We start from the raw sequence: 60,948 nt of genomic DNA on the forward strand, positions 1-60,948 counted from the left end.
TGGGCCGAAGGGCCTGTTTCCATGCTGTAAAACTCTGTGACTATGAAAATGGTATTGAGATTGAGCATCAGATATGGGCACACTGAATGGCAGCACAGAACTGAAGGGCTGGATGGCCTGCTTCTGCTCCTAATTTTTCTGCATTAAGAGGCAACAGATTGTACCAAAACTGGAAATATCTGTGGTGCCAAAATGGAATTGTCACTGGGTGAACGCACACCGCCACAGAAAAAAAGTAGTTAAAGAGAAACACCCTCAAAACAGAGCTCTGCTTTCAGAATCAGAATCAGGTTTATTATCACCGAGATATGGCATGAAATTTGTTTTGTGGCAGCAGTACAATGCAAGACATAAAGACATAAAAATGAAACAAAAATTACTAATTATTTTTAACATGCTTCTGTAAAACCATTTTGTATAGATTTATTTGAAGTAAATAGTAAGGCCCTGGAGAGTGTCGTAGAACAGAGAGACCTAGGGGTACAAGTACGTAGTTCCCTGAAAGTGGCCTCACAGGTAGACAGGGTGGTGAAGAAGGCATTTGGCATGCCGGCCTTCATTGGTCAGGGCACTGAGTGCAAGAGTTGGGATGTCAAGTTACAGCTGTATGTCAGTGGCGAGACCACACTGAGAATACCAGGTGCAGTTCTGGTCTCCATACTAAAGGAAGGATGTGATTAAGCTAGAGAGGGTGCAGAAAGGATTCACAAGAATATTACCAGGACAGCAGGACTTGAGTTATAAGGAGAGACTGGATAGGCTTTGAGTGTTTTCCCTGCAGCGAGGTGTGAGGGGCGACCTCATAGAGGTTTATAAAATCATGAGAGGAATAGATAAAGTGGATGGTAGGGGATTCTAAAACGGGAGAGCACAGGTTTGAGGTGAGAGGGGAAAGACTGAAAGGGGATTTTTTTCACACAAGAGGGTGGTACATATTTGGAACGAGCTGCCAGAGAAAGTGGTAGAGGCAGATACAACAACGGTGCTTAAAAGACATTTGGACAGGTTCATGGATAGGGGAGGTTTAGAGGGATATGGGCTCAGGTAGGCAATTTGGTCGGTATGGAGGAGTTGGGACGTGGGGCCTGTTTCCGTGCTGCATAACTCTATGACTATGACACTTTTTGTGAGGATTGTTGAAGCCGTTTTTGACAATCCCATTAATTGTACCTGTCCTCTTCCTCTTTAATACTACGGGATTCTTCAGGCGGTGACCCAGTCTCCAACAAGCCAGGCTCCCACTTCATTCCACTCATTTGGGACGTTATCCCAATTGCCTCAAGTTCACAAACATTGAAATGATCAACACGGTGGGATTTAAGCGCGAGGAATCTGGCAGGATCCCACACCACTGTCTGCAAACCTATCTGGAGATTTAAGCAAGAGACTAAGTGGGTGGAGCTTCAGTGTAAGCTGCCTCCCACTCAAATATTTCCAGTCATTTTCACACTGCGCTGAACCCATTTTTCACACTTGGCAATCAGGAAGCCCAGCTGTGTTCTGCTTTCATGATTCTCCTCAGGAACACAATCTCTTTCGTCAATTAGTTATTTTGGAATCCCCATCACAGGCCAGGCCAGCATTTATTGACCATCCCTAAAAGGACCTTGAGAAGGTAGAGGTGAGGCCACCTTCTTGGAGCACTCCATCGTCATTCTGTTGTCCTTTCTCCTTTACAGCAAATAGATCAACATGAATTAAATCCACGTAGATGCTATGGCCAAGAAAGCAGACCAGCGCCTCTACTTCTTCAGAAGGCTAGGGACATTTGGCGTGTCCCTGTTGACCCTCACCAATTTTTATAGATGCACCATAGGAAGCATCCTATCCAGATGCATCGCGGCTTGGTACAGCGACTGCTCTGCCCTAGACCGCAAGGAATTGCAGAGAGTTGTGGACACAGCTCAGTCCGTCATGAAAACCAGCTCTTCCCCCCCCCCGCCCCCCACCCATGGACTCTGTCTACACTTCCTGCTGCCTCGGAGACAGCACAGTCAAAGGCCCCTTCCACCCCAGACATTATCTCTTCTCCCCCCCTTCCATCAGGCAGATGATAGAAAAACTTGAAAACATACACCACGAGGCTCAAGGACAGCTTCTATCCCACTGTTACAAGACTCTTGAACGGACCTCTTGTATGTTAAAGTGAACTCTTGACTTCACAATCTACCTTGTCATGGCCTTGCACCTTATTGTCTGCCTGCACTGCACTCTCTCTGTAACTGTAACACATTATTCTGCATTCTGTTATTGCTTTTCCCTTGTATTACCTCAATGTGCTTAAGTTTTGAAATGATCTGTATGGTTGTCATGCAAAACTAAGTTTTTCGTTGTATCTCAGTACATGTGACAATAAAAATCAGTTCCAATTCCAGTTGCAATCTGGAGATTAGAAGAATGAGGGGTAGTTTTATTGAAACCTGTAAGATCCCGAGGCAGTGCAACAGGGTGGGTGTCGAGTTGTTTCCACTATTGGGAGAACTTGGAACAAGGGAACATAGTTACAAGATCATGGTCATTTGCAACTGGGTGTGTAGGAACAACTTCACACAGAGGGTGGTGAATCTCTCGAATTCTCTACCCTGGAGGCTTGTGGAGGCTGGATCATTGGGGTATTTAAAGAGGAAGTAGATACATTTTTGAAAGATCGGGGAATCAAGGGCATTGGGGAATTAGCACAGCAAAAGAGATGAGGTTCTGGGGCAGATCATCCATGATTACATTGAATGGCAGGACAGGTTTGAGGGGATGAGTGGCCTTCTGCTGCCCCTACTTTTTCCTATGTCCTTGTGTTCCAGGATATAGACCCACTGGCAATGAAGGAATGACCAATATATTTCCAAGTCAGGATGGCATGTGACTTGAAGGAGAACCTGGAGGTGGTGGTGATGTTCCCGTGTTTCTGTTGCCTTTGTCTTTCTTGATGGTAGAGGTCGTGGTTTGGGAGGTGACATGTGAGTATCCCTGGCCAGTAACTAGAGTGTATTTTGTAGATGGTGTACGCTGCCATTAAGGTCTGTAAGTGGTGGAGGATGTAACAGTTTATGGCGATGGATGGGGTGCCGATCAAGTGGCCACTTTAAGTCAAAGAGTCATGGAGTCATTCACCATGGAAACAGGCCTTTGTACCCACCTTGTCCACACTGACCAGTGGTCATCCACTTTGTCTTGGATGTGTAGGAATCCAGGACTGGAGACCTCAGAGGGATGCAGTGGCTGGAGGGTGTTACAGAGATTGGGAAGTGTGAGGTCTTGGAGGGTAGGAGCAAGAGTTTTAAAAGAGGGAATTAGCAGGACTGGGAGTGAGTGGGTCAGTGAGCACAGGGGTGATGAGTAACCACTGTGGGAGAGTGTAAGCCACAGAGCTATCAAGAGGTTCCTGCCACCGTCTCCTGAGAATAAGATTTGTAATGTAGGGGAAAGCACCATGGTGAATTTGCACACAGCAAGATCCCACAAACAGTAGGAGGACAATGGGTGCTGGTGATGGCTAGAGAGGAGGGTGGACAGAGACCACCTTTTGGAATATGTCCAGCCACAGAGAGCTGAGGAAGGTCAGACGTTACATAGATGGCCATCAGGAAATGACTGGACGGCATCAGAACCAAATTCTGGCTCCATTCCAAGAGCACCCTCTCACTGACTTGGAATCAGGCACTTGATAAGGTAACAGACTAACCTACAGACAGCTTGACCCGGTCTCAGACAAGGTCTGATCCTCCCTCTTACTTAATGTCAAATGTGCATCTTCTAAGGTGAAGGCTATTTGGAGAAGCAATGTTTCCAAGGAACTCAGTAAGTGCTTATTAAAGAGAGGATCAGTGTACACGCTGACAATCCTTAGAGATACACATCATGATGAGATAAGTATTTTCTGTCAGACTGCTGACAGGATTAGCCCGGTTTGCAGACAGACAGCAGAGTAGTGTCTTGCTAAAGGGAGGGGGGCCTAATTTAGCTGCCAATTTGCTGCCTGCTCTCCCTCAGGGCTCATGCACAACCTGTTGTAGTCTAGAGCTTGCAATCTTCAACATCAACGAAGCTTGCAGGGGGACCTTGGGACAGGAGTGGTGCAGGGGTGAAGAACGATAATTGCACCTTCCAGTAGCAGGGGTCTACACCTGACCCCCAACAACACCTTGCCCCATACCAACCATATGGAGGCAGATTCATAGCCCCTGGGCTGCCTCAGGTAGAGGCACACGGTCAAGAGGCAGCCGATGAGGTAAATCGTGTGTGAACTGGAGGAGAGGTCCCAGGACAGTAAGGCTCCAGACTAACACACAGAGTGCTGGAGGAACTCAGCGGGTCAGGCAGCATCTATGGAGGGAAATGGCACTGTCGACATTGGAGAGCTCCAGCATCATCGAGCACCTTCGCTCCATCCACCGTGCCGTCTGGGATCACCCGGTGACCAACCACTTTAAATCAACTTCCCATTCCCACCCCGACATGTCCGCCAACACCTCCTCCACTGCCAGATCGAGGCTAAACGCAAATTAGAGGAACAACACCTCATAGTGGGCAGTCTCCAACCTGGCGGAATGAACATCGAATTCTCAAACTTCTGGTAACTGCTCCCCCTCTGTCCCTTTTCCCCCCCATTTATCTTTCTCTCTCCCTCTGATCCAACTGGCCCCGCCCCATCGCCCTCTCCCTTTCCCCTCCTCCATCCTCTCCCATGTTCCACCATGCCCTCCTGTCACATTCCATCATCTCCAGCCCTGAAACGTCCACTTCCCTCTGTGGACCCACTGCGTTCCTTTGTGAGTTGCTCCAGATTCCAACATCATCAGTCTCCTGTGTCTCCAAGGTTCCAAACTAATTTTCTAGGTCACTCTCCTCTTCCAGTGTCTGTTCTCTTCACCTCCCCCTCTCTGAAGACACGCATCACCTCATTTTTCCACTTCTGGGGAAGGGTCCTCGAGTCGAAGTGTTGATGCCGTTTCTCTCCCCACGGGTGCTGCCTGACCTGCTGAGCACTCCCGGCATTCCTTGGAGCAACAAGCAATCTGGAGCAACGATCTGCTTGGAGGAACTCAGCAGGTCGAACAGCATCTGTGAGGGGGAGAGGAATTGTGGACGTTTTGGGTCAAGACCCTGCATCAGGACTGAGAGTGGAGAGGGGAGATTGTTTGTTGCTCCAGATTCCAGCCTCTGCAGTGTTTGGTGTCTCCAGCGTTCTCTGTCTCCGCCTGCAGTTAATTTTGTTTCGCCCTCCAAGAAGAATCAATGTTGGTGGGATTCTTGGTGGCAAAGAGGTCTGCAGAGGATGCACTCTGCAGCCATGGTGTTCTGGTGGTGGAGGGATTGAATTTTTAAGGTGGACAGGGTGCCAGTCAGGTGTGTGGCTTTGTCCTAGATAGTGTTGAGCTTCCTAAGAGTGACTGGAGCTAAACCCATTCTGTAACGTACCCTGTCATGTTCACCGACTTTCGCATTCTGCACAATGACCTCTCATCACTGTTATCATTCCGGGTTACCACACTGTAGCAGTGACCTCTCTCCCAGCTGTACGTCATTGACTTTAAAAGGATGTCCAAAAGTTGTACATGATGCAAAGACAAGCCTGTCCTCTCCGATAACCGCACTCCGTCTTACCCACACTGCCGACAACAGTCAGAACATCCAAACCCCCAGCTGGTTTCAACCAGCCTCCCGCTCAAATTGACCACCTCCTTGCCTTTGACGTTAATTCTCCATTTCAGAATGCTGTTACCTTTATATCCAATTAATCTACTCCGTGTTAGAGTATTTAAGGAAAATCTAGGGAATTCTGGAGAAATTTCTTCAGGTTGGAATGTGGAGTTCAACACTCAGAGGGAACATTTTTATCTAGTCATGGAATCACACAGCAGGAATACAGGCCATTCGGTCCATCACATCTATGACAACTAGTGGACACCCAGCAGCATTAATCCCAACATCCAGCACTTGGTCCATAGTCTTCTATACCCAGGCAATTCAAGTGCTCGTTTGGACACCTTAAATACTGTCAGCATCTCTGCTTCCACCACTCTCTCAGGCAATGTATTCCAGATTATATTTTTATCAATTTCCTTACAACATAGAAGGAGACTTCTTCCCATAAAGTCTATGTTGGCTCCCAGAGTGATTTGGAGACACAAGAGACCGCAGGTGCTGGAATCTGAAGCAACACACAATCTGCTGGAGGAAGTCAGCGGGTCGAGCAGCATCTGTGGGGGGAAAGGAATTGTCGACGTTTCAGGTCAAAACCCTGCACCGGGACTCATGACAAAATGTTAACAATTCCCTTCTTCCCAGAGTTCATTCTCAATCCACTGACTCCCTCCAGCAGATTGTTAGTTGCTCTCAGAGTAATTCCATCTGTTCCATTCCCTATTTCCCTGTGTCCTATTCTCTCCCACATGCCCATTAACCCCCCTCCTGATTCTCCTACACTATGGATAATCAGCCTAACTACCAGCACATCCAGGGAGGGGTGCCAGCCATGTTGACAAGGTTGGGCCATAGGCAGTTGAGCCTGTCTGTGCTTCTCAGATGACTAATGCAAGAGAGAATGATGATAAACTCTGAACCACTGGTGTTACTTTATTGATTTTCTGTCACAGATGCAAGTGTTGGTAGCAGGTTTACTAAATGTAGTCTCTTCCCTCCACAACCTCAGCAGATTTCTCCCAGGATTGATCCAAGTCTGTCAGCTCATTTTGAGTTGAGTGTCAGTTTTGGTCGGAGGTGTTCCCAGAAGTTCTGTCACGTGACCTCCTCCCTCCAAACTCGCCGCGCCCAACTGGTCATCCAACACATCTGTCCTCAGGATAGTCTGCCTTTCTGGACCAATTAGAATGTGAAAAGAATCTTCATTATCCAATTGGATCATTCTTCACTGTCAGCCAAGCAACCTTTTCTTTCCCGCCTCGATAGTTTTATGACAAATAGTTTGTGGTGTTGACAGAAAACTAATACCTGCAGTTGCCTGGTGATATTTCTCCTGGGTTTGCTCAAACCGGCGTCCTGGAGATTTATCAATTCCTGGAGCCTTCTTGCTGAAGGATAGGCAACTCGCTCCTTTCTGGAATGCCACGTTCCATCTTGGGGTCTGTCTCCACGGACAGGAAACATCAACCAGAATCACAATTTTAGGATGCAGTTGGAACCCCCATGTAGGGTTAAAATTGGAATTCACTCCCTATCAAGGCTGAAGTGTCCAACTGCCATTGCTGGCACCTAAAACATATTTCATTCCTAACACTGCACAGCCCTCCGAGGAGCTTTGTGGTGGCATTATCAAACAAACTTTGACTAAGCCACATACTAAATAAGACAGGAGTAGACCATTTAGCCCCTTGAGCCTGTCCTACCATGCAACAAGATCCCGGCTGACCTTGTAACCCAACACCATTTTCCTGCTCTATCCCATTCCCTTGATGCCTTTAGTATCCAGAAATCCATCCATCTTCACTCTGAATGAGTTCAACAAATGAGTCCCCACATCCCACTGAGGTAGAGAATTCCAAAAATTCACCACCCCCCGTGCAGAAGTGAAGGGGTAAATTGTGTGTGAATGGAGGCAGGGTCCCAGGACAGTAGGGCTCCAGGCTATGTTTCCAGGTCACTCTGGCTCATCCAGTGTCCACAGACATTCCCTCTGTTCTCTCCACCTCCCCCTCCCTGAAAACACACATCTCCTCACTTTTCCAAGTGAGGGTTCTCTTTCGAAGTGTTGATGCCGTTTTCTCTCCCCACAGGTGCTGCCTGACCTGCTGAGAACTCCCAAGAGAAGCAGAGAGGCATGGAGAAGGAATTCCAGAGGTTATGTCCCTGACAACTGAAGGCACAGCTACAAATGGCGAAAGAATGAAAAAATGTGAAGAAGCAAGGGACCAGAAATGAAGGAGCAAAGAAAGTAAGGGGGAGGAGAGGAGGCAAAGGAGGTTACAGACAGAAGATAGGGCAAGACCATGGAGGCATCTAACAACAGGGATCGAAGCTTTAAAATGGAGACACAAGAGAGACATCAGATGCTGGAAAGCTCGAGCAACACACAAAGGAGCTGGAGGAACATCAGGCAGCATCGAAGGAGGGAAATGGACAATCGATGTCGACGAAGGGTCTCGACCCAGAACGTCGACTGTCCATTTCCCTCCATGAATGTTGCCTGACCCAGTGAGTTCCTCCAATGTGTGTTGCTTGAAAGTTTAAAACATAGGTTTGCAGGTGAAACACTTGGGTGAGTTCCTAGTAGGTGGGTCACCTGCTAGTGAAAGACCCTTCTGTTGATGCATTGGTGGAAGGAAGGAGAATAGGACGGACAGAGGAAAGAAACGTTAACCAGACATAGAAACAAAATACCTTGAGGGTGTCTAAAGGAAGTAAATAAGACAAGAAGAGAAGTGCCATTCATAAAAACAAAAGCAATCTCACATTTAAGTTCATCAGGGACTTAAGTTTTCTGTTCAATGTGACTCAATTGAGAGGACAAAGAACCAATAAAGGCTCATGTATCTGTACCAAGTGGAGCAGGTTCTATTACTTGTGAGATGATCAGATCAATGGAGAATTTGGTCTGTGCACAGAGGCCTTGCAGCAATTTAGCTCCCATGAAAACCCAATGCAGCTAAGGCCTTCAGTTTATCTGTCAGGGAGAGTGCGATTTCATACAAAGCTATTTCATAACTCATTGGAGAGTACATGCACCTGTCTACCTCAACGGTGCTGAGGTCAAGAGGGTTGAGAGCTTCAAGTTCCTGGGAGTGAACATCACCAGCAGCCTGTCCTGGTTAAATCACGTAGATGCCACAGTCAAGAAAGCTCACCAGCGCCTCAACTTCCTCAGGAGGCTAAAGAAATATGGTATGTCCCCTTTGACACTCACCAACTTTTATTGATGCACCATAGAAAACATCCTGTCTGGATGCATCACGGCTTGGTATGGCAACTGCTCTGCCTAGGACCTCAGGAAACTGCAGGGAGTTGTAGACAAAGCTCAGCGCATCACGGAAACCAGCCTCCCCTCCTTGGACTCTATGTCTTTACCTCTCGCTGCCTTGGTGAAGCATCCAGCATAATCAAAGACCCCCCCCCCCCCATCCGGGTTATTCTCTCTTCTCTCCTTTTCCATCAGGTAGAAGATATAGGAGCCTGAGGGCACGTACCACCAGGCTCAAGGACAGCTTCTATCCCACTGTGATAAGACTATTGAACAGTTCCCCCATATGATGAGATGGACTCTGACCTCATAATCTACCTCGTTGTGGCCTTGCACCTTATTGCACTGCACTTTCTCTGTAGCTGTGACACTTTACTCTGTACTGTTATTGTTTTTACCTGTACTACCTCAATGCACTCTGTACTAACTCAATGTAACTGCATTATAATGAATTGACCTGTATGATCGGTATGCAAGACAAGTTTTTCACTGTACCTCGGTACAAGTGTCAATAATAAACCAATACCAATACCAATACCAAAGTGTAACAAGCAAGGGTCTGGTTTGGGGCAATATATGACACCAGGCGTTCTGACAGAATGACAGGGGTCAGGAAACAGGCTGGACGACTTCTACACATCTGTATACCATGAGATGGGAATGCTGGAAGAATAAAATGAGATTACTGTAGGATTAGTGTAAATTAGTGCAATTTCAGGAGATTTGGTACGTCACCAAAGACTCTTGCAAATTTCTACAGGTGTACGGTGGAAAGCATTCCGACTGGTTTCATCACCGCCTGGTATGGAGGCTCCAATGCACAGAATCGCAAGAGGCTGCAGAGGGTTGTAGACTCAGCCAGCTCCAACCTTCCCCTCCATCGAGGACATCTTCCAGAGGTGTTGCTTCAGGAAGGCGGCATCCATCACTAAGGACCGTCACCTTCCGGGACATGGCCTCTTCTTGTTACTACCATCGGGGAGGAGGTACAGGAGCCTGAAGACCCAGACTCGACGATTCGGGAACAGTTTCTTTCCCTCCGCCATCAGATTTCCGAATGGTCCATGAACCCATGAACACTACCTCGTTATTTAGGGTACCAATGCCCCAAACCCCAAAATGTTCACATGGATTACAGGGAAATATAGGAAGGGGGAATGGGACTAGTGAGCATGTTCCCCAGGAACTGGCATGGGCCTGATGGGCCAAATGGCCTCCTTCTGTCATTGAGTCATAAAGTCACAGAGAAATACATCACGCAAATGGGCCTTTTGGCCCACTGAGTCCATGATGACCATCGAGCACCCATCTAGGCCAATCCCACACCAATCCCATTTTATTCTTCCCACATTCCCATCAATTCCCCCTAGCTTCTACCACTTACCCACACACCAGGAGCAATTTACACTGGCCTATTAACCTACCAATCTGCAAGTCTTTGGGATGTGGGGGGAAACTGGAGCACCTGGGGGAAACTCATGTGGTCACTGGGAGAACATGCAAACTCCACACAGACAGCATCAGATGTTCATATAAGTATTAGCTATTCTGCAAAGCAATTGGAATTCATTGTGTTAACTGTAACATTTATACAGCAGTCTTCAGTTAGTAAAAAGCATCTTCATAAGATGTTTTAATAACATAACAAAAAGCCATAGAAGGTCAAGATGACGAAAGCTTTAATGAAAGAGGTTAGTTTAAGATGCACCTTTGAGGAGACCGAAAGGCAGGGAGGTTGAGGGAGGCAACTGCGGGGCTTGTGACGGCAGATGGCGAGCAAGATGGAGCAGAGTGCTCAGAAGGTTTGAGGGTGGGAGAAGTTAGAAGGAATCTTTCAGAGGCAGTTGGCAGAGTTGTTTGGTATCAGCTGCTCTGCTATAATGGAAACTCATCAGAGAGAAAGATCTTTCAAGAAAACTTCTCACAAATAATTTAAATGCATCAGACAAACCCTGAGAATAAAGGCTGAAAACAGGAAGATATATGACACTGACATTTCTCCCTTCATCTGAAATAATTAGAGTTTCTGATGGAGCACACAATCTGCAGAAACTTTATGAATATCTGCGGGCTATTATCTCTTTAATGTGCTTTTCTCCGCTTTCTTCTTCCATTATTTTCCCCTTTGAACAGTGCTTTTCATTGCCACCCTCGCCCAGTTGGAGGCTGGGATATGGGGGTTTTGGCTGCAGGTTACACACTGCCAAGCTAGAACTCACGGAAGAAAAGGTGACCGAAATTTGCAGTGATTTCCTTCCTGAAGATCCTCTGGCTGAGTCTTTCTTTGGCTTCCATCCTAAAGATGTTTCCCTCTCCAGACCACTTCTGTGTCCTCTTCCCTCTGCCACATCCCGAGTTGGAATCTGTTTTCCGGTCGCTTATTCCAACTCCTATTCCCAGCAGTCCTGAAACAGAGCTGTGGGACATCAGGAGATTGAACGTGAGGTCATCAGCACAGGCACAATCCAAACCCAAGAGCAGGTACGTGGATCACACAGTCAGCACACACAGGACAAGATTGATCTGGTCTGCTCCTCATGATCCTAGTAAGAGCAAAGATCAAGAAAGCCATCAAATCGTAGAAAGATACAGCATAGGAACGGCCTCTTTTGTCCGATGCTGACCATGAGGTCTATCCATGCTGATCCTATTTGCCTGAATTAAGCCCATGTCCCTCCACACTTTTCCTGTCCAGCCCTGTCCAAATTCCCTTAAACATTGTAATTGTATCTGCCAATAACTATTTGCTATTTACTGCAAAGATGATATGGAACAAAAGCTAGATTTCTAATGCCTAAAATTTGGGTTATTTGATTAAAATTCCAAAATATTAATGTGATTTGATAGGGCAGAGGAAGCAAAACCATTTTCTGCTGGTCAAGTAATCTGGGAAGAGTGTCTGAAAATTAAAGGCAAGGTTTCTAGAGTATGATTTCCACAATGAACCCACTCCTGGAATTAATGTTGGGTCAGTTGCTAAATTTTGAAGCAGAGATTGACAGGTTGCTGGTAAGCCAAGGTATGAAGGGAAAGGCAGTGTTGGTGTCGGGGCACAGATTGGCCAAGGCATCAGTGAATGGTAGAATGGGTGTGAGCAGCTGAATGGCCTCATGCTGTTTCTGTATCCCCATGATTCATTCACAGGGCCCCGGTCAGGCTGCTCAGGATAAAGAGGTAGAGGGGTGCTTTTAGGACAGAGATCAGCCCATACGATGGTTGAAACTTTCACCCACAGCCGAGGGTTCAGATCCCATTCCAGCCGCGAGTGCAAAATTCTGGACTAACTCTCCAGTGCATTATTGAGGAAACACCGCACTGTCAGAAGAGTGGTACCGAGGGAGTGCTGCACTGTCAGAGGGGCAGTACTGAGTCGCTGGTGTACGTGCGCACCCAGCTGGCGGCCCTCCGCCTCCGGGCACTGCAGAGGTACTTGTACACGGAGCACCACCCCGCGGTGGCACGCGCTGGCCACCTACTTCCTCCGCCGGGGACGCTGCCTCCGGGAGGGGGCGCGTCTCCCGGCGGCGGGCGTCGGCCGAGCCGCTCTGCGGGAGCTGCCCGGGTTCTACCGGGATCTGATGCGGGTGTGGGGTGCGGTGGGCGCCGGGGGGGTCCCGGCCGCGCCGGCGCCGGCCCCGCTGGAGTTGCTGGTCGGGTCCAGGGCCCGGCGTCTCTCGCAGGAGGCGGCGTGGCACAACCTGAGCCGCCTGGCGGACACGCCGACGGTGCCATTCTGTGAGGTGCCAAGGCGGTTCTTGTACAGGCTGCTCCTGCACACCTTTCACTTCCTCGCCCTGATCTGCCGGCCGGACACGCCGTGGCGGTCCGTCTTGCCGGCGGGCGGCGAGGGCGGTCCCCAGTGGGGGTCTCTCTACGCGGGAGTCCTCCCGCTGTACATCGGGGACCTGGGGTGGAGGGTGTTGCACCGGGTAGTGCCGTGCAACCGATTCTTGAGCCGGTTCACCGACACCCCGGCCGCCCGTCACTTCTGCGGCCAGGAGGAGACGGTGTACCACGCGTACGCGGAGTGCGAGAGGTTGCAGCCCCTCTTCGAGTATCTGCGGGGGCTGCTGCTGAAGTTCTGGTTGCACTTCAGCCCGGCGCTTTTGGTTTATGGCCACCCGGTGCGGAGCGGGGCGGGTCGCGTGGAGGATCTCCTGGTGGGTCTGCTGCTGGGCCTGGCCATCCATGGGACGCGGCAGTGGGCGGCCGAGGGTACTGGCAGGTCGACCTGCCTGCCCATCTTCCTCGCTTACGTGCACGCGCAGGTACATTTAGAGAGGGAGCACACGGTTTCCGCAGGCACCCTAGTTGAGTTCCGCGCCCGGTGGGCCCCTCAGGGGATCGCGTGTGTCGTGGACGGTATGAACGCGATTCTTATTTGAAGTGTCGCGTGTTGCGTTGACAGGTGTAGCGTCGCGTGAACGTTTCGTTAGCATTAGTTTGCATTCTCTAGCGTAGTATGTCGTTGTGTGGTTTCTTCTTTTCTGTATTAGATGTAGTGTATTGACACTGGTTGTCTTTTGTAGTGCTTTTAGTGAATAAACGTTTATTATTAAAAAAAAGGGGCAGTACTGAGGGAGTGTCCCACTGTGGGAGGGGCAGTACTGAGGGAGTTTCTCACTGTGGGAGGGGTAGTACTGAGGGAGTGTCCCACTGTGGGAGGGGCAGCACTGAAGGAGTGTCCCACCTTGGGAGGAACAGTACTGAGGGAGTGCTGCACTGTCAGAGAGACAGTACTGAAGGAGAGATGGAAGGCACAACTGGGCTCCTTCCTCAACATATGAGAGTGTGGCCATCTCAGAAAAGACATCTGCAGAGACCAGGAGCTGATGAACACAATGTGAGGACTAGCTGGAGCAAGCCAGGTGCGACCATGGGATCTCTCCACGCCTTGGCCGCTGTATCAGTCTTTCCACTGGCCGAGTGTTGTTCCCCTGCCTGTTCACGCAGACTGCACTGTGAATATTATCATCAGATCCTGAAATCATCCCTAACACAGTAGTTACTGTGCTACCCAGCATCACACTTCCAAAGCCACACACACAGCGATTGTCTGCATAAGGAACACAGCCTCCCCACCCCCCAGAGATTCACAGCGTTCTCTCCCAGAAACATTCGTGAATCTGTCGCCAAGCTCTTTGTAGGAGCCCAGCGTGCAGCAGTTTAGAGGAAAGTGTGGAATAAAATCCCCATCCGCAATAAGCTTCCAACTTCTAAACCTCCTGGTTTTAAACCACTGCATGAAATACAGACTGTTGTTAATTGGGTACAAACCAGGCCTGGCTGTTGGGAGGTTCACCATGTGCAAGGAGTATATTGGGAGCCTTGCAGAAGTGACTGCAACAATCCTGATCAAACCATGGACCAGGTAACAGCACTCTGCCCTCTCTGTACAACCCTGACAATGACACTACTCCCGCTCCTCAATTCCTGGTTAACTAATGGTTTTGTAACTGTTGTTCCAAGCCAGCCATTCGAAAAGAGAAGGGGGTCTTTGCTCCGTCACTTCCACGGGCTGTATTCATCCATATGTCCCCTGCAAGTTAGTGGGCTCATAACTACATGTACTTCTCAGCCTGTTCTTCAAACTGAAATATTTACAGAAAGATTAAGCAAACATAGATTGTAAGACCATAAAACCCACCGGGGTATCAAGGTTAATTGCAGTTCAATTGGAAAGAGGGGCTTATGCTTTTAAACTTAATGTTTTTAAACCTTAACTGTGTAAGCAACAATAGCTCCTAATGGTTGCGGTGTGCTCTTTCAGATACATTGAGAATGAATTGTCTGTATGTGTTGAAGGGGAAGTGGCTTGGTGCTTGAAGTGGAGCGTCTGTCTAGAACTTAAGTCTGTCCAGCTAGCATTCATACCTGAGTGACAGTAGAGGTAGATGTGAAGAACAACACAGAGCCTCTGTGACCTCCAAATGCTGTCAACAAAGTGCTGCAGGAAAGAAACAAACTGTCAGAGGAACTCAACAGGTCAGGCAGCATCTGTGGAGACAGGCGGATGGTCAAAGTTCCAGGTCAAGACATCAGGACACCAGGACCCACCCGCTGTGTTTAAACTTTATTTATACAGCACGGTAACAGGCCCTTCTGGCCCAACGAGCCCGCACCGCCCAATTACACCCATGTTAACCTACCCATACCCATATGTCTTTGGAATGTGGGAGGAGACCGGAGCACCCGGACGAAACCCACGCAGTCACGTGGAGAACGTACAAACTCCTTACGGACAGCGGCGGGAATTGAACCCCGATCACGAGTGCTGTAATAGCGTTACGATAGCCGCTATGCTACCGTGCCGCCCTGTGTTCCTCCAGCAGTTTGTTTTTTGCCCAGGATTCCAGCACCTGCAGACTCTTGTGTCTCCTATGAACTGCAGGGACTGTTTGCAATTCAAGAAAACTACAACAAGGGCAGGTGATTTTGAAGGGTAGCCTGTCTGCGATATGGATTTAAATGGGAGTCTTTTAGACTCATATTGTTACCTTTGAACCAAGGCTGAGAGATGGAAGGAAGTGGTTAAACAATAACTTACAAAATCCTGGCCTTTATAAATAGAAGCCTGGAGAACTGTTAAGCAATGTTGAACAGTCTCTGTTCCAAGCCTACTCTGGTCCCATTCCTCAACTCTTTCTCCACTAAGTTGACAACTGCATTGGTGCTGCCTCTTGTAGTCATGGGGAACTCGACAGTTTCATAAATTTTGCCACTAATTTTCACGCAGCTGTCCAAGATCAGATATCTTTATTTGTCACATGTACATCGAAACACACAGTGAAATGCATTTTTGCCTAGAGTGTTCTGGGGTCAGCCCACAAGTGTCGCCACGCTTCCAGCACCAACATAGCATGCCCACAACTCCTAACCTGTGCATCTTTGGAATGTGGGAGGAAACCGGAGCGCCCAGAGGAAACCCACTTAGTCACAGGGAGAACGTACAATCTCCTTACAGACAGCGGTCGGATTTGAACCCGGGTTGCTGGCACTGTAATAGTGTTACGCTGACCGCTACACTACCACGCCTGCCCCAATACACTTGGACTATCTCTGATACCTCTCTCTCCTTTCTTGATCTCTCCATTTCCATCTCAGGAGATGCTTTATCCACCGACATTTTCTACAAACCCACTGATCCCCAAAGCTACCTTGACTACAGCTTCTCTCACCCTGTCTCTTGCAAGGACGCGATCCCTTTCTCTCAGTTTCTCCGCCTCCACCGCATCTGCTCCCATGATGAGGCTTTCCACTCCAGGACATCCGAGATGTCCAACTTCTTTTCTAACCGTGGCTTCCCTCTACTGTGGTTGAGAGAGTTTGCACCCATATCTCTGTCATTTCCCACAACTCCACTCTAACCCCCTCCCCTCCCAGACCCAACAGGGATAGGGTCCGCCTTGTCCTCACATTTCATCCCACCAGCCTACATATCCAACGCACCATTCTCCACCATCTCCAACGGGACCCCACCACCAACCATATCTTCCCCTCCCCATCCCTTTCTGCCTTTCGCGGGGACCGCTCTCTCCGCGACTCCCTAGTTCACTCCTCCCTCCCCACCCATCCCGCTCCCACCCAGGGGACTTTCCACTGCCCCCGCCATAGGTGCAACACCTGCCCCTACACCACCTCCACCACCTCCATCCAGGGACCCAAACAGATTCAATTGCAGAATTGGATAAGTATCTGAAAGGAGGACTGTGGGGAGTGGGACAGGATTGTTCTTACATCAGCCCTGAAGGAACTGAACTGGCAGAAGGGCCTTCTTCTGCACTGTAACCACAGTGTGATTCCAACTGCCTCAGATGCACTCACAACCCTACAATGATCCCCCTCCTTTCTACGATGAGATGGACTCTGACCTCACGATCTACCTTGTTGTGACCTTGCACCTTATCGCACTGCACTTTCTCTGTAGCTGTGACACTTTACTCTGTACTGTTATTGTTTTTACCTGTACTACACCAATGCACTCTGTACTAACTCAATGTAACTGCAATGTGTAATGAGTTGACCTGTGCAATCCGTATGCAAGACAAGTTTTTCACTGTACCTCGGTACAAGTGATAATAATAAACCAACACCAACACCAATTCACCTATTTCACTTCAGCTTTGTTTCCACAAAGCCTCACCCATTCACGCCTTTGGAAGGATGAAACAAATCTCGGGCATTTGGTGTATTTCCCACGAAATTGCACTAAATCTCAGTATCCTTGGATTTGTTGAGATGCAGATTTAATCATCATTTCTCCTGCCTCCATATTCCACATGAAGCAAACATCATCTGCTCTCCTAAGGAAAATCTCACAACCAGAGAAGTGTGTGAGGTAATAGATGTACCACCCCTGGGGGCCTCAGCACCTCTTCTGGACTCTGTACTTACATTTTGTGGTCACCAACACTTGCCTTCTTTTACCAGAAGGCTACAAACCAAATGCAGGCAGAATTGGATTGTAGACAATGGGCAGCTTGAATATGGTGGGACAAAGGACCTGTATCTGTGCAGCAGGAAGCTATGAATCTCTCCACCTTTGTGCCCACCTCGCTTTTGCTTCAGCTCAGTGGACACCACCCCTCTGGGTCAGAAGGCTGGCAGTTCAAACCCCTTCTAAACCATAAAACTCAGGGCTGACATTCCTGTGGATTACTGAGGGAGTGCTGCACAATCTGCGGTGCATTCTTTCGGTTGAAATGCGAGCCCTCCCAGGTGGGCGAAGAAGATTCCATGGCAAGAGTGCAGTAGAGTTAACCTCAGCAGAAGAAAATCTGGAAATCTAAAATAAAAACAGAAAATGCTGGAAATTCTCATCGGGTCAGGCTGCATCTGTGGAAAGCAAAACAGAGTTAATGTGTCAGGTCGAAGATCCTTTATCAGAAACATTAATTCTGTTTTTCTTTCCGGAGACGCTGCCTGACCTGCTGAGTATTCCCAGTGTTTTCTGTTTTTACTTGAGTTAATCCCTTTGTCCTTCAATAAGAAATATATTTTATCTGAACATTTCCTGTTTGTGGGAACTTTCTGTGCACTAATCAGCTGTTTCTCCCACATTGCAACAATTTGAAAGGTGCTTGCTTGGCATGATCCTGAGGTTGTTGGGAACGCTAGCCTTCTCTTCCCAGATGAAAAATGTCACCACCCACTCTTACCCCAAGCTTACACACAAATGAGCTTCTTTGAAGTGATGCGTCTGTGCATGGGGTTATCACTCAATGTCACCGGAGTGCACAAGGGGTGAATTTCTGGGTCGTTTCCATCCATTTACATAGAACATAGAACACAACACAGTACAGCACAGGAACAGGCCCTTTGGCCCACAATGTCTGTGCCAACACGATGCCGAATTAAACTAAATCCCTTCTGCCTGCACATGGCCCATATCCTTCACTTTCCTGCATATTCATGTGTCTAACAGCCTGTTAAACGCCACTATTGTATCTGCCTCCACCACCGCCCCTGCAGCCCATTCCAGGCACCCACCACTCCCTGTGTAAAAAACTTGCCCCACACATTTCCCTTAAACTTTCCCCCTCACACCTTAAATGCATGCCCTCTCATACTTGACATTTCTACCCTGGGAAAAAGGTTCTGACTGTCTACCCTGTCTATGCCTCTCATATTTTTATAAACTTCTATCCGGTCTCCCCTCAGCCTCTGACACTCCAGAGAAAACAACGTGTTTGTCCAACCTATAGCTCATACCCTCTAATCCAGGCAGCATCCTGGTAAACATCTTCTGTACCCTATCCAAAGCCTCCACATCCTTCCTGTAATGGGGCGACCACACTCAATACTTCAAGTGTAGCCTAACCAAAGGTTATGTAGTTGCAATATGACTTCCTTACTCTTATACTCAATGCCCCGACCAATGAAGGAAAGCACACCATATGCCTTCTTCACCGCCCTGTCAACGTGAACAGCTTCTCTCAGGGAGCAGTTTTGGTGAACAAGGAATGGACAAGGGGAGAAGGATACAGGAGAGAATTCAGAAGAACAAGGTGGCACCTCAATACTGCACAGTAACAGATGCTGCTCCCAATAATGATGCATTGGCTCAAGACAATATACACAGCCAACTCAAGAGGCTAAGATGCTCGCCTGAGAGTATAACTAGTGCTGACAGCTCTCTATTGTTACACCACAGAATAACTTCTCGATCTCAAGATTGACTTGCTTCACTTCCTTCGCTCCATAACAGATGCAGCATCTAAGAAATAATAGCGAATAATGACCGAACACTTGTCAACCCTTAAAGATCCTTGTGGAACCTTCAGAGTCTGCTGCTGGAAAGAACAGCCTGCCACACATTAGCGTGCCTTGAACGCATCACTATCTAAGGACTGCACACTACTCAATCTTTCTTTTTGAAATCCCAAAATACTGAAGTTAATGAGGTTGAAAGAAGCGTAACTGGATCCTGGGAAGTGAGTGGAATATTTCAGCATGCGCTGGGAACAAGTAAACGCCTCAGCAGAACAGAGGGGTGGTTCTGCCTGTGACAATGCCATCCTCAACTGAGCTCCATGGAGGAAAAACAAAAAATAATGAGCAAAGGAAACGTTGGCGGGGCTCAAACCAATAAATTATGATGTTTCACAGGCATCCTTTCACCTTTATTGTGGACCATGTGTATCAGAGTGCCCAGAGCCAGCAGAACTTATTATGTTCCACAGTGCAAGTCACATTTCCTAGAAATTCAGTCTGAGGTTGAGCACTGATGCTATGAAAGGATGTACTGTGGATACTAACTTAAAATGACAAACTCATCTATATCATGTTATTTTGCTGCTGTTTTAACTGGAGCACCAGTGCATCAATAATATCACATGTCACGATTTCAATTCCTAAAGGTAATTTTCTCTTACATTTACACATAATTGAAAGATTTCTTACCTTTTTGAATATATTTTTTCCATGAGATGTGAGCTTCACTGGCAAGGCTGATATTTATTGCCTGTCCCTAATTGTCCTTGAGAAGGGAGTGGTGATCCACCTTCTGGAACGGCTGCAGATCTGCTGGTGAAGGTTGTCCCACAGCGCTGTTGGAGAGGGAGTTAGACCCAGCAACAGTGAAGGAAGAACAATGTGTCTAAATCCTACAACTTCCCACCTCAGCACTGAGGAACCACCTTCACCAGAAGGACTGCAGCGGTTCAAGAAGGTGGCTCACCCTCACCTTCTCAAGGGGTAAATAGGGATGAGCAATAAATAAGATAAGATATTTATTTATTAGTCTCATGTACATCGAAACACACGGTGAAATGCGTCTTTTGCGTTACTGAGAATGTGCTGGGGGAAGCCATTCTTCCAGCGACAACATAACATGCCCACAACTTCCTAACCCGTACGTCTTTGGAATGTGGGGTGAAACCGGAGCACCCGGAGGAAACCCACACAGACACATGGGGAGGATTTACAAAATCCTTACAGACAGCGGCGGGAATTGAACCTGGTTCGCCGGCGCTGTCATAGCGTTACGGTAACCGCTGGTTTGGTTAGTGACATGCACGCCTAGTAGATGAATAAAACTTCTTTCCTTCTCTCCCAGCAACACATAAAAAGCTGGAGGAACTCAGCTGGTCAGGCAGCATCTGTGGAGGGAAATGGACAGTCGACGTTTCAGGTCGAGACCCTTCATCTGGACTGAAAGTAGAGGGAAGATGGCCAGTATTAAGAGGTGAGGGGGACGGGTGGGGAAAAAGTCGGCAAGCCTCCACCTATCACTTCCCAGTTTCTGTCACTATTTCTGCTCTCCCCTCCTCCATCTGCCAATCACCCCCCCCCCTCACCTGGATCCACCTATCACCTGCCAGCTCTTGCTCTACCCTTCCCCCTCACCTCTTTATACTGGCTATCTCCCCTCTATCTTTCAGTCCAGATGAAGGATCTTAACCCAAAACGTCGACAGTCCATTTCCCTCCACAGATGGTGACTGACCCTTTGAGCTCCTCCATCGGTTCGTTTTCTACTCCAGATACCAGCATCTGTGGTCTCTTGAGTCTCAGTGTCAGAATGGAGTTGTGTAAACTGCTCTCATTCATCCTGGCCGCTGGCAGAATAGAATTTCAATGACGGACGTCCAGCATTTAGAGACTTTAATCAGGGCCAGCAGGTTGTTCGAAAAGCAAAATGATGCAGATGCTGAAAAATCTGAAACAAAAGTAGAAAACGCTGGAAATGCTCAGCGGGTCAGACAGTATCTGTGGAGAGAGAAGCAGAGTTAGCATTTCAGGTTGATGGCAAATAAATCAGACCTACCCACCAGCCTCAGTCAGTGAACTGGTGTCACTGTGAGAATATATGCAGTGTGGATATGAATGTCTCTGACCACAGGACAATGAAATTTCAGTTCACTGTGTTGAGTCAAAAGTAAATTTAATGGCTTACTTGATGGAAGCAGTTGACTGGCATTGTATTAGCAATTATCCTCTCATTAATTATCCTCTCATTAAAAGGATGCTTATACTGTTAACTATCAGCCCTAACTTTTTGCATTGATTAATGACCAATTAACGCACAAGTCAAGTATAGTCCTTGAAAAGACGGGGAGGTTGGGAACAAGATTCCATCTCTGCACAGCAAATAAGTGACTGTGGTAAATCAACCAGTGAGTTATGGAGATCCGTAACCCAGGGAAGATCTTTTCGTTACATTTGCTGGTCGATTTGCATATTACCAGCAGTGTTCAACATAGATTTGTCCTTTCTTTGCCAATGTGTTTGGTCCACTGAGTTTCTAACTAAAGAGAGATGTGCTTGAAAATCAAAAATAAAACTGCAGATGCTGGAAATCTGAAATAAAATTGCTGGAAACACTCAGCAGGTCAGGCAGCATCTGTGGAGAGAGAAACAGGGTTAATGTTTCAGGTGGAAGATTCTGCATCAGAATTGACCCCTACTGTCAGAACTGGCAGTGTTTTTCGATGTACATGTGACTAATAACTAAATATCTCAAATATCTTACATCAAAACACACAGTGAAATGCCTCTTTTTGCATTACTGAGAATGTTCTGGGGGCAGCCCGCAAATGTCGCCACGTTTCCGGCGCCAACATAGAATGCCCACAACTTCCTAACTGGTACATCTTTGGAACATGGGAGGAAACCGGAGCACCCGGAGGAAATCCATGCAGACACACAGGGAGAACGTACAAACTCTTTACAGACAGCAGCAGGAATTGAACCCAGGTCGCTGGCACTGTGATAGCATTACGCTAACCGCTACACTACCATGCCGCCCTTGGCACACACGCACATACACACACGCACACAGAAAATCACCGTGACCCTCGCCCTCCGCATTCTCCTCCCTCACCTTCATTGCAGCCGTTTCTACATCTCTTCTCTTGGCCATCACCAGGAGAGCTCCTTTAAGCTGCACTGCCCCTTACAGCACTAAATGCAACATTAAAAAAAGGAAAAATGTACTTTATTCACAGAACATAGAACAGCACAGCACAGGAACAGACCCTACGGCCCACAATGTTGTGCCGAACCAATTACATTGGCAATAAAGTGCCCAAGTAAACTAATCCCTTCTGCCTACACGATGTCCATATCCTACCATTTCCCTCACATTCATGTGCCTATCTAAGAGCTTCTTGAACACCCCTCTCGTATTTGTCTCCACCACCATCCCAGGCACCTACCACTCTCTGTGTAAAAAATTTGCCCCGCACATCTCCTTTGAATATCTCCTTTGATCTCCCAAGGCGCAGCACTTCACATTTAGCCAGGTTGAACTCCTTCTGTCACTTTTCCGCCCATATCTGCAACTGATCTACATCCCGCCAGTCTTCTACGCAATCCACAACACCACCAATCTTTGTATCATCTGCAAATTTACTAACCCACCAAGTACATTTTCATCCCGGTCATTTATATACATTACAAACAGCAGAGGTCCCAGTACGGATCCCTGAGGAACACCGCTAGTCACAGACCTCCAGCTAGAATAAGTCCCATTGACCACTGCCCTCTGTCTTCTACCAGAAAGTCAGTTCTGAATCCAAATGGCCAATTCACCATGGATCCCATGCATCTAAATCTTCTGGGTGAGCCTCCCATGAGGGACCTTGGCTAATGCCTTACTAAAATCCATGTAGACAAATCCACAGCTTTACCTTCATCAATCACCCTCGTCACCTCATCAAAAAACTCAATCAAGTTTATCAACTCTATCTTTGCCCTGCACAAAGCCTTGTTGACTGTCCCTAATTAGGCTATGGTTTTCCAAATGCTCATAAATCCTATCCCTAAGGATCCTCTCCAGTAACTTCCCTACCACTGATATGAGACTCATCGGTCTATAGTTACCAGGATTATCCCTGTTTCTCTTCTTGAATAATGGAACAACATTAGCTACTCGCTAGTCCTCCGGGAGCTCACCTGTGGCTAGAGAGGACACGAAGATATTGGTCAAGGCCCCAGCAACCTCATCTCTTGCCTCTCTCAATAACTTGGGGTATATCCCATCAGGCCCCGGGGATTAACCCACCTTAATGCTCTTCAAGAGACCCAACACTACCTCCTCCTTTATCTCGAGATGCCCAAGCATATTAGCACGCTCCGCACTGATCTCCCTGTCCTCCATGTCCTTCTCCCTGGTAAATACTGATGCAAAGTACTCATTAAGGACCTCACCCGCATCCTCTGCTTCCAAGCATATGTTCCCTCCTTTATCTTTGAGTGGTCCTATTTTTTTGTTAGTTAACCTCTTTCTCTTGATGTATGTATAGAATGCCTTGGGATTCTTTTTAATCCTACTTGCCAAGGACTTTTTATGGCTCCTCCTGGCTTTCCTAATTCCCTTCTTGAGTTCCTTTCAGGCTTCTTTATAATCCTCAAGTGCTCGGTTTGATCCCAGCTTCCTAAGCTTTACATACTTCTCCTTTTTCTTCTTGTTGACTAAATTCACCACCCCTCTTGACATCCAAAGTTCTCTTACCTCACTATCCTTGTCCTTCCTTCTCACTGGAACATCCCTGTCCAGTTGGTCTTTAAACCCCCTCCACATGTCAGATGTGGACTTGCCCAAAAATAGTTGTTCCCCATTAATTCTCCCTAGTTCCTCCCTTATGTCCCGTAATTTGCCCTGCTCCAATGTAATACTCTCCCGCAAGGTCCATACTTATTCTTATCTACAGCTATCTTAAAACTTAAGGGGCTGTGGTCACTTTTCCTTCACTGTTCTCCCACTGAAAGGTTGGTCACCTGGCCAGGCTTGTTACCCAACACCAGGTCCAGTACGACCCCTCCTCTCGTTGGACCATCTACATATTGATTTAAGAAACCCTCCTGGACGCACCAAACAAATTCTGCCCCATCTAAACCTCTTACACTAAGGAGGTCCCAGTTTATATTAGAGAAGTTGAAGTCCCCCATGACAACAACCCTATTAGTTTTACACCTTTCCCTAATCTGCCTGTATATCTGTTCCTCAATGTCCCGGTGGCTACTGGGGGGGTCTGTAGTATAATCCCATCAGAATGATTGCATCTTTCTTATTTTTGAGTTCTGCCCATATCGACTCAGTGGACGAGACCTCCATTATGTCCCCTCTGAGTGCAGCTGTGAAATTGTCCCTGATTAGTAGTGCAACTCCCCCCTTTTACCTCTCTCTCTATCCTTTCTGAAACATCAAAACCCAGGAACATGAAGCACTCATTCCTGTCCCTCCCTCAACCAAGTCCCTGTAATGGCCACAAAATCATAGGTCCATGTACTGATCCATGCTCTAAGTTCACAACCTTACCCATAATACTGCTAGCATTCAAGTACACACACTTCAAACTGTCCGTCCCATCATGTCTATTACTTTGCTGCTGCCTGTTTTTACTGGCCTTGACATCTACCTTCCTCTCAATTCCTCCACTCTCTGACCCAGTGCTCTGGTTCCCATCCCCCTGCTAAACTAGTTTAAACCCTCCCGAGAAGCACTAGCGAACGTCCCAGCCAGGAGGCATTTAAATTATACTGTACACAGGAAATAGAATCGGGACATGTCTTTCTCCACGTTCATTATACCATCAGTTCAATACATCATTTTACAATGCGACAAAGCTACTCATCTTTCTTCCTTCAACAGTGCACCCGTGAGATGTCTGAGAGTGCCCGGTGGTGGCAGAACCCTGGACTGTAGTCCTTGCAAACGGAGCCTTCATGTTGGCTGCTCTGAGCCCTCAGCACGTACTCCTGCACCCTGGAATGTGCCAATCGGCAGCATTCACTTACAGACATCTCCTTCCACTGGAAGATCAACAAGTTTCAGGCAAACCAAAGTCCATCTTTCACCGAGTTGACCACCTTCCAGCAGCACTGGAATGGGATGTGTGCCTGGGAACAGCTCATAGGTCGGAGAGCCCTCTGTTACGCGGCTGCTCAGGATGAAGCTCGACAAAGGCCCACACATCCTTTTCCAGACCCTCTGTGCAAGTGGACAGTGCACAAAGAGGTGGGCAATCATCTCATCCTCAGCACAGCCATCTGGAGGGCAGCGTGCGTTGAGAGTGAATCTCCAACAGTGCAGGAAGGATTTGATGGGGAGAGCCCCTCTCACTGCCGACCAAGCAAGGTCTTGGTGTTCGTTGGTGAGTTTGTGTGCAGAGGCATTCTTCCAAATGGCTTTCACGGTAGAACTGTAGCAGCAGGAATTGTACAGGCCTCGTTCCTGCATGTGATTCTATTCACAAAATGTCGTAGCTCTGCTTTTAAGGTACTTATGGCCAATTTCACAAATTTCTCATTGGATCCAATCGAGCGTTGGTGTTTACACAGCATATGCTTTGGACACGAAAGAACTTCACTTTGTAGACACCTAATTTGTCCGTCCCAGGCAAGCACACAGGAAAATAAACCAGCAACTCCGACGCTGTCTGGTAAAACACCAGGGTTGAGAAAAATGTATTTAATAAAAATGGGCCACAATCTTGAAAGTTACAGGCAGTGTAATCTTCCCTTTTATGAACTCTATTATTCCTTTGTGCTGTAATTTGAATCACATTCTGTTTCATGGTAAACATGAAAAGAATGTTTAATAGATCAATAGGTAAGATAGCACATTTATTCAGTCTCCTGTAATTGCTCGACACCAGAGGGTATTTTACAGAGATCTGCAATACACATGTTTAATTTATATTAATAATAATGTCAATATATCTTCTTAATAACATATATCATGTTACAGCAACAAATTCAACCACTGTGTCTGACAAATGTGAGAGGAAATAGGTTGATAAATTTTAATCTTTGGTAACATAGAAACAATGCTGGCATTTAGAATACAATAAAGGAAAATATGTCGCAATAAAGTCTTTCAACATTTAAAACATGAAGCTTCCCCACCTTGGTAAACACTCTTACAAAATTCTCTAGCAAAGGAGGCCATCCAGCCCTTTTTGTCTCTACTGAATCTCTATTTAGTCCCATGACTGTCGTTTCTCCACAACCCTGGAAAAAATCCCCCTTTGGATCCTCAAGAGATGAGATGGGGTCTTTTCTGAACTGCCTTCCTTTCTGTTCCTGACAGAATTGTGTACATTTTTGGAACTGTGCACTCCTCAATCGTTATTTTGTCCTTCTGTGTGGACATTTAATGCCCATCCTTAATTGCCCTTGAACTGCCTTGCTGGGGCACTTCAAGTAAGAAAAAACCACACTGGTGGGGCTGGAGTAGGGTAGTAAAGAAGGTGTAATGCACGCTTGCCTGCATTGGTCAGGACATTGAGTATAAGAGTAAGGAAGTTACACAAAACTGGTTAGGCCGCAATTCTGGTCGTCCCATTACAGGAAGGATGTGGAGGCCTTGGAAAGGGTGCAGAAGAGGTTTACAGGATGCTGTCTCGATTAGAGAGTATGAGCCATAAGAAGAAGTTAGACAAACTTGGGTTGTTTTCTCTGGAGTGTCAGAGGCTGAGGGGAGACCTGATAGAAGTTTACAAAATTATGAGAGGTAGAGATAGGGTAGAGATAGGCCAGAATCTTTTTCCCACAGTAGAAATATCAAATACTAGAGGACATTCATTTGAAGTGAGAGGGGAAATTTTAAGGGAGATGTGCAGGGCAAGTTTTTTACACAGAGAGTGGTAGGTGCCTGGAATGTGCTGCCAGTGGTGGCGGTGGAAGCAGATATTGGCATTTAAGAGGCTGTTAGATAGGAACATGGATATGCAGGGAATGGAGGGATGTAGATCATGTGCAGGCAGGAGAGATTTAGTTTAATTCAGCATCATGTTCGGCACAGACATCGTGGGCTGAAGGGCCTGTTCCTGTGCTGTACTGTTCTGTGTTCTGTTTTCTATGAGTCATAGAGGCAGATTTCCTTCCCTGAAGTACGTTAGTGAGAACCAGAATGGTTGTTTCCCAGTCAACAATGTGGCATGGAATAGGTTAGGCCAGAGCTTTAGGCAGAGATAAATTTGGATTTATCTTAGATAGATTCTCTCCTTGGATTTTAGTGAGTTCCTGTGTCAGAGAGTAAACCCATTTAAGTGCCTTTGAGCAAATGTTTTGCATCAGTCAATCTGATACTCAGAGGGAGAGCGTTGCGTCTATCTCTGTAAACTGAACACGGACGCTTTACAACAAACACTACAACAGTCCTCTTCCAAAGTACGCTCCACTGATTCACTTAAGGAGGAACACTGCGAGCTCTGATGGGTTAAAACGGCTTTGAAGCACAACTGTGCAGGGACTGGGCAACTATGTGAGCGGCTGCTTGTCGATTTGGCCTGCTCCTCCCTCCCACGCAGACTCCTCTCCCTCTCCCTCTCCCTGGTTACTGCCTGCAGCAGCCTACGCATTTGCTGCAGGACCCGTGCCTGCCTTCAGTCTGTGGAAATTGCTCCATCCGTCACTGTCAGGGAACCGCAGAATCTTGGAGCACTCCCGCAGCCAGTTGCTGAGATTTCTCCTCGGGAGAAGGACACTACATTCAACATCTTTGCAAACCAATTATAGGCAATCTATAGGAAGCTTCAGCTGCTTAATATTGTATGTCACTTGTGCTATATGTTAAGGCTCACTCCTTATTAGCTGTTGACTATAAGTAGCAAGTCTATGTTTTATTGATCTGTGGGAGCAGGGCGAAGAGGTTTGATTAATTCAGGCACTGCAGCTTTGCGTGTCAGTCACCCACGCAGTCTGTGGTACAGCCAACCCATTCTAAGCCTGTACCATCAACAGTTAGGTCACATCAGTCGTTCCCTTTTTGCTTTTCAAGTAGATTACGTGTTGAGTAAGAGGAAGGAAAGGAGGACAAGAGAACCAAACACAAAGCTACAAAGTCTGAAGATACAGACGATAGCTTTGAAACCGTAAGACCAAATGGTTGTGTGGAGACTGGGAAAAGACAGTGGTGAGGCCGCACTTGGAGTATTGCGTACAGTCGCCCTGTTATAGGAAAGACATAATTAAACTGGAAAGAGAACAGAGAAGATTTGCAAGGTTGCTGTCAGGACTCGAAGACCTGTGTTATAAGGAGAGAGATTGGGCAGGCTAAGACTTTATTCCTTGGGGCATAGGAGACTGAGCAGTGACCTTATAGAGGTGTATAAAATCATGAGGGGTACAGATAGAGTGAATGCACTGTCTTTTTCCCAGGAAAAGGAAACTACAAACTAGAAGGGATAGGTTTAGAGTGGGAGGTGAAAGGTTTAAAGGGGACTTGAGGGGCAACCTCTTCACACAGAGGGTGGCCCGTATAGGGAACAAGCTGCCAGAGGAAGTGGTTGAGGCAGGTACATGAAGGATAGGAGAGGTTTAGAAGGATATGGGCCAAACGCAGGCACATAAGATTAGCTTGGTGGGTACCATGGTCGGCATAGAAGAATAGGGCCAAAGGGCCTGTTTCTATGTTGTATGATTCTAAAGAGAAAATGAGGTGAAAGGGGTACAATTGAACTAATTTCAGGACTAAATGTCAGCAATTGTCTTTAACAGAATTCCCCAAATTTACTTCTCCCTGTTGACTTCTTTCCTCCTCTGGCTTCTTCCCCCAACGTTGACGGGACACTTCTGATTCTCACCACTATTTTAAGTTTCCTGCTCTGACTCAACTCATCTTCTCCACTGCCCTCTACTCCCTCTGTCCTACACCAGGAGGCCCCGAAGCCCTTCGCTTCTTCCTCAGAGAAGCCGACCTTGTCCCCTCGACCATCATTCTCATTCACCTGACTCCCCCTCACATTGAACAACCTCTCCACTCACTCCCTCCAAGTCGTTGCCATGGGAACCGGTCAATCTGGTCATAGTGCTCGATACTGAGGCAGTGATTAGGGTTGTGCAGGTTGGTTCAAGAAGCGAATGGTTGAAGGGAAGTAGCTGTTCTTGAACATGGTGGTGTGAGACTTCAGGATTCTGTACCTCCTGTCCGATGGTAGCTGCGAGAAGATGGCATGGCCCGGATGGTGGGCATTTTTGATGATAGGTGTTGTCTTCTGAGGCAACGCCTCATGTGGATAATCTCGATGGTGGGAATGGATGTGCTGGTGATGTATTGGGCTGAGTCCACTACTCTCTTCAACTTCTGATGTTCCTGTGCATTCAAATTGCCTACCGGACCATGGTGCATGTTACTGACACCAGAGAAAGAAAATATTCCGAGCTGGTTTTATCTCATCAGCTCCCCACCTGAGACCTAGCCCAGCATTAAGAATCAGGTTTGGCACTTTCAAACCCCTTTGATACACACCTTCTTAGTGATGAGTTTTTGACCTCCTGTTCCATTTCTGAAGATAAAGAGATCAAAGATTACTTTGCAATTCTCAATTTCCTGGTAAAGTGTTAACATCAGTGCCTTTGGGCAAGGATTGATATTATTGAGATGCTTAGTTCTATTATTCAAGTTCAATAATCTCTCCCTGTGTTCCCAAATGTCATTTTGGAAAATTGCAGCCACTTTTATGAAAAAATGATTCATATTACAAGCAGTTCCAAAGCTCAGACACTTGTGACCCTGTAATTCTTCTAAATGTTAATGGGGATTCAGGATTATGACACTGCTTTGCTGCCATTGTGAAGTGAAGCCAGGGAGAGCAATCTAATCCCACTGCTGTAAGTGAAGGCACAACAGCTGCCTGCGTGGTCTGAGCTCTTTGAGCTAGGAAAGAAAATGGTTTCAGTGGTAGTGCAGGAATAAAACGTCAACATTCTTTACGTTGACAAACCAGAGCGAGGAGCAAAGGCACAGAGTTACAATAACAATGAGACCATTCAGTCAATTGGGTTCATGCTACCTCCAGTAGGACAACACCATCTGTCCTCACCTACAAGCCCCTGTCTCTAAACTCCCTCCTCTCCTTCTCCCACCTGGCTCCATCTGCCAATCATCCCCCACCTCACCTGGTTCTACCTATCACCCACCAGCCCCTGTCTCACCCCTCCCTCTCACCTCTTTACACTGACCGTCTCCCCTCTACATTCTAAGTCCTGATGCAGGGTCTTGACTGGAAACATCGACCATCCCTGTAGCTCCACAGGTGCTGCCTGACCTGCTGAGTTCCTCCAGTAGTTTGATTTTTGCTCCAGATTCCAGCACCTACAAACTCTTCTGTCTCCATTTGTCTCATTCCCCCCCTTCCTACTTCCCCATGGCCCTACAACCTATTGTCTCTCTCAAAGGCCCATCAACTCCCTTTTGATTCTTTTACCACCCATCCACACTGAGGAGTAATTTACAGCAGCCAGTTAACCTGCCAGCACATCTTTGGGATGTGGGATGAAACCAGAGCACCCAGCAGAAATCCACGCGGTCACAAGGAGAACGTGGATACTCCACACAGACAGCAGTGGAGGTCAGGATTGAACCCGGGTCTCTGGAGCTGTGAGGCAGCAGCTCTACCAGCTGCGCCACTGTGAGACCAATCCAAACCTGCACAACTTCTATGGTCTGGCAGCAGATGAATATAGACTCGATAGTCTGGGGCTTTTTTCCCTAGAGTGTAGGATGCTGAGGGGTGACCTCATAGAGTTTTATAAAACCATGCAGGTGTATAAGTATATGGTCACCGTCTTTTTCCCAGGGACAGGGAGTCTAAAATTAGAGGGTACAGTTTTAAGGTGAGAGGGGAAAGATTTAAAGGGGACTTGAGGGGCAAGTTTTTCACACAGAGGGTGGTGGGTATGTGGAACGAGCTGCCAGCGGAAGCTGTAGAGGTGGGTACATTTAAAATATTTGGGTACATTTGGATAGATAGGAAAGGATTTGAGGGATATTGGGCAAATGCAGGCAAATTGGATGAGCTCATGTGGGCAGCTTGGTCAGCATATTGGGTCAAAGGGCCTGTCTCTGTGCTGTATAACTCTATGACTCGATGACTTCATGGACAAGGCTTTTTGGTTACCAGTGCACAGAGTTGTCAGTAAGTCCACGTATAAGGAAACCTTATCGAAACAACCAGCAGGGCCAGAACATTGCGCTAACAACGAATCCGAAATCCGAAGAGGAAATTCAGGAAATGCCTGCAGGTCATGTGACATCAGTGAACGGTTTCAGGACTACAACCCTTCATTGGAGCCGGAGAGATATATGGTAAAACTCCGATAATCCGGCATGCTCAGGATTTTGGTGGTCTGATGGGCAGATTTTCTGGACCATTGGATGTTATTTATTAATAATACTCCAAGACACATTTAATTCACTTTTTTTGAGATGTTACACAATAGAATTTTCCCATGAACCTGATAAGTGGACAGGCACGGTAGTGTAACGGTTAGCGTAACACTATTGCAGCGCCAGCGATCCAGGTTCAATTCCACAGACTCACTATCCTCTGGCTGAAGAAATTCCCCCTCACCTCAGTTTGAAAGGGACGTCCCTTTATTCTGAGGCTGTGCCCTCGGATCCTAGACTCTCTTACTAATGGAAAAATCCTCTCCATGTCCACTCTATCCAGGCCATTCAGTATCCACTAGGTTTCAATGAGATCCCCCCTCATCCTTCCGAACTCCATTGAGTACAGGCCCACTACACTACACTAGAACATCGGAGAGTCAAATAGTGAGACTCAAATCCACTACTGCCTAACTTTAAGGCATGAGTGTCTCCCACAGAACCACAGCTAGCACAGCGAGTGTGGTCAGTGTCAACCACAGTCACCCTGACCTCATTTTCCCTTCCGCAGAATAAAAGGCATATTGTGATCTAGTGCACGGAATGACAAGCTGAAAGACGTCATTAAGCTGGAAAGAGTGCAAAGAAGATTTACGACAATGTTGCCAGGACTCGAGGGACTGGGTTATCGGGAGAAGTTGGGCAGGCTCGGACTTTATCCCTTGGAGTGTAAGAGGCTGAGAGGTGATCTTATAGAGGTGTATAAAATCATGAGGGACATAGATAGGGTGAATGCATGCAGTCTTTTTCCCAGGGAGAAGGAATCAAAAACTAGAGGGCATAGGTTTAAGATAAGAGGGGAAAGATTTAATAGGGACCTGAGAGGTAACTTCTTCAAGCAGAGGGTAGTGTGTATATTGAATGAGCTAGAGAAATAAAGGACTGCAGATGTTAGAATCTAGATGAAAAACACAACGATGCTGGAGGAACTCAGCAGGCCAGGCAGCATCTGTGGAGAAAAGCAGGCAGTCAATGTTTTGGGTCAGGACCCTTCTTCAGGACTGAAGATAGGAAAAAGGGAAGCCCCCCCCTACACCATGTTTCTTCTGTTCTTCCCTTGTCTTCCTCTCTCTCCTTACCTTTGACCCATCCCTGGTGGATCTGCTCTCCCCTCCTCCCCCGCACCTGCCTATCACTATCTCTTACCTGCATCTACCTATCACCACCCTGTGCCCACCCTGCCTCCCCTCTTTTGTCCACCTATCACTGCTGTGCTTTTCCCTCCTATATATTGGGCTTCCCCTTTTCCTATCTTCAGTCCTGAAGAAGGGTCCTGACCCGAAACGTTGACCACCTGTTTTTCTCCACAGATGCTGCCTGGCCTGCTGAGTCCCTCCAGCATCGTCGTGTTTTTCATTATTGAATGAGCTGCCAGAGGAAGTGGTTGAGGCAGGTACAATAACAACATTTAAAAGGTATTTGGATAGGTACAGGGATAGGAAAGGTTTAGATGATGACTCTATGACATCTCTCAGCTACACAGAAGGACTCCAAAATGAAGCAGCTTGGATTGAAAGAAAGATGAATGAGCAAAGGCTCAATCTGCTAATCATCCAGTGTGCTTTCATTGTTAACGTCAATCCTGCTGACCAATGAGCCCCTTATTTAAGAATTAGAATATTTATAGGTTTTAAACCCTGAACATATGACTCTGTTGTGAGAAAGGTTCTTTTGGTATCTTAAAGATAAAGGTCTGGACACACAGTCTTTGTAATTTAAAAATGGTTTATTAACAAAGACAAACGCAGGGACAGAATGAATGGGAACAGATGCACACTCACACACTCTCAAGCAGGAGATCACGAATGTGGAGGGAAATCACGACAGAGGGTGAGGTGCACACACACACACACACACACACACAATAACTGACACACACACACGCACAATAACTGGGTACAAATGATCAAGGAATAAATTATACAATGTTTGGACACCCTGATTCTGGACAAACATTGGCTCTTTGGTCTCAGGAGTCCTTAACTAACTACCCTGAAGTAGTGCACAGCTCACCTCAACATCCTTGGAGACAGAAAGAGAGAGAAAACCAAACATGCAGCACTTTTATGCTGCTGGGGGGGCTGGGTAGCCCAGCAAGGACAAAGGTGTTTTAAACGGGCCAATAGTAGATGTGCCCAGGAACAAAGGTGCTCGCACAGACCAGTCCGAGTGGTCCAGCAAGACAAAGGTGTTTACCTAGTGGGGTGGAGCCAAACCTTGATTGACAGTGGTGTGGCTTCCGACCTAATAGGCAATGCTATCGTCCGACCATGGGGGTCAGTAGTGTTGTCGCTGTCACCTGACCCCTGGCCTTTCATACTACAGACTCCCAATCTACCTTCAATCCAGGCCGCTGTGCACATTGTTTCTCTAATGAAGGCAGGCCACTCGCTGAGGAAAGTGATTGTTATAATCTAAAGAAGTTTCCTTTATGACTTACGTGAGCAGATGATTGAATCTGTTTGCACATTGGTTCAGAAAGTGGTCTCCTAAATTATTAGCAGGCTGTTCTAATGAGTCAGGGTTGATCAAAAACTGTTTTATTGGAGCATAATTACAGCAAGAGAATAAGCTACAGAGAGTGTCCATGGGCGCCCAGCTGAGGAGTGTCTCCCTGAACGGTCGGTCAGCGTTTTCTATTAATCCCCGTGCCCACAGCTGTCTAATGTAAATTGTGAATCTCAGGCTACTCATGACACTCGTGAACAGAGTTGGCAAAATCCAATAAATAACAAATTCAACAGCACAATGGTGCAGCAGGTAGAGCTGCTGCCTCACAGGTCCAGTGACCCAGGTTCAATCCTGACCTCCGGTGCTGTCTGGTTGGAGTTTGCACCTTGATAATTGGTTTATTATTCTTAAACGGGCGGCCCCCTTATTCTGAAACAATGCCCAAGACACAAAAACAGGAGAACATGTACCACCAGGCTCAAGTACAGCTGCTATCCCGCTGTTATAAGGCTCTTGAATGGACCTCTTACACGGTAAATATGAACTCTTGATCTCAATCCACCTCGTCATGACCCTTGCACTTTATTTGTCTACCTGCACTGCACTTTCTCTGTAACTGTAACACTATATTCGGTATTTTGATACTGCCCACTAAGAGGTACATCATGTCAGCACCAAAACTCAGAATCTTACAGTACAATCATATCTCTTTCTTGCAATAAGTACAGGTCCAACTTGCTCAATCTTTCTTCTTATTTCAACCCCTTCATCCCAGGGATCAATCAGTGTAGAGAACCTTCTCTACGGATCACATACGGATTGAGAAACTGATGGAATTTCTCAGTTGGCATTGGATCCCTTTCCTTTGTGCGGGAGGGGTTTTCAAAGCCAGGCATGTGTATTCTACACAGGGACAAAAGAGAGAGAAGAAGGAACAGACCATCCGGTCTCCCATGCCTGCTTCACCGTTCAATGAAATCATGGCTGATCTTTTACCTCAGATTTGCTTCCCTGCACCAACCTCGCATTCCTTTATTCCTCTAATATCTAAAACTCTATCGATCTCGGACAGTGGCCGGCTGCTCTCCCCGCTTTGATTTTGCAAGCTTGCAGGAGGAGCTGTTTCAAGCGCTGACTCCCCTTTGCACCTTGAAAGAGAGATGTGGTCTGGGGTCACCCTGAGGTAAAGGAAGGGAGGGAGGTATTGGTGGTGCTGGGGGGGTGGGCGGTCACGGGTGTGAGGAGACAAAAAGATTGTCAAGTCAATGAGGTACAGGTACAATGAAAAACTTGCTTGCAGCAGCATCACAGGCACATAGGTACAGACAACACACAGAACATAAATTATACAATACAGTGAAGATAAAGACTGTGCAGAAGATAAACACATTTAGTGCAGAAACACAATTAGAAACAAGTCCACGGTAGTGCAAGAGATGAGGAGGGCCAATCCAGGGTATCGTCCTCGTTGGGCATCAGAGCCATCACTGCAAGCATTCCTGGAAGCTCCTCAGGTTCCACCAGGAATTTCTGGTAACTTATGGAAGTTGAATGGATCTCCAGGGAATTCACTGCAGAACTCCCAATCTTGAACCACACTCATAACCAATAAAGTCAAGTGGAGTTTATTGTCATGTGCACAAGTGCAGTGAGGCACAGGTACAATGAAAAGTTCGCTTGCAGCAACATCACAAGCACCTAGGTACAGACAGCACACAGAACATAAATTGTACATAAGTTATACGAGATGGTGAAGAGAAAGACAACAAAGACTTTGCAAAAACAAAGCATTAGTGCAAAAAGAAAGGCACAATCAGAGACAAGTCCACGACAGTGTGAGAGGTGGTCCGTAGTGTTCCGTTGCTGAGGTAGGGTTAGGTTTGTGCAGGTCGGTTCAGGAACCTGATGGTAGTAGGAAAGTAGCTGTTCCTGAACCTGGTGTTGTGGGACTTCAGGCTTCCGCCCAAATACAGGAGTGAGACAGAATGGAAGGGAGGCAGAAGGGATAGGGGTCCGAAGAAGCTGATCTGTGAGCAGGGGATGGGTAAATCTCCTCTCTGGGGAAGAGGCAGCAGAGGGAGGAGGTGAGAGGTGACAGCTGGCTTTCCAGTGGTGCTGAACACACAGAAGGAGGTGCTGAACCATGAGCCTACCTTTGGGGTCCCTTTGTTGCTACCTCTGAGGGTCTGGAGTCTATTGAAGAAAAGCAAGGAGTCTCTGACCAATATTTTCCCAACACTGATTTGGTGGCTGTGGGATCTTGTTATGCTGACTGCAATCTAAAGCAGTATAGTGTCATAGAGTGATATAGCATTGGAAATGGGCCCTTCAGCCCATCTGGTCCATGCTGACCAAGGTTCCCATCTAAGCTGGTCCCATTTGTCCCATATCCCTCTAAACCTTTCCTATCCGTGTACCTGTCCAAGTATCTCTTAAATGTTGTTAATGTACCTGCCTCAACCACTTCCTCTGGCAGCTCATTCCATATACTGACCACTCTCTGCATGAAAAAGTTGTCCCTCAGATTCATAATAAATCTCTCCCCTCTCATCTTAAACCTATGCCCTCTAGTTCTGATGAAGGGTCTTGGCCCAAAGTATTGACGTTCATTTCCCTCCATAGATGCTGCCTGACCTGCTGAGCTCCTCCAGTATTTTGTGTGTTGCTCCAGATTTCCAGCATCTGCAGAATCTCCTGTGTCGCCTTCTAGCTCTTATCAATATTTTCCCAACACAGATTTAGTGGCTGTGGGACCTTGCTGTGCTGACTACAATCTAAAGTTGTTACTCTTCAGCACTAAAGACTCTTGGAGGGCAGTTGGAACAGGAGTTAGGGCCCTTTAACGTGCAAGGGTGGTGCGGTGAACTTGCCGAAGTGTCAAATGGAGAGGAAAGAATCTGTTGTTTGGGAGTTGTGCCAGAGGTTGTTGGCAATCTGTCAGAACATGACACAAGTAAACACAATGAAATCTCCAGGCCCATCAGCCTCTCCGCACTGTGCGACGGCCAAACACTGCATTCCAAGCCCGTCTGCTTACAGGATCTACCTCGGAGAAGCAACTCTTGCAACAGGCCAGTTGCTTTGCGAAGTTCATGAACGTTTCTTCCTTCCCCACCCACCAAAAAACAGCACTGGTAGTTTTGACAAGAAGATTTTAAAAGTTGGGAATGGAAGGGATGGAGCTTGCCTCGGGGATTGCTGTATTCCATTGGCTTGATCTTAAGGTGCTCCTGATATTCCTGCTGGGTTTCTTACTGGTGTCACATCTCATCCAAGCAAGGACGCCGAACCAGCTTCCCCCAGGGCCCTCTTCCTGGTCGCCGTACGGAAATATCTTTACATCTGACCGAAAATCTACCCACATCAAGCTGAATCAGGTACAACGTGTACGTCGGAGGGTGAATGGGTTAGGGTTGAGGAAACACTTTCTCTCAAGAGATTGTGTTAAACAAACGTGGGCCATTTTACATTGGTAAATTGGTTTATTATTGTCAAATGTACTTAGGTACAGTGAAAAACTTTGTTTTGCATGCCATCCACACAGATCGTTTCATCACATCAGTACATCGAGGTAGTACAAGAGAAAAGCAAAAACAGAATGAAGAATAAGGTGTTACAGTTACAGAGAAAGTGCAGCACAGGCAAATAATAAGGTGCAAGGCTGTGATGAAGTAGATTGTGAGGTCAAGAGTCCATCTTGTCCTACAAGGGGACAGTTCAATGGTCTTATAACAGTGGGATGGAAGCTGTCCTTGTGCCTGGTGGTACGTGCTTTCAGGTTTTTGTACCTTCGGCCCGATGGAAGGGGGGAGAAGTGAGAATGTCTGGGGTGGGTGGGGTCTTTGACTATCCTAGCTGCTTTACTGAGGCAGCGAGAAGTGTAGACGGAGTCCGTGGCGGGGACGCTGGTTTTCGCGATGTGCTGAGCTACGCCCATAACTCTCTGCAGTTTCTTGCTGTCTCAGGCAGAGCAGTTGCCGTACCAAGCCGTGATGCATCCACACATCAGCCTGGTGTTCCATCTCTGAAAATCAACAAACTGCAAATGCAGAAAAGCTCAAATAAAAATAGAGATTCTAACCCTGTTTCTTTTTCTCCACAGAATTAACCTGACATGCTGAGTATTTCCAGCATTTGCTAGTTTTACTAGTCAATGAAAATCACAGTTTGAGCACATTGTTCTTTTTTTTTCTTTTTTTTTATTTACAGCCGTGGTACAGGCCCTTCCGGCCCAACGAGCCAGCGTCGCCCATTTTAAACCCCAAATTAACCTACCCGTATGTCTTTAGAATGTGGGAGGAAACCCACGCAGACACGGCAGAACGTACAAACTCCTTACAGACAGCGATGGGAATCGAACCCCAATCGCTGGCGTTGTAATAGCATCACACTAACCGCTACACGTGTGTAATTTTTGTATAATTTATGTATACATTATGCTTTTCTTGTGAATGTTGTGTCTCTAATGCTATGTGCCTGTGATGCTGCTGCAAGTAAACTTTGCATGTCACCTGTGCACACATGCACTTGTGCATATGACAATAAACTCGACTTTGACTTTGACTTTGACATCCCAATTTAGTAGTTCCAAAGAACATCAATTTCTTTTTCCAGCAACGATATCTATTTTCTTTACATCTTGTTGCACCTTCAGGTGTTCCGAGATTATGCTAAAGCAAAGAAGCAGGCTTTTTTTTTCTTAACCCCATTCTCCCTCCTTCTCCTTATATAATTTCACCCTTAACCCCCATACCAATCAGGAATTTGTACGTTCTCCCCATGTCAGTGTGGGTTTCCTCCGGGTGCTCCAGTTTCCTCCCACATTCCAAAGGCGTACGGGTTAGGAAGTTGTGGGCGTGCTATGTTGGCGCCGGAAATGTGGCGACACTTGTGGGCTGCCCCCCAGAACACTCTACGCAAAAAGATGCATTTCACTATGAGTTTCAATGTACATGTGACTAATGAAGATATTTCATCTCATCTCATCTTACATTCTGATCCTAGAATCTCCTACTTATGGAAGCCTCCTCTCCATCGCCCCTCTATCCAGACCTGTTCCCTTATTTTGAGACTGTGATCCCCAGTTCTAGACCACCCAACCAAAGGATCGCCCTCCCCACATCTACTCTGTCAAGCCCTGTAAGAATTTTGTGCACTTCAGTGACATCTCCTCTCATTCTTTTAAAACCCAAGACAGTCTAGACCTTGTCTGTTTAGCCTCTCTTCAATCAGACACAGCAAGCATCCCGAAATCAACCTGCAGTTACACACCATCGCAAGTATATCTTTCTTGGTTCGCGAGCTGTACATATGATCCCAGGTGAAGTCTCACTGCAGCCTTATGTAATTGGGGCAAGACATCTCGAGGCTTGTATTCAAGTCCTCTTGTAATAAAGGCCAACATACCATTTGCCTTCCTCTGTGTCTCCCTCAGAACAGAGTCCTAGAAAGGGCCAGTCCTCGATCTTCCACCTTGGATAGCCCCTTGGACTGGAAGACCAGCAGATTTTAGTGGTGAGAAGGTACCTTTCAATGTGTGCTGCTGAGAGCAGCCCTGGGAAGCAAAGACCTCTGTAACAGCTACCCAGTAATGAAGACGGCTGCATCCTTTCTGGAATTATTTTCAATTTTTGAAAGATCGAGGGATTGATGGCTGTGGAGATCTGGCACAGAAAAGGAGATGAGGGCTGGGGCAGATCAGCCATGATCATATTGCATAGCAGGGCAGCCTTGATGGACCGAATGGCCTACTCCTGCCACTATTTTCTTGTGACTGGATAAGCTGGGTTTGTTTTCATTGGAGTGGAGGAGGCTAAGGGGGGGACCTGATGAAAGTTTTCAAAATTATAAGTCATGGAGAGGCTAACAGAGGTGTCCAAAATTAGAGGGCATGTTTAAAGTAAGGGATAGAAAATTTAGAGGGGATCTGAGGAAGAGTGACTTGAGCTGGTTGGAATCTGGAACACACAGTTTGATAAGGAAGTGGAGGCAGAGACTCTCACAACATTTAAGAAGTATCTAGACAAGAACTTGAATTGCCAAGGCATAGGAGGTCAGACCAAGTGCTGGTAAATTGATATTAGTATTGGTTTATTATCACGTGTTCCAAGATACAATGAAAAACTTTCTTTATGTGCCATTGAGACAAATCACATCGTGCATAAGTACATTGAGGGAGAATGCAGAATATAGTGCTGCAGTTACAAAGTGCAGTGCAGGTAGACAAGCAAAGTGCAAGGGCCACGACAACGTAGATTTGGAGATCAAGAATTCATCTTTAGCATATGGGAGGTCTGTTCAAGAGTCTGATAACAGAGGGGTAGAAGCTGTCCTAGAGTCTGGTGAAACGTGCTTTCAAGCTTTTGTATCTTCTGCCTGATGGGAGAGGGGAGAAGAGAGAATAACCAGCGTGGGAGGGGTCCTTGATTATGTTGGCTGCTTTCCTGAGGCAGTGGGAAGTGTAGAAGGAGTCAATAGAGGGGGGGCTGGTTTCTGTGATGGGCTAAATATAGATGAGTATTCGATAGCCAGCACAGACATAATGGGTTGAAGGGCCTGTTACTGTGCTGTATGACCATGAGAAGTCTAACATTGCTGTACCTAACAGATGTGCAGGAGAGAGTTGAGATGCAGTCGAGACCTGTTAACTAACCCTATCAGAAATATTCCCTTTTGCCCTACACACCCCTTCCTCACACTCCCTACAACTTCATACTAATTGTTTTCTCTCTTTGTCAGTTGTAATGAAAGGCTCTGAACCTGAAACGTTAACTGCTTCTCTCTCTACAGAAGCTGTCTGACCTGCTGAGTATTATCAGCATTTTCTGCTTTTATCTTAAATAGGAGCAGGAGTTGGTCATTGGAGCCCACGACCTTGCTCTACCATTCGGTAAGGCCTTGTCTGATCTGATTCCACTTTTGTTCTGATCTCCAAAACCCTCAATGTATTCTAGTCTAAAAATCCATCACAACCTACAATAACTCTCTCTGCACCAGTCTCTGGGGTAAAGAATTCAACAGCCCTCTGAGTGAAGACATTTCCCTTCATCTTTTTCTTATATGACCAACCTTTTATTCTGAAATTATAAACCATTGAGTCCAGAGTCCCCAACCTGGAAAAAACATCCTCAAAATGTCGTCCTGTAAAAGCCCTCACCTCGAGCTTATATTTTTCAACAAGATCACCAGCATTCTTCTAAAGTCCAAAGGAATATTATACCCGAATTGTACACAACAAGCAATACTGCAATATTGAGTGGATAACATAGAACATTACAGCACAGTACAGGCCCTTCGGCCCAAGATATTGTGCTGACATTTTATCCTGCTCTAAGATCTATATAACCCTTCCCTCCCACATTGTGCTCCATTTTTCTATCATTCATGTGCCTATCTAAGAGTCTCTTAAATGTCCCCAATGTATCTGCCCCCACAACCTCTGCAGGCAGTGTGTTCCACGCACCCACCACTCTCTGTGTAACAAACTTGCCTCTGACATCTCCCCCATCCCTTCCTCCAATCACCTTAAAATTATGTCCCCTCCTGTGAGCCATCGTCACCCTGGAAAAACGTCTCTGACTGTCCACTCGATCTATGCCTCTTAACATCTTGTACACCTCTATCAAGTCACTTCTCATCCTCCTTCTCTCTGAAGAGAAAAGCCTGAGCTCACTCAACCTATCCTCATAAGACATGCTCTCCAATCCAGGCAGCATCCTGGTAAATCTCTGCACCCTCTCTAAAGCTTCCACATCCTTCCTATAATGAGGTGACCTGATCTGAACACAACACTAAAAGTGTGGTCTAACCAGAGTTTTATAGAGCTGCAATAGCCTATTTTAATGATTGAGAAATTGGTATTGGCCGAAACATTGTGGAAAACACTCACTATTTGTACTTGTGTCAGGGGACCTTTAACATCTAGTTGCAAGAGCAGACAAGGTGGTACACCCCATCTGACAGTGCAGCACTCCCTCAGTACTGCCCCTCCCAGAGACCGGCACTCCCTCAGTACTGTCCCTCCCACAGTGCAGCACTCCCTCAGTGACTGGTTGCATCACAGCCTGGTATGGAAATTCCATTGTGCAGCAACACAAGAGACTACAGAGAGTGGTGGACTCAGCCAGTTCCATCACGGGTACAGCTCTCCCCACCACCGAGGACATCTACAAGAAGCAATGTCTCAGGAAGGCAACATTCATCATTAAGAACCCCCACTCTCCGGACCATGCCTTCTCATTGCTACCTTCAGGCAGGAGGTACGAGAGCCTGAAGACCTACACCTCAAGGTTCAACAACAGCTTCTTCCCCATTGCCGTCAGGTTGTTCAACCCACCTGAAAAAGCCTAATTCTACTTTGGACTACATTTCCCTCAACTTGCACTGATGTCGCTGTGTCTGTTTTTGTTCCTTTTGTTGTGTAAGTTAGGTATAACTTATGTTAACTTAAGGAGGAGTTTAGAGGGCCAAACGTGGGCAGATGGGACTAGCTCACTGGGCAACACAATTGACATGGACAAGTTGGGCTGAAGGGCCTGTTTGCATGCTGTATGACTCTGTGACTCTATGACAAATTTATGTTTGTCATGTTTGTAATGTACTGTGCCGCTGCTGCAAAAAGCTAATTTTCATGGCATGTGTACCCTGGGTATGTATGCCCATGACAATTGACTTGAACTTGATACTACATGGGAGAGTTAGCCTGGAGCAGGACTCGAACCCACAGCCTCAGATGACAGGAATGTAAATACAAAACTATCTGGTTAGTGATGGAATGGACCTTTTGTTTCTTCTCGCCCTGAACCAGCTCACTAAGACATACGGGAATATTTGCACACTGAAAATATTTTGGACACCGATCATTGTCCTGAGTGGGTTTCAGACAATCCAAGAAGCTCTGATCCAGCACAGTAGGGAGTTTGCTGGGAGACCAAAGCTGTATATTAACAATCTTCTGACGAAAGGCCAAGGTAATGGGAATTTCATTTATTTCTATGTCACAACTGTAGTTGGTTGAAAACCTTGCAGTTATGAAGTGCCCTCCCAGTGTGCTTCCTGCCACTTTTGAACCTGGCAACTGGTTTGTGCACAGGAAGATCTCACATGCCCGGGATTTTTGGTTTGGTACAGTTGCAGTGCACTCCTCACAGTGTCACTCCACCTGACCATGTAGACGGGGCCATGATTTAACGGATCATTGGGAACCTGGTGCTTCCTCAATTCTGGGACCGGACGGTCACACCAGGTGATTGTGCTCAAGTCGCTGGGGTTTGACCGAACTCTCAACTTGAGAGTGCCAACAACTGACCCAGGATCAGTGTAATGCACCACCGTGCAGGCAAGGGAAGACTCAAAATTAAAATGAACTGGGTAAAAGTTTTAGAAACCTCTCCTGGGCCATCGTCTGTGTGGATTTTGTCTCCAAATAGTGCCAACTAGCTGCAATTATTTACCCCCTTCTACCAGGCATCATTTCAGCCCCCTATGGGAAGTCCTGGAAACAACAGCGTCGATTCACTCTCACCATTTTCAGAAACTTTGGTTTGGGAAAAATTGCCTTTGAGAAGAAAATTCTGGAAGAGGCTCAATATTTGACAGAAACTCTCAAAGCAATTCTAGAAGGTAAGATTTCTGCACAGTCTATTCTGCTTGTATTTTATCTCTTGTTTGTTGGACTTCAAGGAACCTGGAGGCACCCATGGTGATCTACTTGGCATTAGTGGGGATTTGTTGAATTTGATTGTTTGCCACGTATTGCAATGGGTCCAAAGAATTCTCCATCATCGCATCCAAGATGTTAGGCTCAGTCTTAGGGTTAGCATTATGGTTAGTGTTAATGTTAAGGTTAGGGATTAGGGGTTAGGATTAGGATTAGGTTAGGGTTGGGCATTAGAATTTGGATTACTGTTAAGGTATTAGAGTTAAGGGTTAGGGCTATGGTTAGGATCAGGGTTAATATTAAAGTGTTAGGGCTAGGTTTAGTGATTAGTATCGTTAAGGTTAAAGTTAAGGTTAGTTTTAGTGGTTAGGGTTAGAGGGTCAGTTTGCAAGCGGTGGGATATTCATCCCTCTGGTGTTTACTGTTCTTGTTACAGGAGATTATCAGCGTCACTCAAAATTGCCACCTTGATTTGGCCCATGACCTCATTACCCTGGTTAAGGTTAGGGTAGTTTAGGCTGTCCATTTGCATTAAGATAGGGGTTAGATTATGTTTAAGGTTAGGTTGTTAGCGGGCAGTGGGAAAATTATCTCTCTTGTGTTCATTGATCTCATTACTGGAGATTCAGTCTCACTGGACCCTACCACTTTGATCTGGCCCACGCCTTCATTATCCTGGTCCCGCTCCACTCGCCTTTATTGCGACCTGTGCATTATTCTTTATTCCATATCTTAATAGGGTGGGATAGGGGTCCCAGGTATTGTAGGTGTATATGTGAGGTCAGGGGGCGCGGTTTATTGGGTTTGTGGAAGTGTTTTGGTTTGTGGGGGTGTTGGCTAGGGTTTGTCAGGGTGTTGGCTAGGGTTTATCAGGGTATTGGCTAGGGTTTGTCAGGGTGTTGGCTGGGGTTTATCAGGGTGTTTGCTAGGGTTTGTCAGGGTGTTGGCTGGGGTTTATCAGGGTGTTGGCTAGGGTTTGTCAGGGTGTTGGCTGGGGTTTATCAGGGTATTGGCTAGGGTTTGTCAAGGTGTTGGCTGGGGTTTATCAGGGTGTTGGCTAGGGTTTGTCAGGGTGTTAGCTAGGGTTTGTCAGGGTGTTGGCTAGGGTTATCAGAGTGGTTCGGGTCAGGGTTAGGATTGGGGTCAAGGTTAGGCCAACAGTTTGCAGACAGCAGGGCTCCGTCCCCTCTTGTGTTTGTTCTTCTTGTCACCTGAGATTATCAACCTGAGCACCAATGGCCTCTTTGACCTGCCCCATGTCTTCATTCGCTTGGTTCAAATCCACCTGCTTTCATGCTCCTGCACTGGGATTCTACTCATTCAGGAGAGATATCAATTTGTTTGAAAGAATTCATACTTCTTGATTCATGCTCAGTAATTGGGGCTCTGGCTTGGGAGGCTGGAATCAGTGATCATCAGTTCAGGGTTTGAGTCTGGTGCATTTCCAGTTTTATTTCCTCCCATTGACCCTCCAATTTAGGAAGAGGATGAAGAAGTATGGGCAAAAATTCCCAAAAGATTTTCCAAAACTTGACTGGGATCACCGAATGAGTTCCCTTTCAGTGCCTTGTGACTGAAAGCTGACTTCACCTGGAAGAAAAGGAAGGGACAGGAATTACCGGATCATTTCACATCATTCCATGTATTTGGCCAGATACTTCCAAAGCTTATTCCCTGTGGCAGGGAATGGTGACATCCCCTCTAGATCAATCTTTTGGAACATTAGTAGGAGAGCTCCTGTCTTTCCCAGGAACTGAGATTCCCCCCAGTCACACTTTCTCTAAGACCCCTTCCCTTGTGTTGCACTGACCCCATCTGCAACCACAAACCATCGCCCTCAAGGTTCTGATCTCCCAAGCCCCCACTCCCATCTCCTGCACCGGCCCACCTGACCCTCTCCATTTCCCCCCCCCCTCCCCCAAACCACAGTGTAGGACATTCTCTCCAATCCTATCATCCACATCCACTCCAACCAACTTCCCAGTGTTGCCTTGTTCTCATCACTTTCCCATTTGGAAGCTTTGCACTGCAGGGGGTCGGGGGTCTGTGGGTGGACAACAAAGACAGTGAAGTTGACTGAGGGGTGAGTGTTGGGCAGGACACCTTGGGTATCTGCCCTGTTCCTCCTCACCTTTGACCAGACAAAGCCTCGGTTAAACATCCCCTCCAAGAGATGCACCTCCAGCTTTGCAGTACTGCAGCTGTTTATCCCCAGACAGAATGGGGTTTGAGTCATGGAGTTATACAACATGGAAACAGGCCCTTCAGCCCAACTCACCCAAGGTGTCTTCATGAGCTCGTCTCATTTGCCTACATTTGGCCCTTATCCCTCTAAACCTTTCCTATCTGTGTACCTATCCAAATTTCCTTTAAACATTGCAATTGTACCCTCCTCTACCATGTCCTCTGGCAGCTCGTTCCACATACCCAGCATCCTCTGTGCGAAAAAGTGGCCCCTCTCACCTTAAAACTATGGCCTCCCCTATCCTTGGAGTCCACCTTATCTATGCCCCTCGTGATTTTATAAACCTCTATGAGGTCACCCCTCAGCCTCCTTCGCTACGGAGAAAACAGTCCCAGCCTATCCATTCTCCTTGTAACTCAAACTCTCCAGTCCCGGCAATATCCTTGTGAATCCTCTCTGTGCCCTCTCTTGCTTAATCACATCCTTCCCACAGCAACAACCTCCTGTTCGAATGGGTCTATGATGTGCCATAAAGCCATTCGGCCTATCATGTCCATGCCAACCAGTTGGCACCCATCTGTTATTCATCCCATCTTCTAGCACTTGGCCTTCTGCTCCTGGGTGAGTGAAGTGTTCATCTACATGTTGTCAGAAACTCTGCTTCCACTGTTCTCTCAGGCAGTGCGTTCCAGGTGCTCACCACCCTCTGGGTGAAAATCTCCCGCAGATTCCTTCTCAACCTCTTACTCCTTACCCTAAATCAAGGAGATTGTTTTATTCACCTCCGATTTGGGCAAAATTTTCCTGCAGTCCACCCAATCTATATTCCTCATAGTTTTAAATATCTCAGTCATGCCTCATCTTAACCTCCTCCACTCCAGGGAAAACAGACTCCAGTCTCTCTCCATAACCTCTTCTAATGGTTGCCCCATTACAGAAAGGATGTGGAAGCTTGGGAAAGGGTAGAGAAAAGGCTCACCAGGATGCTGCATGGATTGGAGGGCATGAGCTATAAGGAGAGGTTGGACAAACTTGGGTAGTTTTCTCTGGCGTCTCAGAGGCTGAGGAGAAGCGGATGGGGTAGAAAGTCAGAATCTTTCTCCCTAAGTAGAAATGTCAAATAGCGGAGGACATGGATTTCAGGTGAGAGAGGGAAAAAATTTAAAGATGTGCAGGGCAAGTTTTTTACACAGAGAGTGGTGGGTGCCTGGAGCAGACTGCCAAGGGGAGGGGTGCAAGCAGAAAATGACAGTGGTGTTTAAGAGGGTTTTACATAGATATGTGAATATGCAGGGAATGGAGGGATATGGACCATGTCCAGGCAGGAGACACTTAGCTTAATTTGGCACAGAGCTCATGGGCCAAAGGGCCTGTTCCTGTGCTATTCTGTTGTGTGTTCTATGTTCTAACTGCTCCACCCCGGGCAACGTCCTAGAGAATCTCCTCTGCACCCTCTCCAGCTCTGTCACATCTTTCTTGTTGTGCGATGAAAGCTCGAGGTCCTGTTTTGTGTTTGTAATGGCAAAGCCACCTCTTCTCGAACTACATTGAACCACCTTCTGTTCTTGTGCAGGTCAACCTGTTGATCCCCACCCCATTATCACCAGTGCTGTTTCCAACGTAACTTGCTCAGTAGTTCTTGGCAAACGCTTCCACTATGAAGACAAGACCTTCACACGATTGATAAAGCTGTTTGATGAGGCACTGGCGCTTCAGTCAGGAGTTTGGATAAAGGTAAATGGAACTTTAAACAGATGTTGACCAAAGTGAGCTGAATTCTTCATCTTGACTTCCAGCACCCCCCCTCCCATAGGGGGTTATAATCGTGCCTGTTTGAGAGAGGTAAATAACAGTAACTAGTCACAGTGGCTGCCTCAAAGTTCCAGTGATCCAGGTTCAATTGGGATGTGAGAATTTCTGTATCAAGAGAGGTCAAACAGGTTGGGTCCGTATTCTTTGCAGGTTAGAAGAATGAAAGGCGATCTTATTGAAATGTATAAGATCCTAAGGGGCATGACAGGTGAGATGTTGAGATGTTTTCACCAAGGGGTGAGTCTTAAACTGGGGGCATAATTTCAGGATAAGGGACAAGTCACTTATATCCATGTTTAACCGTGGCACTTTCTTCTTGCAGAAGGTAGCAAAATCTTTGGAATTCTTTGCCACAGAGAGGATCAAAAGAAGCATGTAAAGTGGATGTAGATAACTTTTTTGAAAGATTGGGGATTGGGGACCTGGCACAGATGAGGAGATGAGGTTTGTTGTAGAAAACAGCCTGGTGTATCTACTCTGCACTCTCTCCATTCCAATCACGTCCTTCCCATAGTGTGGTAACCTATCCAAGTGCATCACGGCTTGGTACGGCAACTGCTCTGCCTGAGACAACAAGAAACTGCAGAGAGTTGTGGACACATCTCAGCACATCACGGAAACCAGCCTCCCCTCCATAGACTCTTGTCTACACTTTTCGCTGCCTTGGTAAAACACACAACAGAAACAAAGACCCCACCCACCCGGGACATTCTCTCTCCTCCCCCTCCCACCAGGCAGAAGATACAAAAGCCTGAAAGCACGTACCACCAGGCTCAAGGACAGCTTCTATCCCGCTGTTATAAGACTAGTGAATGGACATCTTGCATGATAAGATGAACTCTCTTGAAGTGAATTGGTTTATTATTGTCACATGTGCTGAGGTACAGTGAAAAACTTGTTTTGCATACCATTCATACAGATCAATTCATTACACAGTACATTGAGGTAGTACAGGGTAAAACAATACAGAATGCAGAGTGAAGTGTCACAGCTACAGAGAAAGTGCAGTGCAGGCAGATAATGAGGCGCAAGGTCATAACGAGGTAGATTGTGAGGTCAAGACTCTTGATTCTTGACCTCCCAATCTACTCATCATGGCCTTGTACCTGCACTTTCTCTGTAACTGTAACTATATTCTGCATTCTGTTATTGTTTTTCCGTGGTACTACCTCGATGTACCGATGTGATGAAATGATCTGTACGGATAACATGCAAAAAAAGTTTTTCGGTACGTGTGACAATAATAAACCAATTTATCAATTTAACCATGTATCCCAGCTGTGGCCGAAGCAAAGTTTTATGAAGTTATATCGTGACCTCCACTTTCTTATATTCTATGCCCTGGCTAACGAAGTCAAGTACCCTGTCTGCCTTCTTCACCACCTTATCTACCTGTGTTGTCACCTTTAGGGATTTATGGACTTGAACACCAACATCCTTCTGTCCCTCAGTAATCCCCAGGGCCCTACAATTCAGGTTGCATGTCCTACCCTTAGTAGCTCTCAAAAGAATTATCACCTTGAACTTATCAGGATTGAATTCCACCAGCATTGCTCTGCCCATTTTACCAACTGATCAATATCACCTTCCCGTATGCAATTTTCCTCACAACGCGACCAATTTCCGTGTTGTTTCCAATCTTACTAATTGTACTTCCAACATTCATATCCTTCATTCATGAGCATGAGAAACAGGCACAGCAAGGTACCTGTGGTACACCACTGGTCTCCGACTTCTGATCAAACAACAACCCTCCAATATCATGAACCCTCCAATTATGAAAACAGGTTGAGTGAACTCGGCCTTTTCTCCTTGGAGAGACGGAGGATGAGGGGGGGACCTGATAGAGGTGTATAAGATGATGAGAGGCATTGATCGTGTGGATAGTCAGAGGCATTTTCCCAGGGCTGAAATGGTTGCCACAAGTGAACACAGGTTTAAGGTGCTGGGGAGTAGGTACAGAGGAGATGTCAGGGATAAGTCTTTTACTCAGAGAGTGGTGAGTGCGTGGAATGTGCTGCTGGCAACGGTGGTGGAGGCGGATACGATAGGGTCTTTTAAGAGACTTTTTGGATAGGTACATGGAGCTTAGAAAAATAGAGGGCTATAGGCAAGCCTCGTAACTTCTAAGGTAGGGACATGTTCGACACTGTATGTGCTGTAGGTTTTCTATGTTTCTATATTTCTACATCACCTTCTGTCTCCTATCACCAAGCCAAACAAGGCTTCAATTCTAGGTTCCAACCTGTGGTTAAAATAGGAATGAAGTCAAAGTTATGCTTTCTGCTAGGTCTGCTCTGCACTTCCCTTCATCTGCCATCTCCCAGGACCACACCAGAGGATATTTGAAAACCAGACTACAATTGAAGGCATATTTCAGGACTTCATCAAACAGCACCGGGAGACTCTGAACAGTGAAACTATCCGGGATTATATTGACGCTTATTTACTGGAGACGGAAAAGGTGAGTGGGGTTTTCAAACACATTTGCTGGTAGTTGTTGTAGGTCCGTACACACCCTTAGGATTGGGTTGGTGTTCAGCTTTGTTGACAGCAGCTACGCACCCCTCTGCCAGAGGTAACCACTGACATTAAGGGGCACCTAATGTGCTGCTCACCAAACGCAATGGAAATAAAAGGAAGGACAGACTTGTGTTCCTGGAGCACCTGTCAATATGTCCAGTGAAGTCTCTTCAGATTCAGATTGGTTTATTGTTAAATACACCAGGGTGCAATGAAATTCCTTGCTCGTGTGAAGCTCACAGAGTAAACAGTGTGCATGGTGATAATAAATAGTGATAAGTGCAAAACACAGAATGGTGAAAAGATTGTAGTGCAGTCTGAAGTAGTGCAAGAAACAAATGCTAAAGGATAATAATGGAAGAACAGAAAGAGGTAGAATTAAGAGTCTGAGAACGTGGCAACCCCACTGGGAAGGGGATGTGAGAGAGGTGATTGGTTCAGGAGTCTGATAGCAGTGGGGGAGAAGCTGTTCCTGAGTCTGGACTTTCAAGCTCCTATATCTTCTCCCAGAAGGTAGAAGGGAGAAAATGGAATGGCCGGGGTGGCAGGCATCCTTGACGATACTGTTCGCCTTCCTGAAGCAACGCACCATGTAGATGGACTTGATGGAGGGAAGTGTTGGAAATCAGCAGCCCACTTGCACAGCAAGCTCCCATATGCAGTAATATGGTAATGAGCAGATAAGGTGAGAGGCTGCATTCCAAAGTAGGGTGGAGGCTTTAACTCACTCAGGTTGTGCTTTTCTGGTGATGGTTTGGTTGTTCATTATCTCAAACTGAACCCTGAAGACCACGCCAACAGGGTGGTTGTCAGTGACCAATCCGAACTGTGGTCAGTGCAATCCCAAACGTCTTTGCTTTAACCCAAGAGTTAAACAGGTCCTTGGGTCAAATGTTGCAGGAAGCTTAAAGGAATAAATTAAAGAATTCTAGAGAAAAAACAAATTACCATTTACTCTTGGGGCTCACATCCATCCAGCAGGTGGACTTCAATTGAGAGATAATTCTCTCTCTGTAGTACTGAGAGGAGGGGATGAAGAGGGGTTGGGGGTAGGCTAGTGTGGAACAGCAGGGACCATCTAGCCTGAATGGCCTGCAGCTGTGCTGCAGATGCTGTTATCATTATGTTACTCTTGAGAGAATGCTGGAAATGGAGCCTGAGGAGTCTAAAGGGAGCACCGGAAAAGAGGCCCACCGTGTTTAAAGGGAGCACTGGAAACAGGTCCCAGTGGGTGAGGCTGAGCACTGGAAACGGGGGCCAGTGAGTTGGGGGGGAGCACTGGAAACAGGGGCCCATAATTTTGACGGGTACTTAGATAGGAAAGATATAGAGGGATATGAGCCTAATGCACTCAACTGGGATTAGTGCAGATAGACAAATCGCGGTCCAGCATAGTGAGACCAGGAACAGGGCCCAGTGGGTTTAAAAGGACTGCTGGCAACAGAATCGTCTGAAGCCGATGCCAAACTATTGGGATTTTCGAACAACTGGAGAGCGGATCAGAATCAGAATCAGAATCAGGTTTATTATCACTGACTTAGATGACATGAAATGTGTTGTTTTACAGCAGCAGTACAGCGCAAAGACATAAAATTACTATAAAACACAAAAATAAATAAATAGTGCAAAACAAAAGGAATAACGATGTAGTGTTCATGGGTTCATGGACCGTTCAGAAATCAGAGTTTTACAGCATAAACCTTCTCTGTATTTGCTTGACTTTGGTAACTTGCCACTTTAAGTAGCCAGTGAGCTTTGCTCCCACTTTGATTACATTGACAGCTACTAGAAAAGAAGGGCAATGTTTCTTTTCCACAGAAGCCGGAAGCTGATTCATTTATGCTGGACGGAAACCTGCTGTTTAATATTTATGACCTCTTCCTGGCGGGGACTGAGACCACGACAACCACCCTTCGGTGGGGGCTGCTCTACATGATGGCTTATCCTGACATACAAGGTAAAACCCACGCCTCCAAATGGGGCCACTAGAAGTCCATTGCAGTGTCCTTGGAGCTTGTGAGGGAATGTCCTAGAGTCACAGTCATACAGCACAGCAACAGGCCCTTTGGCCCAACTGGCCCATGCCAGCCAAGGTTCACATCGCCCGCGCTTGGCCCATATCTGTCTCAACCTTTCCTATCCATGTACCTGTCCAAGTGCTGCTTAGATGACGCTCTGTGCCTGTGATGCTGCTGCAAGTAAGTTTTTCATTGCACCTGTGCACACATGTACTTGTGCATATGACAATAAACTCGACTTTGACCTTAGGAAGTTGTGGGCGTGCTATGTTGACACCGGAAACGTGGCGACACTTGCAGGCTGCCCCAGAACACTATGCAAAAGATGCATTTCACTGTGTTTTTCGATGTACCTGTGACTAATAAAGATCTTACCTTATCTTAATGTATCTGCCTCAAACACTTCCTCTGGCAGCTCATTCCATACACTGACCACCCTCCAGGTGAAAAAGTTGCCCCTCAGGTTCCTATTAACTCTCTCTCCTTTCACCTTAAACCTATGCCCTCTAGTTCTTGATTTCCCAACCCTGGGAAAACGACTGAGTCCATCGATGCCCCTCATGACTTATCATGGAGTAAGAGATACAGGACCTGTTTTGGGTTCCAGTCCAGCACTGTGCCATGAGAAGGCGTAACAGTGGTCGGTCCAAGGAACAAATGGGTCTAATTTCTTCCGTCGGATCTCAAGAGGAACACAAAACAGGAAATGAAGCCATGCAAAGTGTGATAGAAAATCGTGCAAGAGTGAATCTCAGCCAGAAACACCCAATCAAATTACTGAACAATTTGGCCCAGAAATAGTCGCAAACATGCTCTGCTCAAAGGAGAAGTTAATTTTCTGGCATTCAGGCCAAAGGAGAATGTAATGTCATCCCAACATTTCTGTTCTCAAAGAAAAAGGAACCCATGTTTCTCCAGTCTCTGAAAGTAATTGAAGGCTTCCAATCCTGGAGCCATCTCTAAAAGTCCACCCATGATACCTCAAAAGCCATAGACATCCTTCCTAAAGTATGGTGTCAGAAGCAGGTCCATGGAACACACATTGTTGAGCCAGGCTCATTTCCCAAAAGTTGAGTAAAATGGACCTAAAATTGGCAGCCAGGTTGTACGATTGTTAGGTTGGGGAAGTGTGGGGTTATGCACTTTGCTCAGAAGAATAAAGGAGCAGATTATTTTCTTAATGGGGAGGGAATTACAAAATTGGAGGTACAAAGGGATTTGGGAGTCCTAGTGAAGGATTTCCTTAAGGTTAACTTACAGGTTGAGTTGTTAGTGAGGAAGGCAAAGCAATGTTAGCATTCATTTCAAGAGGACTAGAATATAAAAGCAAGGATGTATTGCTGAGGCTTTATAAGGCATTGGTCAGACCGATTTGGAATATTGTGAGAAATTTTGACCATGTTTCCAAGAAAAGATGTGCTGGCCCTTGGGAGGGTCCAGAGGAGGTTCACAGGAATGATCGGCTTAATGTATGAGGAGCGTTTGATGTCTCTGGGCCTGTACTCAATGGTCTTCAGAAGGATGGGGGGGGGGGTGGGAATCTCATTGAAACCTCCTGAATACTGAAAGGCCTGGATAGAGTGGACGTGGAGAGGATGTTTCCATCAGTAGGAGAGTCCAGGATCTGAAGGCACAGCCTCAGAATAAAGGGACGTCCCTTTAAAACTGAGATGAGGAGGAATTTTTTCAGCCAGAGGGTGGTGAATCAGTGGAATTTGTTGCCGTGGAGGGCAGTGGAAGCCAAGTCATTGGGTGTATTTAAGACAGAGATTGATAGGTTCTTGATTGGTAAGGGGGTTAAGGGTTACGGGGAGAAGGCAAGAGGATGGGGTTGAAAGAAAAACACTCATGATTGGGTGGCAGAGCAGACTCAATGGGCTGAATGGCCTAATTCTGATTTTATGTCTTATGGTCTTAGTTGGCCACTGTAAAGTGACCCTAGTGTGTAGGTGGGTGGTAGAATCTGGGGAGGAGTTGAGAGGAATGTGGAGAGCAAAAAAAATAGGATCAGAGCAGAATCAGTGCGAATGAGTGTTTGAAGGACAGCATGTACTCAGTGGGCTGAAGGACCTGTTTCTGTGTTATATGACTGATTACTTCCTCTCATGTTTCCCAGAGAAGTGTCAGAAGGAAGTAGATGAAGTGATCGGTCGGTCCCGCGCCCCATCCATGGACGACAGAGCCAATATGCCGTACGTCAATGCTGTCATCCACGAGATCCAACGATTTGGAAACATAGTTCCATTTTCAGTTGCCCACGCAACCACACAGGACACCAGATTTATGGGATATACGATCAAAAAGGTAACTTCTTCTCTCCTCGTTCTTGTGTTTGTCCTGCTCCTGGTTCCCACTGCTTTTCGTTACGTGGAACTCACCGGACACAGAGGACGTTTGGCCTAGTTACTCTGCAGTGTATGTGGAACGTTGCTGTCAGTCTCTGGGACTAAACATGCAATGTTCCAATGTCCTGCTTCACACTCCATTTCCCAAATCCAGTCCCATTGAACCAAATGAATGAGAATTTCAGAATCTGCATGTGTAATGCAAGCGATTGAGTTTGAATTTTGTCAGTCCTATTCATTTAAATTTAAATTTTATTTACAGCATGGTAACAGGCCCTTCCGACCCAATGAGTCCGCGCCGCCCATTTTAAACCCAAATTAACCTACCTCTACGTCTTTGCAATGTGGGAGGAAACCGGAGCACCCGGAGGAAACCCATGCAGACACAGGAGAATGTACAAACTCCTTACAGACAGCGAAGGGAATCGAACCCCGATCATTGGCGCTATAATAGCGTCGCGCTAACCGCTACACTACTGTGCTTCCCTCCAATCTCTTCCCACCTCACATCCAACTCCAAGCAGAAAGTTCTATTCTCTTCCAGCTTCGTAAATACATCCAAGTCAAAGTCAAAGTTGAGTTTATTGTCATCTGCATAGGTACATGTACAGTATGCACAGGTGAAATGAAAAACTTACTTGCAGCAGCTTCACAGGCTCAAAAAATCAGATAAGCAGCATTCTCAAGAAAAACATAAATATAAATTATACACAATTTTTACAAGAAAGAACACAATTAGAACAATAAAAAACAAAGATTATTGGAGTGCAAGGTGACCAAAGTGGTCACAGTGTTGCTATACTGAGGTGGTGATGAGTGTTGTGCAGGTTGGTTCAAGAACTGAATGGTTGAAGGGAAGTAGCTGTTCTTGAACATGGAGGTGTGGGACTTCAGGCTTCTGTACCTCCTGCCTGATGGTAGCTGTGAGAAGCTGGCATGGCCCGGATGGTGAGGATCTTTGATGATGGATGTTGCCTTCTTGAAGCACCCCCTTATGTAGATACTACCGATGGTGGGGAGGGATGTGCCTGTGATGTATTGGGCTGAGTCTACCCAACATGGCTGCACAGTGGTGTAACTGGGTAGAACTGCTGCCTCACAGCACCAGTGTTCAACCCTGACCACCGGCACTCTGTGCAGTTTTCACATTCTCCCCATGACTGCGTAGCTTTCCCCTGGGAGCTTCAGTTTCCTACCACACCCCAAAGACACGCTGGTGGGTTAACTTGCCACTATAGATTATACCCTACTGTAGAAAATCACAAGGAAGTTTACGGGAGAATCGGTTACTGGGAAATCCGTGGCAGAATGGGACTGATAGGATTTCTGTGTAAGCTAGTACACACTCAGTGGGCCAAATGTCCTCCTTCTCTATTGTATGAAAATATGAGAAACCCACCAACTTCAATGAATTCCTGTTCTAATTCTTTTTCCTACCCACTGTTTCAGACATGGGAACTAAATTCTGCTTCTGGTCATTAAAGAATGTTGGTATACATTGGGCGCTGATACCAAAGGGTCTCTTAACTCTGACACTGTAAGGTGAAATCCTGCTCCTACATGCACTATTCACAGCACAGACCCTGTCGGAACAGTGTTCCATCAGGTGTAAAACCAGGAAATGCTGGAAATACTGAGCAGTTTGTGCTGCATCTATAGGAAGAGATACAGAGTCAACATTTCAAGATAAGATGCATAGATCGAGTGGACAGTCAGAGACTTTTTTCCAGTGCGACAATGGCTAACACGAGGGGACATAATTTTAAGGTGATTGGAGAAAGGTATAAGGGGGATGTCAGGGGTTAGTTTTTTACACAGAGAGTGGTGGGTGCGTGGAACACATTGCCTGCAGAGGCTGTGGGGGCAGATACTTTAGGGACATTTAAGAGACTCTTAGATAGACACATGAATGATTGAAAAATAGGGGGCTATGTGGGAGGGAAGGGTTAGACAGATCTTAGACGGCAGGCACGGTAGTGTAGCGGTTAGTGTAACGCTTTATAGCGCCAGCGACCAGGGTTCAAATCCGGCCACTGTCTGTCAGGAGTTTGTACGTTCTCCCCATGTCTGCGTGGGTTTCCTCTAGGTGTTCCGGTTTCCTCCCACATTCCAAAGACGTATGGGTTAGGAAGTTGTGGGCATGTTATGTTGGCGTCGGAAGCGTGGCGACACTTGTGGCCTGCCCCCAGAACATTCCATGCAAAAGATGCATTTCACTGTGTGTTTCAATGTACGTGTGACTAATAAAGATAATAAAGATAAAATGTCGGTACAACATTGTGGGCCAAAGGGCCTGTACTGTGCTGTAGTGTTCTATGTTCTATTTCAGGTCAAAGATCCTTCCTCAGAACTGAGAAGGAGACAAAAGAAGCAGGTGAAGCTTCAGGGAGGGTGGGAGAGGGGGGGGGGAATGTCGCTGATAGGGTAAAACTGGGCTGACCATGGAGATAAGCTGTACATAAGGTCTCTGGGAGTGGAGGACATGCCCAGCCTGGCCTGCCGGGCATGTCCTCCTGCTCCGCATTTTGCAACTCCCACATTCTTTTGCCCATGTTCTCACTCTCAGACTGGTCCTATTCACTCATTGACCAGATAGCTTTGTATCTCCACCACTTTCAGCTTTTATTTTAGATTTCCAACATCTGCAGATTTTTTTCTGTAGATATTTGAGAGGCAACAAGTTGTGTCCTCCATTGTGCATCAGACCAGCAATGAACATGTACAAGCAACGATTATACCTTTTCCATTTAGCTACGTACCTTAACATTCATTGACCACTGAATTTTCCATTTTCAGGTGTTCCCCCATGCACCCACCTGTCCATGGTTTTCTTCTCCATTTGTTCACTTCTCCCATTCCCCCTCTCCCCCCATCTGGTTCCATCTGCCTGTCATCCCCTCCCCCTCTAGTTCCATCTATCACCTGCCAGCTTCTCTCCCACCACCACCCCCGCCCCCAACTCCCCTCACACCGCTATATACTACCAATCTTTTCATTACCATCTCCGAGCTGAGGCAGGGTCTTGACCCGAAGTGTCGACTTGCACCTTTTGCCTCCACAGACACTGCTTGACCCGCTGAGTTCTTCCAGCGCTCTGCATAATTTTACCTTAATCTTCTGTTGCTTCAGGACACCCTTGTGTTACTAAACCTGTACTCAGCGTTGACTGAAGAAGGCCAATGGAAACATCCGCACCAGTTCAATCCAGAGAATTTTTTGAACGACAGTGGGGAGTTTTTCAAGCCGGATGCATTCATACCCTTCTCAATGGGTGAGTAGTTTGCTGTGGCATGATAGTGTAGTGGTTAGTGTAACACTATTACAGCGCCAGCAACCCTGGTTCAATTCCGGCCGCTGTCTGTAAGGAGTTTGTACGTTCTCCCCGTGTCTGCATGGGTTTCCTCCACATTCCTTCCTAACCCTTACGTCCCATGCTATGTGGGCGTGCTATGTTGGCGCCGCAAGCGTGACGACACTTGCTGGCTGCCCCCAGAACACTCTACGCAAAAGATGCATTTCACTGTGTGTTTCAATGTACATGCGACTACTAAAGATATCTTATCTTATCTTGTTGGTCTGATTCCTTGTGTCAGTCCACCATGCATCCATTCACCTATCGCAGAAAGATCCAATATTTGTGGAACTCCAATGCACTGTTGTGAATCAGAATCAGGTTTGTTATAACTGACTTATATGTCGTGAAATTTGTTGTTTTGTGGCAGCAGTACAGTGCAATGAAATCTTAAGTACAGCAGATGAACTACCAATCACCAGCAACCTGCAAATCACTAAAAGTAGTGGAGGGTAGATAAAGTGATAGAGGAGGAATTTAAATACTCTCCTTCACCAGCTGAGACAGAAATTAAGACAAGGTCATGCTGGATTTGTTAAAAAAAAGTACTCCTTAAGCCTCATCTGGAGCACTGTGTAATATTCAGGCCTTCACTCTGTTGCTGGGGGCTGGAGACTGATAGTTAAGTGGAGAGATTGTCCAGACCAAGAGCTATTTCAATTGTAGTGCACCAAATTATGAGGGATGCTGAACAGCAAGAGCTGATTTCCCTTGGCAAAGAGGTGGTAACTCAGGGATAGAAGGAGTAGAAGGAAATGTGGAAAAAATTATTTTTCCCAAAGAGTGTTGAGAGTCTGAGATTCACTGTTGATTAAAGACCTCTCAGCACACTTCAACATTATCTGGATGAACTTTGAAGAGCCAGAACCAAAGATAAGATATTTATTTATTAGTCACATGTACATCAAAACACACAGTGAAATGCGCCTTTTTGCGTTACTGAGAACGTGCTGGGGGCAGCCCGCAAGTGTCGCCACTCTTCCGGCGCCAACATACCATGCTCACAGCTCCTAACCCGTACGTCTTTGGAATGTGGGAGGAAACCAGAGCACCCGGAAGAAACCCACGCAGACACGCAGAGAACATGCAAACTTCTTACAGACAACGGCAGGAATCGAACCCGGGTCACTGGCACTGTAATAGTGTTAAGCTAACCACTACACTACCATGCCGCCACCTCTAGACCAAGAGCTGAGAAGTGCGGGGAACTAAATAGATCTATTTTTGGTTAATAAGGTGGGTAAACAGTCATCTTCTGCCCTATGAATTGGCCTCATTCTATGAAAATGCAGTGTGGGTACATAACTACTTTCTGAGCTCTGTTAAGCTAACCTTCTTGCACCTTGCATCTCCAACAGGTCTCCGTGCTTGCCTTGGAGAAAAGTTGGCCAAAATGGAGCTCTTTCTCTTCTTCACCTCACTGCTTCAACACCTGGAGTTCCACTGGCCTGAAAAAACCTCCTCTCCCAACCTGGAAGGCCTGTATAACATTGTACTGGCCCCACACCCATACAAGATGCACGTCAGGTGCAGAAAGGCGCCGAGTGGAGGCTTGTAACCTCAGTGCATGCATCAGGGATGAGGCAGAGACAGGAGATTCAGTGATGGGACCAGGGGCGATCAGGCATTTATTTCACAATGACTTCACTACATTAGAATAACAGCCAGTCATGTGTACAGAGGCCTGTCCTAGCCTCTGTACACCAGGATATTCCTTCTACATAATTCATGTGCTATTTGTGGAAATGGGATCTGAACTGCAATGACTGCAGTATTAATTGCTGAATCCATAACTCTCTGTATAATATTTGCCTCTGCTGTTTGAATATAGCCAAAATACTTTCTACAGCAGAATGTATGTAACTCTTCAGGTCTTTATAATTAAAACTCATTAATATCTTACTGACACAATTAATATCCAACTCTTTAAAGCATAATTTACGAAAGGAAGCTTGAAAAATAAACTGTTCCAGAATCCTTGTTTTGGAGTATAATTAACAGTTGTTTCAGGCTCAGTATATAAACCCAGTGGAAAATGATTGTTCTTCTGTCATTATTGGGGATGTGTCTCTGTGCTTGCTTCTGTGTATTTGATGGATGTTAAAACAGATGCTGAGTATTAAGGCTGCGTCTCCATCACAAGTTCAAGTTCAAGTTCATTTTTATTGCCATGGGCAGACATACCCAGGATATAAATGCCATGAAAATGAGCTTTTTGCAGCAGCAGCACGGTACATTACAAACATGACAAACATAAGTTAACATAAACTTAACATACATCATACACAACTCACACAATAAATAACATAACGACATTAGTGCGAGTTGAAGAAAATACAGTCCGAGGTAGAATTAGGGTTTTTCAGGTGGGTTCAAGGACCTGATGGCAGTGGGGAAAAAGCTGTTGTTGAACCTTGAGGTGTGGGGTCTTCAGGCTCCTATACCTTCTGCCTGATGGCAGCAGTGAGAAGAGGGCACGGACTGAATGGTGGGGGTCCTTTTTGATGGATCTTAGATCTCAGATCTCAGGGGACAAGCTAGGCACCAACATCCACTACAAACCCACAGGATCTCAGGTCTACCTTGATCACACTTCCTCCCAGCCTACCTCCTGTAGGAACTCCATTCCATTCTCTCATTCCTCCATCTTCATCACATTTCCGCCAGGCGGCTCGGAAATGTTTTCCTTCTCCCTTCACCGTGTCCTCCCCTCCACCATATTGGACAGAGTCCTTGATCGCATCTCATCTACTTCCCATACCTCTACTCCCTCGCCTCTTCTTCTGGAACAGAGCAAGAACAGAGTTTCCCTGGTCCTCATCTTCCACACCACCAACCCATGCATTCAATGGATCAGCTCTCACAATCTACTACCAGTTCCAACAAGGTTCCCCTCCTCTTTAAGATGAGACGAGATCTTTATTAGTCACATGTACATCGAAACACACAGTTTTGCGTAGGGTGTTCTGGGGGCAGCCCGCAAGTGTCGCCACGCTTCCGGCGCCAACATAGCATGCCCACAACTTCCTAACCCGTTAGTCCTTGGAACGTGGGAGGAAACCGGAGCACCCAGAGG

At 46.5% G+C, this 60,948-nt stretch overlaps 1 protein-coding gene across 1 annotated transcript; it reads left to right on the forward strand.

Annotated features, from left to right (window-relative positions):
- The first annotated feature begins 36,989 nt into the window (after positions 1–36,989).
- On the forward strand, positions 36,990–59,911 carry LOC127585480 (cytochrome P450 2J5-like). The gene is made up of 9 exons (XM_052042964.1): positions 36,990–37,356; positions 42,786–42,948; positions 43,445–43,600; positions 47,396–47,556; positions 49,925–50,098; positions 51,976–52,114; positions 54,292–54,479; positions 57,650–57,791; positions 59,231–59,911. The coding sequence occupies exons 1-9, from the start codon at positions 37,147–37,149 to the stop codon at positions 59,428–59,430; spliced, it is 1,533 nt and encodes a 510-aa protein (XP_051898924.1). The 5' UTR covers positions 36,990–37,146; the 3' UTR covers positions 59,431–59,911.
- The last annotated feature ends 1,037 nt before the right edge of the window (positions 59,912–60,948 follow it).

Source organism: Pristis pectinata, chromosome 33, assembly GCF_009764475.1.
Source record: "Pristis pectinata isolate sPriPec2 chromosome 33, sPriPec2.1.pri, whole genome shotgun sequence".
Lineage (NCBI taxonomy): Eukaryota > Metazoa > Chordata > Chondrichthyes > Rhinopristiformes > Pristidae > Pristis > Pristis pectinata.

Bases quoted from the DNA above. Each gene is read 5' to 3' on its own strand.
- LOC127585480 (XM_052042964.1), top strand. From the start codon at position 37,147: ATGGAAGGGATGGAGCTTGCCTCGGGGATTGCTGTATTCCATTGGCTT. The intron at 37,357-42,785 runs GTACAACGTGTA...GCCCTGAACCAG, and splicing joins CCCACATCAAGCTGAATCAG to CTCACTAAGACATACGGGAA. The intron at 52,115-54,291 runs GTAAAACCCACG...CATGTTTCCCAG, and splicing joins GGCTTATCCTGACATACAAG to AGAAGTGTCAGAAGGAAGTA.